The 60,392-nt window shown below is 39.8% G+C and overlaps 1 protein-coding gene and 1 non-coding gene across 3 annotated transcripts; one reads left to right on the plus strand and one right to left on the minus strand.

The window, feature by feature from the left end:
• Positions 1-444: 444 nt before the first annotated feature.
• Positions 445-38,930, minus strand: SACM1L (SAC1 like phosphatidylinositide phosphatase). 2 transcript variants are annotated; one of them, XM_065885177.1, is made up of 19 exons: positions 38,840-38,930; positions 36,098-36,172; positions 34,443-34,570; positions 28,217-28,366; positions 25,389-25,448; positions 24,446-24,479; positions 20,104-20,205; positions 17,956-18,041; positions 17,089-17,175; positions 16,513-16,581; positions 13,215-13,294; positions 10,663-10,761; positions 7,804-7,942; positions 5,668-5,737; positions 5,479-5,551; positions 4,600-4,693; positions 4,388-4,480; positions 3,662-3,719; positions 445-581 (listed from the first exon to the last, which is right to left on the minus strand). In XM_065885177.1, the coding sequence occupies exons 3-19, from the start codon at positions 34,464-34,466 to the stop codon at positions 445-447; spliced, it is 1,455 nt and encodes a 484-aa protein (XP_065741249.1). In that variant the 5' UTR covers positions 34,467-34,570; positions 36,098-36,172; positions 38,840-38,930. The 2 variants fall into 2 exon arrangements, with proteins under 2 accessions (XP_065741249.1, XP_065741248.1); XM_065885176.1 differs by lacking the exon at positions 34,443-34,570 and having other exon boundaries at positions 38,840-38,914.
• Positions 38,931-56,037: 17,107 nt separating this feature from the next.
• TRNAR-ACG (transfer RNA arginine (anticodon ACG)) lies at positions 56,038-56,110 on the plus strand. Its single transcript has one exon. It is a non-coding gene; the product is annotated as a tRNA-Arg (tRNA).
• The last annotated feature ends 4,282 nt before the right edge of the window (positions 56,111-60,392 follow it).

A 60,392-nucleotide genomic window follows, 5' to 3' on the forward strand; every position in this document is an offset into this window, starting at 1 on the left:
ATTAAACTAAAGAAAAGTCCAAAGATGTATGGAAAAGTATGCTTGCTAACAGAAACTGCTTCTACAGTGACAATAAACTGAGCTAGAAAAATAATTTCACTGTTTTAAATAAGGAAAGAAGCTAGATTTTTTTAAAATATATTACTTATTCTGCAACAGCTGATTAAACTGACAATGATAGATTCCTTCCATTCCGTGAGCTGAATTGAGGTTACATTTTAATTATAGAATAGCTTCAAATGATAACCATCCCCATAGTAAAGAGATCATCAAGGCAGTAACATCAGATCAATTCTAAGTCATCACCCCCACACAAAGCGCAAGATGTGCTTTTGGATAAAGGATTTAAAAAGACCTTGGGCTGACGTGGAAAGCGGGTCAGTAAAGACTCCAGTTCTGCATAATGGAATCTTCCAAGCCAAGCCGCTTTCCACAGACACAAATTCAGTCTATCTTTTCTTTCTGGACCAATCTGGGAGCATCAACAAAATCTTTGCCATTGTAAAGAATAATAAAAAATGTTCCAATGCTTGCAACTCCCCAGAAGAGCACATATGCCAGTGTTTCTGTCCAGGTGTCACCTGTTGATTTTAAAAACAAAGAGCTGATAAATAACAAGTCATTTTATTGATACTAGATCCAGCTTTCAGCCGTTTAGCACATCTTGACAACATTAAAGTTTACAAACACATCCGAAGGAAAAATATAAGAACCTCTCAATTAAGGTTTAAACCAGTGGTTCTCAAACTCTGGCTGGCAACAGAATCCGCTTCAGGGCTTGATAAAGAATCAGCTGCTGGGCTGAACCCCAGCGTGTCTGTCCCATTTAGCAGGCCTGGGGTGGCGTCCAAGAATCTGCATTTCTAACAAGTTCCCCGATTATGCTGATGCTATGGGTCGAGAGACCACATTTTGAGAACCGCTTAACTAAACTAATTTCAGGTTATATCAAGCAAATAGTAATTATTAGTTTTAGATTATATACTTTAATATTATAAGAAATTGTTACTAATAGTTTAGTTCATAGTCCTATCTATGACAGGTATCAGCTACTACTAAAATGCCAACACAAAAAATACTGGGTTGGCCAAAAAGTTCATTCGGGTTTTTCTGTTATGGAAAATAACTTTACTAATATACATGCTTCAGAAAAGTTATGTATTAAAGTGTATAGGGGCTTCCCTCGTGGTGCAGTGGTTGAGAGTCCGCCTGCCGATGCAGGGGACACGGGTTCGTGCCCCAGTCCGGGAGGATCCCACATGCCGCGGAGCGGCTGGGCCCGTGAGCCGTGGCCGCTGAGCCTGCGCGTCCGGAGCCTGTGCTCCGCAACGGGAGAGGCCACAACAGTGAGAGGCCCGCGTACCAAAAAAAAAAAAAAAAAGTGTATAAAACAAAACTCAATAAATACAACATATTTAACACAACTCTCCTGATATGCACTTTTTTTCAAAGTCTAGAGTACATGAAGGAAGCAGCAGGCCAATGGGAAAAGGTCTATTTTGTTCAACTCCTTGAACAGGTGAACCCAGTGTTGCTTCTCTCCCGCAATAGTACTGGCCTCACCTGCTGACAGGGAAACATGCAGAGGTCAACAGCCAGTTGAGAGGGCACGCCAGAAAGGAAATCAGGGTGGAGACACTTTCCTAATAAGCTGTCAGAGAACATGCTTGCATTTATTTGCTATTCTCTTAAATACCAAAGTAGGGGCTAGAAATCAGACACTGTCATATCTAAACACCACAAAGATCATTACTTTACAACAATTAACTGACATGAGATGTTACTAACCACAGCATCCAGTATCTTTTCACTTGAAAACATTCAAATTTCCACAACTGCTAATTTTGACAGCTCTGGGTTTTAAAACTCTTTTTGGATAAAGAAAAAAGCAGTTCCTCACAAGCCCACTCTGGGACACTCCCCAAAGGAATGGTCCATTTGTTTAGGCTGAGTCTTGGTCTTGATTTCCCTGCCTTTCCAGAGGTTCCACAGGGAAATGTAAGTATATAAAAAGGCCAAAATAACAAAACTAATTCAGCAGTGGAGTGGTTCCCAGAAAATGGCATCCAATGGGCAATGTTTTAAAGCGAGAAGTCTAAGGATCTAGGGTGTGAACTGAACCGTGAGCAGCACATGCCAGCTGGTCCTGTCCTCTTCCTTCCTGCCCCAAATGTGACACAGACCCCCTAGTCATGCCGCACAGTGATGCTGCACTCGAGTCCTCGGCTTGTTTTTGCACTGTGATGGCTTTTACATTTTTAAAGAACTGTAAAAACAAACTCTGCAAACAGAGACCGTATATAGTTTACAAAATCTAAAATATTTATTATCTGACTCTTCAGAAAACGTCTGCTAACCCCTGCCCTAGAGTAACAAGAAGACAGCTCCTCCCTGTGTCATGACTACCTACACTGCTAAACACTGAGGGGATTAGAGATGAACAGGTTCTGAGCCTCCCCTCAAGAAGCTGGCAGAATTACTGTGGGGTGTGGGGGGTGAGGAGTCCTTAATTCAGCAAAGTTTTACTGAGGGCAAAACTGTATCCCAGACACAGGAGGTAAAACAATGAGTAAGGCACCATCTCTGCCTTCAAAAAGTTGCTGATTCAGTGAGAAAGACGAATGAGTATGCAAATCACTACCACACAAACAGAAATACACCTTGGGTGCATTCAGGACCCAAAGAGTACAGCGCCTCTGAAGAAGAAATCCCTAGGTGCTTACAAGGTTAAAAGAAGAAAGTGCTATAAGAGAGGTACACAAAATGCTGTGGAAATCAGAAAGGGGGAGATGAGGTCTGTGTGGGAGAACAGAGAGACACTTCATGAGAGGAGAGCCTGAGGATGGCAGAAGTCAGCCAGGCAGAGAAATGTCAGCCCAGTGAATTCAGGATAGAGGATGTGACTGGAGGTCCCTAAGGCTGCACCTCGAGGCACAATGCAACGTGTTACAGACTCAAACTCCCAGAGCACTGAACACTGCTTAACATGCATTTAAGATGAAAATGTCTCCATTAACTTAGTAACACAGAGAAACATTGAGAGAGAAAAGAAAACCAATAAAGACCTTGTCAGCTCAGGTTCTTAGGCAATTTCACTATTAAAATTTAAGAAGTAATGTATTCATCTATAATAACATTTATTTGTCCAACATAGGTGGTTGGTTAAATAAATTATACATCCATTAATGGAATACTGTGCAGCCATTAAAAATAAAGAACGTGGGGAAATATTTATATTGCTCAGTGAAAAAACAGATTACAAAAAAATTTGTATCTCACTTTTGAAAACAAGAATACACACTTATAAAGATTAAAACATCAAAATGTTAAGAGTAATTAGCTTATCTCTGAAAGGCAAGGGGATAAATAACATTATCTTCTTTTTTGCCCAACTGTATTTTCTGTAATTACTATGTATTACTTTGATAGCAAGAAAAAAATATTTTAAAAAGCTTAAGTGGAAAATAAAAGTATCAAGCTACTGAGTATACATTTTTCCTTCTGTCACATCTAAGGACTAATCCTCCCACCTGCCCACTTTACTCATTCAATTCAACAGGGAAACATCAAGTACTGAATAGGTGCACACTTAAGACGCTGTACAGGAAAGATCAACATTCTAAGAAATGACTGTAAGAATGTGAAACAAGGGCAGACTTACCAGCCATAAGCAAACAGATAATGCACATGGAAAAGGCGACAACCATGATAATAGGCAACTGGAAAAGAAAACGGAAAGAGAAACCATCACATAAGATGCTAATCAATGGTTGTACAATCAGTTATGCATGCTTTGCTTTAAAGAGAATAAAACCCTTCTGCAATCTAATATACAAAGTATCTTTCTTTCAGCAAAACATCATTATTTAGAGTTTTGATCATAACTGCCCAAATCTTCGAACAGGTTAAACGATCTGAAAAAACATGGCTTTGCTCCAAACCAGGGAGTGCCAAGCAGAGGGAGGTCGCCCCGATGAGAACCCAGACACCAGGCCCCTCCACCCCAGGACACCCTGCCCACTGGAATGAGCCCCCAGAGAGCCTCTTGAAAAGTCTTGTGAACAGAGGAGTCAACTTCCAGGTCACAAGTTTGCCTCCGGCAATCCCTGAACCTCAGGGGAGTAGTCTCCAGAAATGAGAAGCCCTCACACTCCCCTTGCGTCTGTGTTCTCACTTAAAGAGGATCTGCCAAAGACAGTCAAGTTTGAAAGAAGACAAACATTCCAAAGTTATTTTACTCCTCTCCCTGATCTGCTCCTTGGGGACACTTAAATATTTATGTTCCATTTAGAACAACATACAATGTTTTATATCAAGGGGAGTTGGCACCATCTATAACTTCAGACACAATGCTTTTAACAACTTGAAAAACATAAACGTTTCTTACAGCCAGGAATTTCAAATCCCTTGGAACACTTAAAGGGCTATGAGATTCTAATTCATCCACTGAATAGTTCCCAAGAAATAAGTCTATGGAATCCTAGAAGAGAAAAAAAGGAAATTAGTAACTCCCAAATTAGATATGATTATATTACTGAAGAACAGTACAAAGATACAGCCACCTAATGACCAAAAATTAGCATCAAATAACAAACTTACTTGTCTAAATCCATCAGAAAAGTTGTTCTTGTAATACCGTATCAGTGAGTTCCAGCCATCCATTATAAGTCCCAACTGAGTTCTCTTCCCAGTTCTGGTTAAATATGAGGTTAAGTTTTGAGTTACAGATTTGCATTAATATGGAATTATGCATTAATATGCAAAAATATAAAATTCTCACACTGTTTTACAGCCAGTAAGTATGTGGTATGGAGATAGGTGAATTATAAAGATTTTTTTAAAAAACATCCCTGAATATATGAAGGAGACACCTCACAAAAGAAACCAATATCGGGTCCAAGAAATGGGTATCCTATTTCTAAAATATTACCAAAGTAGGCACAAAGAGGAAAAACGCTAAGTTCCACTTGCAAAGACAAGAAATAAGAAGAGAAACACACAGCCCAGGTTAAGTGGCATGAAACAGCAAAGAGACTAGAAAGCTTATCTTGCTCCCAGGGAATCCATATAGCAGAAAAAGACCCAACCACCATGTGTAACAAATTCAAAACATTCTAGCCTCTCACTACCCAGTGTGGTCCTTGAAAACAGCACCAGCACCACCTGGGTACAGAATCTCAGGCCCTGCCCCAGACCTGCTGAGTGGGACTGGGGCGAGTCAGGTGCACAGCAAGCTTTGAGAAAAGCTAAGGAGCCATGGTTCTCAACCCCCACTGCGCATCAGAATCACCCGGGGATGCTAAGAAGACACCAGTGCCTGGGCCCCATCTCCCTGCAGTCCTGACTTGACCGGTCTGAAATGAGGCCCAGGCACTGGTGGTTTGCTGTTGCTATTGTCTAGAAGTTGCCCCGAGTGATCTACTATGCACCAGAGCTGTGAACCGCTGGTCTGGAATGTGATTTTAAAGCATGGCTTGCCTCGTAAAGTCAGTCTTCAAGGCACCAGTTCCCGCATACTGTTTGGCACAAGCATTTGCATTGTCAGCCCAGGCTGTGAGAAAGAGTAAAAATCAGCTGATAATGATTAAAATAACAACCAATGCTCTAAATCCAAAATATTTCTTTCAGACTTTGAGTAACCTCGCCTCTGTTAAAGAAATTACCTACCGTTTTTGTAAATCTTCTCAAATTCATCTTGTTCTTCAAGCTTTTGTCCCACATGCAAAACTCCTAGTCTCTGGAATAAGAATCATACCTATGTTTATGTGTAACAGATTTCAGCACATATGACTTAGGAAGAAAAAGCATAGTCCCCAGATCATCTGTCACCTGGCTGTAGGTGGGAGATGCTTTCCCTGTACGTGGGGACCACAACACTCTCCCGCTCAGGCCAGGCTGCAAAAGCCTCTCTTTGGGCTTCCTTCTGCCCATAGCCCCCACTCTCCCTTGAGCCCCAGCACCGCAGGAACAGTGGCAAGACTGTAAACTCAGAGACAGGGGCAGAAGGGAAAGGACGGGGGAGAGGGAAGGCTGCTGCAGGATTCCAGCCATTACTACCTCCTTTCCTGCCACCCCCAACCTTCCACTGACTTTACCCCTCTACCTCCTCACAATTCACCATCTCCAGACTTCTGACCTCCAAACTTATCCCCTAACCCTGGGACCCTTTGAGAATTGGGATGACTACTACCTACCTACCTCCCCACAAACAGCCCTTTGCATATCATCTCAGAGGACTCCTGGGCATGCTGAAGCTCTCTATGGACTCCCCACTGGAGTTCACTGACCACAGATTAGGAACTCCTGCCTTGGTCTTTGTCTCAGACCCGCTACCCTCTTAGAACCACCATCTTCACTGCTCAGCTCAAATGACATCTCGCTCTCTCGCCCTCAGAATGGGGCCTGCCCATGCTCAATGACCTGCCCTCACTGGAAGGGGAAAGGCACAAGTGGAGTCCCCACATTAGCTGGCACTGAGGCTAGAGACGTTCCTGCCCAAAGACTCTCTGAAGGTTGGTTAGGTTTTATAATACTATTTTTAGCATGTAAATTAGTTAAATACAAATTACAAAACCTAGTTAAATAGAGTTCTGTTAATTAGCCTTGGAAACAACCATTCCTAATATTGTTTCTATTGAAAAATATATTCTGAAGTACAATAAATCCAACAGACTGACAAGGACACAGTACCATACAAGCTAGAGAATGCTCAAAGAGGGCAACCACTCCTTTGGTATGTCCTACTTGAGGATTTGGGGAGGTATTTTCCCTCCATAATTCTGCCCTGAGTCCCATAAAATTGTCATAAACAAAGTTGAATGTTTACAAATTATTTAGGCAGGAAACCACTTGGGATGCATTTTGTTTGCTCCCTACATCAAATGCCAATGTGATCTGGAAATCTGGGATATACATATTTTTAATTCCAAATATAAAGAGAAGAAAATATTTATGCCTATTCTTTCTCAACAACACAGTCTTACTGGTAAAGCAAAGCTGTGTCAGAAACTTTATAGCTGGGAGTTAATATCCCTTGCCAAACAATAAAAGAGGTGCAAACGAAAACAACTTTTGAGGTACTATTCTGTACTATTAAAGAAGAAATAAAACCTTTCTAAATAAAAATATTTAATGCTGGCAAGATTCACTTTTCACTGCTGGCTAGTCTTAGGGGTAACTGGTGTAACACTCTTGGAAAGTATATATTCTCTTTAACCCAGGAGTTAACCCAAAGGAAATAATTCAAGCTAATAATAATATACATAGGTATATTCTCTATAGTCTTATTTATAAGCCAAAAATATAGAAACCTAAATGGCTTAGTAAATTATAGCACAACAATGCACCTCTTAAAAACTATGATCATGGGCTTCCCTGGTGGCGCAGTGGTTGACAGTCCGCCTGCCGATGCAGGGGACACGGGTTCGTGGCCCAGTCCGGGAGGAACCCACGTGCCGCGGAGCGGCTGGGCCCGTGAGCCGTGGCCGCTGGGCCTGTGCGTCCGGAGCCTGTGCTCCGCGGCAGGAGAGGCCACAGCAGTGAGAGGCCCACGTACCGCAAAAAAAAAAAAAAAAAAAAAACTATGATCACATATAATGCTAGAGCAAAAAGGCAAAATTTAAAACTGTACATACACTGACCATGATTATGGACAAAGTGTACATCCATGGATGGCAAGACACAAAGCCAAAAAGAATTGGGTTAGGACGGGGGCATGTGAATGTTTCTTGTTATTGGTTTTTAAAGATGAAGTTTCTTTTTTGCTATATTGTTTATCTGATAAAAGAAAACAAGCATTTGTACCTGAAGCTGGGCCTGAAGCGAACGACGAGCTAACAGACTCTGGATCACATTAGTTCTGTCCAGACAATCCATGCAATTGCTGCGGAACACGCCTTCCTGGTTAGTCACCACCTTGCCGTCAGAGTCCACTAGAAAATAACTAAAACATATTTATATAAACACTCTCATACCAAAGTCAGCCAAGCCTACTAAGGACAGACCTCTTATAACACAGGTCCATGTCAGAGACATTATTAAAACTGAATTAAACCTAAATTAAAAGGTCAGATGGGAAATGTACAGTTCAGGTATATTTGATTACCAAAGACCAAAAGGAAGTCTGAACAGAAGAGGCAAGACAGCCCCTATCTCAAAACAGCTGTAGCATCAAGGTCACTTCACCCAAGAGATGTGAAAAGGGACAGTTGGGAGTATTGTAAACATGGCTATGGACATCACCGTGTTTCCCTAAGGCCAGAAGAGATCTTCCTTTGACATAATTATTGCACCTATGCCCCCTACGTCGGGATTTCTTGAAGCACAGTCCCCTGTGCTATCTGTATCAGAATTCCCTGAGATGTCTGTTAAAAATGAGGATGCTTGGCCTTGAAATAAACTGAGTAAGACTCTCTGAAGCAAGGGCTGGATATTGTGCATTAAAAATATTTAAAAATCCCTTCTTAAAATGGGTAATAGGGCTTCCCTGGTGGTGCAGTGGTTAAGAATGCCAATGTAGGGGACACAGGTTCGTGCCTTGGTCTGGGAAGATCCCACATGCCGCGGAGCAACTAAGCCCGGGAGCCACAACTACTGAGCCTGCGCTCTAGAGCCCGCGAGCCACAACTACTGAAGCCCGTGTGCCTACAGCTCGCGCTCCACAACAAGAGAAGCCACCGTGATGAGACCATGCACTGCAACGAAGAGTAGCCCCTGCTCGCTGCAACTGGAAAAGCCCATGTACAGCAATGAAGACTCAACGCAGCCAAAAATAAAATAAATAGATAAATGAATTAATTTAAAAAAGAAGGGTAGGGCTTCCCTGGTGGCACAGTGGTTGAGAGTCCGCCTGCCGATGCAGGGGACGTGGGTTCGTGCCCCGGTCTGGGAGGATCCCACATGCCGCGGAGCGGCTGGGCCCGTGAGCCATGGCCGCTGAGCCTGCGCGTCCGGAGCCTGTGCTCCGCAACGGGAGAGGCCACAACAGTGAGAGGCCCGCGTACCGCAATAAAAAAAAAAAAAAAAAAAATTGTGATCAAAAAAGAAGGGTAATATATGCAAATAGTACTAAATTTATAAGGTATAATAGGGTATTATTTGAAAAATCCGTTTTCCTTTCTCCCCTGAACCACCCAGATATCTGCACTGGAGCCAACCATGGTTACCAGTTCCTGTGTTTGTCATTTTTAACAATCTGTTCAGATTATTCTATGAACTCAAAAATTTGACAATGTTGACACAGTGTGGCAGTAAAGAGCATGGACTTTGGCAGCAAACAACTGGTTTGCTACCCTTAGCTCCTCAGGCAAGTTACTACCTGTGTAACTTTAAGTAATTAACCTAATCTCTCAGAGCCTAAATTTTTTTCCCCCACGAAATGAAGATGACAGCATCACCATTAGGCCGCTCTTAGGTTTAAATGAGATAACGTAAAATGCATATAAAGTGCTTAGCCAGAGTGTATGGGACAGAGAATACAATGAAGATTCACCGAGGGCTAAAAATCATGACCTTAAAATTAAGGGTTTAAGGGACTTCCCTGGCAGTCCAGTGGTTAAGACTCCGTGCTTCTAATACAGGGGGCATGGGTTCGATCCCTGGTCAGGGAACTAAGTTCCCACATGCCGTGAGGTGTGGCAGAGAAAAAAAAAAAAAAAAAAAAAGGCTTATAAGAATGTGTTTAGACTAAAACTCTACATGAGGTTCATGCCAAACTGGTGAAGTTCGATTAGAGTATGTATATGTAGAGTGCATGTGAGTGTTGGCACCCCATTAGTACTTATAAACTAAATACTACATGTTTTATAAATATTATTTATTTATAATAAACACACAGTGAGAGGCCCGCATACCACACACAAAAAAAAAAGCTGAGCAAATGTCTACAGAAGTCTTACTATGTTACTGTGTAACTGAAATTACACAGTGCATTAGAACTACACAGGCAGAACAAAATGAGACTGGTTTCCAGATTCCTACTTCTGGCTTTAAAAATAGGTAAAGACTGACATGTGCATAGAGTACAGCGAATATATGAACCCACACAGTAAGTAACACTGTAAACACATATGAGAAGTACCATGAAGATATTCAGACCCTTTGATCCATTATCCTACCCTCAAGAATTTATTTCAGGAAACAGTTTAACAGAAGTAAAAATATATTTATACCCAGAGTGATTCACTGCAGCACAATCTTTCATGGTAGAGAAAAGGAAACAAACCAGATGCCCGATGCAAAGAAAAGCATTTAACTGAAACTGTACTATGACAAAATGGAACACAGAAAAGCCATTAAATGCTATCATTACAAAGACCTGGTAGGCTAATGACAAAATGTGATAAAATGTCTAGTGAAAATAACTGAACATAAAACAGTAGCAAACTAACTTCAATTATATAAAAATTTGTAAATGCGTAGAAGATAATACATAAAAATATGAAAATACCTGGACTTGGGTCATTTTTAAGAATTTTTAAATATTTAAAAATTACCAAGTCTCATCTTTCAGGGGAAAAAAAAACCCTACAAATCAGAGTAGAGACAAGTGCTATCAACCTAGTGAACTGTATCTGTAAGTCTGTTAGATAATGCATAATATACATGATTAACATATGCACCTACCTCATCCCTCAACCTCTGTAGGGAAATAACATAGCTTACCTTAATTCATCTTGCATTTCTGCTACTTGATCCAATAAAATACTTAGTCGATCCCATCTCATATTTTTACATTCCTTATGGAAGTCAAAGGCAATATATCTACCAAAAGAAAAGATATTCAGAAAGTGACTAAAGATTATTCATTTTCTTTCTGTTAATAATACCTTCATAAGCTGATCCTCCTCTCTACATACACATCGCCTGGGAACAGTAGAGCCTCCTTCACTCTGGGTTTACCACTACACATATACACACGCATGCAGGCATGCACAGACACACCCACCTTCTCATGCTCATATCTACTGAAGGAAAAAAATACACACACACTCTCTTCTATCTTCATATGTTTTTCTAGAGGGCCTGAGATAGGAGTAAAGAAGCCCAGCGAAATGCTACAGAAGTGAGCTCAGGAACAGCAATCAGGCATGTTAATATAAAGTAGCCTTGTCCAACTGAATATCTACTGTATATTTATTCTCTACCCCCATGTGCAAAGAATAGGGTCTTTTTTTGATTTTCAGATCAATTAAGATGTTCAAAATGGTCAAATGCAATTCAGTCCAAGGACTGTCTGTTGTGTATTAGGGGCTGTGAGAAGAACAGAAGCAGGATGGTCCCCATTCTGGTTAGTTACTGTTCATCCTACCAAAATATTCATTATCACTATCCATACATCACACATACATGTGGTAGAGAGAATTTTCTTGTCCATCAATCTGTAATGGGCTGTTTTCAGTTACCTAATATTTAAGAGGTATAAATCTCAAAGTTAGAACATATCTAACAGTGAAGGTGCCCTACTATGAGCTGGAAAATGCTGCCCCTTGAGAGGGGGAAAAATCATTAACCAACTCCCGAAAGTCAAGAGAGGAAGAAAGAATGAAGAGAACCTGGGCACCAGGGTACATGAAGATTCTCACACATTCCACTTCTACCCAACTTCCTATTCAGGGATCAAGTCAAGTCATAAAGGAGGAGGACTAGAAGAACATTACACTCTCATCTACAGAGTTAAATTCAGATTAGGTGTCTGCTCTCATGGAGCCTTGGCTCCAATGGCCGAAGGGATATCAATGTAGGGAGGGCTTCCAGCAGGTCAAGAGAGGGGCTTCTATCACCTCAATGGTTATCTCAGGGGAGAATGGGGTACTTAGAAATTAGTATAAAAACAGAAGTTAGCCAACTGTGATGCCAGACTTTGGGAAGACTGGGAGTGGGGGGAAGCATTTTCAAAGGCAGCTCCATTAGAAGTGGTGGTGTGATAGTTATTTTTGGAGTGCTCTGACCATAGCTCTAGACTTGCCTGAAAAATTTAAGTGGCTCACTAGCACATAAATGCACTTGGATTCTTAAGGTTGTATCCTTCTAAAATTACATTTGTTAAAATTACATTTGTGTCTTCTAAGAATGTCTTACATCATTCTATTTTGGTAACAATAGCTTTAGGGTGTTTATTCCTTAGCAGTAAGTAACCTCCAAGTGCCCTGGAACACCAAGGGCATAACTTTAGACTCTGACTTATGCCTCAAGTTCTCAAAGTTAGCTGCTGCTACAAGCACTAGAGGCAACTCTGGAGGTAAGTATACCTACAGAAACCCTCTGAAGCACAGACAGGGGCTTAACCAGGGGTGTACAAAGGAGGCAGCAGATAAACTTTTTCCAGAATCGACATGTTGGACTCTAAACCCAGTGATGCTGATTTTTCAGGTCTTAGGTATATTCTGAGTAATTCCTCTGAGGATTTTGAGGCACATCCTGGATAGGAATCACTTCTCTGACTCATCCAAGTGTGCTTGGGCAGGTTCCACTATGAGAAGGCAGAAATGGGCATGGAGTAAGGGTCTGATAAATTTGCTAGAGTTTTTGAGTTGGACAATAGGCTTAAATTCTTCCTCAAAGGTTCATTATATCATTCTATTTTTGTGTATGTTTAAAAATTTCCAGAGGTTAAAAAAATTCTCCCCAAATAACCGAGTACCGTTTCTTTTAAAGTCTTCCCCCAGTGCCTGTGACTTCCTACCACAGTATACCCCCACCGCCTACCCCGGTTTCCTAATGCAGAAGCTCCAAATGGGCTGACTCATTACCCTGCACATTTCCACAGGGCAACTGTTTATGTTTTAGGATCCCCCCTCTTTTGACAAGGCTACACAGAATTTGTAACTATTGCCTGCTGCCTTACAGGAGGGGCAAGTTGCTGCTCCAGACAAGGCCGCCATGCAACAGTAAATTGCTCCAGCTCGTGTGGTGGTCAGGACCAGGCAGACCACACCAAACGAGCATGAGTAACTGAAATTCAAGACCCAATGGGCAGAGCGACACAAAGCCTCAAGGAGAGGATTTTAATCAAGGGCTAAACTTTAACAAAATTAAAATTCAACTGTTAAGAAGTTATTCTGCAACATGAATTATGCCAGAGGAAATTTCAAGCTAACAAAATCATGCTTTTAAAACAACAAACTGAAATACATCTAGAGAGATCTATGTACTTACGTATATATGCATTGCACATCTACTGTGAAAATACCTACAACAGATTTCTAGTGAGGTACCTGATCATTCCATTTGCCAAGGAAGACACCATTGTTGCAAACGCCTGTTCAAGTGGCTTCTCTGAGCCCTTCTGATTAACCTGTAAAAAATTAAAAACACCACAGCCTGCTTTTTAAAAAAATATTTGTTTGCTTATTTATTTATTTAAGGCTGTGTTGGGTCTTCATTGCTGCACGCGGGCGTTCTCTAGCTGCAGCGAGCAGGGGCTACTCTTCATTACAATGCGCGGGCTTCTCGTTGAGGTGGCTTCTCCTGTTGTGGAGCACGGGCTCTAGGCGCCTGGGCTTCAGTAGCTGTGGCACGTGGGCTCAGTAGTTGTGGCTCGCGGGCTCTAGAGCACAGGCTCAGCAGTTGTGGCACACGGGCTTAGTTGCTCCGCGGCATATGGGATCTTCCCGGACCAGGGCTCAAACCTGTGTCCCCTGCGTTGGCAGGCAGATTCTTAACCACTGTGCCACCAGGGAAGTCCCACCATAGCTTTCTTTTAAGTTTAATTAGAAGGACAGAGTGACATCAGCAAAATGGCAGACTAGGAAGCTTTAAGCTCTTATACCCTCACAAAAACATCAGAAAAAAGAGAAGCTGTCTAAGCCAACTTCGTAGGAGCTCTAGAAAACAGTCAAAGGTTTATAGCAACCAAACAAATGTCCAATCAAGATAAAGCCATCCTCAAAATAGGACAATTCTGTAGCATTTTTCTTGCCTTTATCTCATCCTTTCCCCAGTGCAATGACGATCTTAGCTTAAGCAGCAGCAACACAGTTCTCAGCCCCCCTCCACAAATCGGAGCAGACCAGACCTTATTTGCACACTGCTCATATAAGCTACAAGAGGACTATAAACCAAGACGCCTAGGGCAAGATATTTCAGGTGGAGACATAAAATAGACCATCTAAAGCCTGCAGAAGCAGCTGGGGTGACACTCTTTGAGAAATTAGGATACTCAAAAGCAGCCACGTATACGGAGAGTTTTAGACAGCCATATGCATACCCAAGCAAGATGCATGCTCAGAAAAGTCCTGAAAAGACCTTAAGCCTTCACCTCAGGCTAATCCCTACGTTCAGAGCAAGCCTAACTAAATAAGTGAAGGACTGCTCCAACACAGAAGCAGTCTGCAGACATTAGGAGATGCGGTTGTTCTCTCTTTTTTGTTTTTTCCTTTGTCTATTTCAGTTCCTTGTATTCAAGGAAATTTCTGTCAAAACATTAGCTGAAAACAAGCTTAAAAGAACAGAGACTTCAGTGAGCATACACAACAAGGAACAGTCTTTGCAAAAATAGTTTGGAAAAGTCTCAAAACAAATAGATTACTACAGCATTCAATAATCAAAACAAAAACAAAATAAAACAGCAAACCCCTGAGAAAGAAGAATCTAACTTCCAGAGTTACTACATTATAAACATCCAATACCCAGTTTTCAAGAACAACAACAAAATCATAAGGCATACCAAAAAACACAAGAAAACAAGGCTTAGCTTATTCAATGGAAAAGGATAAATTGATAGAAACCATCCCTGCAGAAGCCTTATTTATAAAAAGCTTTCAGGGAATTCCCTGGTGGTCCAGTGGTTAGGACCTGGCGCAGCCTGGGTTCCATCCCTCGTTGGGGAACTAAGATCCTGAAAGCTGTATGGCGTGGCTAAATTAAAAAATAATAATAAATAGGACTTCCCTGGTGACGCAGTGGTTAAGAATCCGCCTGCCAATGCAGGGGACACGGGTTCGAGCCCTGGTCCAGGAAGATCCCACATGCCTTGGAGCAACTAAGCCCGTGTGCCACAACTACTGAGCCTGTGCTCTAGAGCCCTCGAGTCACAATTACTGAGCCTGCGTGCCTAGAGCCCACGCTCTACAACAAGAAAAGCCACTACAGTGAGAAGCCCATGCACCACAATGAAGAGCAGCTCCCGCTCGCTGCAACTAAAGAAAGCCGGCACCCAGCAACAAAGTCCCAATGCAGTCAAAAATAAATAAATATTTTAAAAATTTTTAAGTAAATAAATAACAAAAAGCTTTCACAGTAACTGTCTTAAATATGCTGAGAGCTAAAAGAAAGCATGGACGAAGAACTAAAGGAAATCAGGAAAACCATATATGAAAAAATGAGAACATCAACAAAGAAACAAAGTATTCAAAGGAACCACACAGTAAGTCTGGAGCTGAGAAGTACAAAATGGAAATTAAAAATTCACTAGAGGAGTTCAACAGCACATTTGAGCAGGAAGAAAGAAGAATCAGCAAACTTGTATAAGACAAAAGAAATAATCAAGTTGAAGCAGCAGAAAGAAAAAAGAATCGGAAAATTGAATGGAGCCTGAGGAACTTCTGGGATACCATCAAACAGACAACATATTCATTATGGGAGTCCCAGAAAGAGAAGAGAGAGAGAAAGGGGCAGAGAGATTATTTAAAGAGAAAATGTCAAAAAACCTTCCCAAATTTGATGAACGATATAGATCTTCAAATCCAAGAAGTGCCCAATCCCCAGATATGACGAACCCAAGGAAACACACCAAACACATTATAATCAAACTACTTAATGACAGAGAGGATCTTGAAAGCAGCAAGAGAGAAAGGACTCATCACATACAAGGGATTCTGAATAGAATTATATGCCAATTTCTCTTCAGAAACCTTGGAGGCTAGAAGGCAATGGGATGATATATTTAAAGTACTGAAAGAAAAGAACTGTCAACCAATAATTCTATATCTGGCAAAACTGTCCTTCAAAAATGAGACAGAAATTAAGACATTCTTGGATAAACAAAAGTTAAGGGAGTTCATTATCCCTAGACCTGCCCTACCAGAAATGCTATAGAGAGTTCTTCAAGTAAAAATGAAAGGACACTACAAAGTAACTTGGAGCCACATAAACAAAAACATTCTGCTAAGGGAAATAAGATGCAAAGGAACAAATATTACACAATACAATTTATATGGGATACCCAGAATAGACAAATTTATAGAGACAGAAAGTAGAATAGAGTTACCAGGGGCTGAGGTAAGAGGGATAATAGGAAGTTACTGTTTAATGGATACTGAGTTTCTGTCTGGTATGACGAAAAGTTCTGGAAATGGTCAGTGGTGACGGTTGCACAACACTGTAAAATATTTAATGCCACTGAGTCGCACACTTAAAAATGTTAAAATGATAAATTTTGTTTAATAAAAAAAAAGGATGCTAAGGTTTTTTTTTTTTTTTTTTTTTTTTTTAAACATCTTTATTGGGGTATAATTGCTTTACAATGGTGTGGGATGCTAAGGTTTTATTCCCCCCAAAATGTAAGAAACATACCAGATTGATTATGACTTGTTTTCCATAAATAATTATTTGTGAATCAAAATGCCTTTGGAAACCATCCATCTAGAGAGGGGGAAAAAAAGAGTTATATACTTTACCAGATTACATTATAAGAATACTTATAAGATGTTTAAAAGTGTCTCCTTAAATGTCCTATCTCTATATTCAAGAGAATGACATTAAGGTGGACTATGTCTTCTAGATATTCTAAATACCATGTAGTGAGTAGTAATTATAAGCCATTCTACTCTGAGCTACAATATTACTATTTTATTTCTGAGCATGTCAAACAGAATACACTAAATATTCTAAACAGTGTAAGACTGCAAATCTTACTGAGATCTCTAAAATCTAAATTTACCGTGTCATTCAGTTTGTTTTTCCACATTTCTAACATGCCACATACACAGCCCTTTGGTTTATAAGCTCGCTAAGTGCCAGAACCAAGGAGAAAGGCCTCAAAGATGTTGAAGTCTGACTTATAAGAAATAAATACATGCTCTATACGCAAACTATAATGCCACTAAGCTTCTATTTATAGCCAATGAAAAAAGCATGGAAGATACACACATGATTTGCTACTTTGTTGATCAGTGGCAGTGGTTTGTACTTGAGATTTGGTCTTTGAGACCAGTAAAGTGGTATTGATCCTCGAGTCTAAAAGAAAAGAAAAGATATGTAAAAAGAAACATATGCACAAACTTGTTTTTCTCACCTTATTGTCAGCGGTATATACAATATCAATGACTGCAAAAGAAAAAATAAAAATGCAATCTACTAACTATGAAAGAAATCCATGCATACCGGCTCCTAAAACTCGTATTTTGGGGCATGCATTTGGAAAGGACTTTTTCTGATTTTATATACATGCACTTGTGTAGTAGACAGTTGTGTTTCTCCTAAATTCTAAAATAAATCAATTTTTATCTACAAGTAAAAATTACCAAGTTACATCTGGTATATAATTTGGCATTATAATAAAACTAGAAATTGCTTTATTCATTCTCAAAAGAATATGTTTATGAACTTAAAAATATTTTTAGCCATTAATACTCTGGAGCAGTAAGTGATCCACAACCCAGATATTATGTCACAATGAATGCAAGGCAGGTAAAGTCAGTCATAAGCCAGCTGCTTGTCCTGTCGTCACTGCCCTGAAGAAGTCTAAGGGATTAAGCAGACCAGAGGCTCCATTTCCATAACCCTTGCACCTCCTACCCTACCCTCTCCTTTAGGGATTTATTTAATTCAAGGGCAGAAAACGTCAGCAACTGAGTGCCAGGTTAATGGAATATCCTTGTTTGGGGTGAACTCTTTCCATATTGTAGACAACGATATTACTTTAAAAAGGAGAGAAATTTCAACAATATGTCAGGAAATTACAATCCAAGTAGAAGAGACCAACTGGCTGGCTGCCTAACAGACACGTTAACTTGCCTGTACAAATGAAGCTCTGCTCCCATTGTAGTGCACAATTTGTTCTGTTTCTACAAAGTTAGCTGCATGGCCTTCAGAATCAATTCCTGAATTGGAAAAAAATTAACTATATTTATTACATAAGAAAAACATCAGAAACTCACTAATTCACTCTAACTTGAAAACTAAATTTCAAACAAATGCATAGCCCACCATCAGAAAGCTCACAAAGCTCACTCACTTCAACAGGCTTAAAGGGAGTATTAACGACCTAGTAACAAACAAGTAATGTCGGCTGCTATTTAATATACCAATTGTTTATATATACACAATCCCTCTAAAACAGTGTTTCTCAAATTTTGGACACATTTTAAAGAAAAAACAAGTTCTCAAAAACCTCTGACAGTATACCCATAGATCCCAATTTTGGAAGTTAACACCATTAAACACAATATTAAATGCAAATGTGGGCCATTACGTTAACAGTATTTTGTTATAATTATGCAAATGGTCCAGCAGATGCGTATAATTTTAATTACCAAAATGAAAGCACAACTGTATATGATCCTACAATTTCTACAACTCCATGAATATACCCATAAAAACTAATTTGAAAAGTATTGCTCTTAAATATTTAGCCTTGATTTGGTTAATTCTTTCAAATGTTTGAAGCATTACCTTACTATCTTGTTTACATAAGAAAAGCTTGCTAAGCAAAGGCAACTTTCAAGCGAGTCCCTGACTCAATTAGGACAAAAAAAAAAAAAAAAACCCAACAGATTTTTAATGATCTCAAATATTTCTCAACATTCTTTCTATCTGACGTACTTCTAAAACATATAACATTTTGAGGTGTAACATATAACATCAGTGTTTCTGTTAACATATTAACAGAAGGGAAAAAAATTATAGTCAAATCAGCAATAAAATGCCTTCTCAGTACGTTCTAAAATTACTTGTCAGAAGCATGGGCTATACTTGGTTCTGTCCAGAATTCCCATTAAGGAATAATATTTTATTATTTTAAATAAATAAAATATTTTAGTTATTTTAAAGTAGTTATTTTAAAAAGTGAGATTGAGAATAAGAGTGAGATTGTGTGTGTGAGAGCGAGTGAGCGTACGAGACATCTTTATGAAGCGATTTCCAATATATAAGTTAAAAAAACCCAAGGTGCAAGAAAATGTACACAGTATACAACCACTGTCTGCAAAAGAAGGAGAACATACTTGGAATAGCATAAAAATTATCTGAAGGATAAGTAAACTAACAACAGATCAGCTGGTCGGGAGGTAAGATGCAGCAGACGAAGTCAGAAATGAGAAATTTTTTTTAACTGCATATCTTTTTATACCTTTGATGCCTGATCTATGTGACTGCATTACCAATTCAAAACTTTTAATTAAAAAACATGATTCCAACCAAGAAAATCTAGATACAAGGGCATTGCTAACTCTAATCCTGGTTGTGTGATCTTGGCCAGGTCACTCACTAAATGTCTTTCTTCCTCTGCTATATCACCTATACTAAAGGAGATTAACCAAATGACTTTTACAACTTCCTGGCCCAAAACTTCTATGATTTACCTAAGGGTCCATAGGATTCTACTCTGATATACTCTGGCTTAAAAAAAAAAACAGAGTTCGGGAAACTCATTTTCATAATGACAGTAACTTCTAATACAGATTTTAAAAGCTTCGTTTAAGCAAATTAGCGTGTTGCTAGCACAAAGCCTAAAGAATAAATGCTCAAATGTAAATCTTCAAAGTTGAAGGCATAAGGTCAAATGTCTAGCTTCATACATGCAAAGAAACCAAGAGCAATATAAGAAAATACTTTCTGATATGAGTTTAGGTTATTGAAAACTATAGTGAGTTCAGCTATGCTCTCAGACATCCAGCAAATAACATGATCAATTCCTCTTAAAGCAGTAAGAAGCAGCCTACAGTGTCTCATTAACATCTGCAATGTAACTACAGTAGCTGGAGTAAAGTACAGAAGACCTACCTAATTATCATAATGAAGCAGGAGACAAATATTTAGCAAGTCTATCAAATGATAATGAAACAAATAAAATACAAAAGGTTACATTCATGTTACCATGAGCCAAACATTAATTAGAGATAGATATAACCCAGTACCAAATCGTGCTGACAAAATTAATCTCACCTCTTACATAATAGCGGACACCAGCTCTGAAACAACTCCTCCTCGAGATGAGAATCCAATCAAAGTATTTTCCATTAATAGAACATGAGTGCATAGTAATAACTTAACTACATTAAGAAAAATATAACATATTGCAAAATCATATGTATTATTTTCAGATGAAATTTGAATCCATCTACCCTAGTAAGAATGACTCTGCCTTTAGAAAATAAAAAGGAGAATATGCAAATTTTTGGTTCCTCATGAATATTCACAAGCCTTTAGTACTGATTGTGAAGTTCTGTCAAGTCAGTAACCCTATAATGACAGTCAGTGTGTTTAAGTGGTTCATTACAGTGTTTCTATTTAAATAATATGATTTCCTTTCCCAGATAGTCTTAACCACTTTCTGCAAGTAAAGAATTAAATATTAACCATATCACAAAAAAATCTTTGAATGAAAGACTTATACATTTAAAATAGATTAACCTTCCAATAAGAAATGGAAAAAAGGGGGGAAAAACACTAAGCTACTGAAGTTTATATTATATGCATAATTATAATTACCAATAACTTGCTAAGTATATAAAGATTTACAGATCAAACTGTAAATTAAAGATTATTCAGAAACAGAATGTATCTCTCTCTTCTTCATAGGTTTGGGTTTGCCCTATGGTTATTTCCTATACATAACATTTTGCTTAATATAATTTGATTCATCCATTATAAAGCATTAAGAGCATAATAAAATAAATATCTATAAACCTACCTCCAACTTGCAAAAAGTATCAAAGCCCTGAATCTAATATCTGTTCCTTCTTCATCCCATCCAACTGCCTTCCTCCCCAGAAGCCCTGTGGAGACGATTCCCCTGCCTTCTTAGTTTCATTATATGCAACCATGACGTGAAAACACACAGCTTGCTTTTGAGTTTTATAAAAATGGCACAACACTCTTAAAAAGCTTCAAGTCCTTGTTTATGCCCCCAGTAAGTATCTAAGAGTCATCCTTGCACTGCATGAAGCAGTAGTTTGGTCCTCTTCATTGTTGTGCGCAATCTATAAGAACCATACCACAACAGCCCTAATTCTTCTGCTGATGGAACTCGTGGTGCTCAGAGTTTGCTCTAACAGTGGGGCCGTAAACATTCTTGAAAAACCTCCTGTATAAATGTATTGTGTATGTAGAGGGGAAGGCCTGGTAAATCCATAAGGAAATGCCAAATAATTTTCAAAATAGTGGTACCAAATGATACTAGCAATATGAATTTCTTGTGATTCATCCCTCTCTATCACCTGGTATCATCAGACTTAATAATGAGTCATCTTGAGCTCCCAATTCTCAAACCACAGTACTAGAGAAGACTCCAAAGCCGTATTTACTCATTCATTCATTTGGAGCAGGGCACAAAGATGAATCAGACATGGAGTCTGCCTCTGAGAGAACTGAGTATAGCATGGAATATGTCTGTTTTATGAATCATTTTCTTCTGATTACAAGATGAATATCCATCCAAAAGCATGTAAGGAACGAAAGAAAAAGAAAAATCATGCAGAATCCCACCACCATGACACAACTTTTAAAATGTTGATGTATTTACTTCTGATCTTTTATCAATTAGTGACTCTCAGGGCCATGCACTCCCACTTGGGATGCCCATTTCACACTTTCTCCTCAACCTCCAGCTACTACTCACAGCTAATGGCACTGCTTCCAATTTCACTGTGAAAATAAAAGCCATCCACATGCTCCCACATCTATCTACCTACTAGCCTCCACGTCCACCATAGCTGCTTCCTTTCTACTAGGGCGGATGAGCTGGATGGTGGATAAGCTGTCTATGTCAGGCCTTCGACCTGTGTACTAGACCCCACCCCCTCATACACTCAAGGACATTGCTCCAGCATGTGACTGTGCTCCCACCTTCTCCAAAATCTTTCTTCCCAGCATCTGGTAACAGCCCCCATTTGGGGAGAAGTGGGAGAAACAGGAACATAACCTCCCTCTCTAATGGTCTTTTTTTTTGCGGTATGCAGGCCTCTCACTGTTGTGGCCCCTCCCGTTGCGTAGCACAGGCTCCGGACGCGCAGGCCCAGCGGCCATGGCTCACGGGCCCAGCGGCTCCATGGCATGTGGGATCTTCCCGGACCGGGGCATGAACCCGTGTCCCCTGCATCGGTAGGTGGACTCTCAATCTAATGGTCATTTTTAAACAACCAGCAGCATATCAGCTGATGAGACTCTGCCTGGAAACCTTATTTTCATTTGCTTCTGGGACACTACTCTCACTTGGTTGGTTCTTCTCTTCCTCACTTGCCTTTGCTGGTTCATTTTTCCAACTTCAAATCTTAGAGTAACTCTATATGACTCGTCCTTTCAGTTCACTTACTTTGGTTCCCCCACTTCAGAAGTCCTTTGTCCTGAGGCCTGTAGTCCGTGGCTCTAGCATTTATTCACTATCTAGAACCCCCTTCAGGCTGTCTTCTTTCTCCACACCTTTTTCTTCTCTATATACATTTCTTCCTTTGATGATCTCATCCCACTTCATGGCTTTAAATGCCATCTATACCCTGAGGACTTTCAAATTTATGTCTCCAAAAAAAAAAAAAAATTTACGTCTCCAACATGGACTTCTCTCCTAAACTCCAGTTCCATTAATCTATGTCTTCTTGACAATCTCTACTTGGATATTTACAGAAATCTCAAGCTCAACATGTCCAAATAGAAGTCCAGATACTCTGGCCTGCCTTCCACCTCGGCTCTTCCCCACCACAATGCATGGCTTCCTTCCACTTACTCTGGCCAAAAATCTTAAGACTCATACTCAACCCTCCTTCATTCCCCATGTATAATTTGTCAGAAAATCCTTTTAGCTGCACTTTCAAAACATATCTAGAACCTGACCATTTTTCATCACCCTCAGCTACCGCCCTGGTCCCAGGCAACATCACCTTCCATCCAGATTACTACAACTGCTCCTAGCTATTCCTTGCATCCTCCCCTGCTCACCTTTGGCATATTCTCTACATCACTGTCCGAGTGATCCTGTCTTACCATGACAATCCTCTACTCAAACCCCAATAGTTTCCCTTAACAGTTAAAGTAAAAGACAAAGCCTCTGAGGCCCTGCATAACGTGGGTCCAGCAGCCTCTCTGAACACAGCTCCTACTCCCTGTCCATTCTCTGCTCCAGTCACACTCCCACCTTGGGCCCTTTTTTCTTGCTGATCTCTCTCTAAGTACAGGAAACATCTGAGGACAGGTCTAGTCAAAAAGCTACACTAAACAAAAGCCAATGTAAAACTTCAGATTTAAAGCTAAATAGATAAACTTTCTAAAATCACCTAGAAAAAGTGTTCTATAATCTCCTTTGTTATTATTTGCCCATTCACAATCTCATTTTGGAATTAAAAAAACATACACACAATTGGCCCAAACCCTTAAAGCACTACCTAAATAGTACGCTTGTTATTATTTAATCCTTAGGAGAACTTAGAGAGCTCCAGGGAAAAACAAAAACCAGAATAAACAAGAGCTTTTGTTCTGACATTTTCTGATTTTTATTCCCCCACAACTGTGGAAAATGTTTCCTGCATTACTTTTCTGTTTTTAAGTATAACAAGCATAATAATTTAAGGAAATCATACTAACATAATGAACAAATAAATCACAGACTGTGTGTTAGTTAATAAGCTTCTTTGGGGGTATGTGATAGAAAGACCCCCTCAGTTTCTGCAGGGCAGAGTCCTGACTACAGGCACTCATCAGCACATTGTGCTTACCCTTTAACAGCCAGCTCACTTTGCGTCCCTATTTTTATTATGATTTCTATGATAAAGATTAGCTTTAAAAATGAACTTACAATTAGATAACCATTACTCATTTTGTATTTGTACTACACCTCACCCCAAGCATCATTCTTTGCACACCATGTATTTTCATTTTTCTGTGGCTATTTCAAATGACAAATATAATTTTTAATTGTAATTCTCCTCTCCAACTTGCTGGTTACCCTAGTTCCTAAGTCTAACTTTTTTAATTGCTAAGGAAAATTTTCAGTAGGCTAAAACTATTCTTGTTTATTGATACAAAGTCTAATAAAGCCAAAACACAGTGGACATATTTCTTCTTTTAAAACACCAGCCCCAGAGAGCATTAGTCAGTCTAAAGAGTTTATTCTATTAAAAAAACAATGGTCATTTACAACCAGTATTCTAAGATTTTATGTTAATGGTTTGATATTATTATCAAAAGAGATTTCTACTAATTCCTCATGTAATATTTGAGACTGTCTTTAAATCTAAATTCTAATAACATTTAAATAAAGGCTGCTAGAAGACTAAAGAGTAATATGTAAGGATACAGCCATATAATACCGGAAGAGCAAACCGATGGACCTGAAATGAAGATGTATGTTATGTTTAGGAATAAATATACTTCAAAAATAATAAACAAAAAGAAGCAGTATATAAAATATATTTACAGATGGGGAGGTAATATACAAATAAAACAAAGTAGTAAGCTTATGGGTAACTTTTAATTTTAAAGACATTTCTCTAGTGTAACGTTGTCTTTTTAATTAAAAAAATTTAAGTATGTGCTACAATCATTTGGGCTTGAACATTTGCAGATTTTGGAACACTAATACAACTACATGAAGTTGCAGGATGTTTATCTCCCTCCTTTTCAGTCTTTGCCCGCAAGAAGTTCACTGCTCCAGGGAAAAGATATCTCCACATTAAGGGTTTGCAGTTTAAACTACTTTTCCCAAAAAAGCAAAGCAAATGCCAAGAGATAATGCCATTAGGCAACTCTGTTTACCTAGATTCAATACATTATGCTTCCTAGGTGGCCTCCTTGTTTACATCTCATTTGTATAAACCAAGAACAAAGGAAGGTGACACCTATGCAAGTCTATCCTGGGTGACTGAAGGGAGTCAGGTTCCCATAGGAAGACAAATGCAAAGCTCTCCACTGCCTGGGGAATTAGCTCTGGCCCGATTTCTAACATTATTCATCTACCAAGACCCACTCTCTCTCTCTCACTTATAGAAAGCAATGTATTTATATGGAGCTATTTTTTTCTTTATTTAAGGCTTCTATAGAAGATCTGAGTAAAATAATTAGGCTTCTTCAACCTACAATGATGTGGGAGGGTAGATCGGATCAAAGTCCGTAAGTTATAAACAGAGTTAAATTAGAATTCTTTACCAAAATCCTTGGCGATTAGGTAGCCATTTTATAACATGTATTCAATTAAAACTTGAACTGTAACAAATAAGCTGGTTTTATTTAGTATACATTACCTCTGGCTGAGCAGAAAGTTCTCTTAGAAGATGACCATTCCATACAAACCGCTGGTCTGCCTAAGAGAGAAGTTTTAAAATTAATATTCAGTATCTCCTGCCAATTTGAGTTTCTACAGAAAGAAAAGTATAACAATCAATGTCTCCACCTGGTGGCTAGGAGCAGGTCTCTTTGACATGTTGCAAAAAGAACACTTCGGGTATCCCTGCCTCGTTGCCTCAAGCCAGTGTTGCTGGCCCGTACAGAAACCTGGCAGTCCCCGCAGGCTCTTTCTCTTATATTTAATCAATCACCGAGTCCTAAATCCCCTTCCAGATCCATTTCCTCTTCTACATATCTTTTCTCACCACCCCTGGCTAACACCTGACTGCATCCCAACTACTAAAACAGCCTCCCTCGCCTCAAGCCTTAGCCTGGCCCTTCACACTCTTCCTCCACATGCTGCCAGCAGTTGTTGTCTAACATGACACGTCTCCTGTCTGCTGGAAATTCTTCACTGGCTCACAGTCATCTAAAGAACCAAATCTTCACATGGCCTAACCAGTCCTGGAATCTGGCAACCCCTACTTAACTCTCTGCTCTCATCTTTGGCCACTCTGACTTTCAAACTATACAGAAGAAACTCCCTCAACAACTCAGTAGACTAACCAATTCTCTTCATTCTCTTTATGAAACACAGCAACGGACACTCCCTGTCCCCCGTCCCCAGCAGAAAGTCACGAGGAGTGGCTCTTGCACTCAGGCATAACCAGTTGAACTGTGTGTTCCCAATCAGTTTGTGCCAATTTTTCTTATTATTCATAACATAATTTAACTATTTTATAAATCAATGAAATATGACTTAAAAATAAACTGATCTTTCTATAAAGTTGAATGATTTACAACAGAACTTGATAAAAGGCAAGTTGCTAAAAACAAAACTGTTGAATTAGGAGTAAAAATGGCAACTATAAAAGACTGGAGAAACATAGTAAAAATATATGGTATTCTGCAAACAGACTGCTCTGTGTCAAAATCTTTAAAGAGACTCAAACTGGAAAGCAGTATAGATATAATTTACACAGGAAAGACAATTAGGAATCAAGGAACCAAAAACAAAGAAAGCTTATGATCCTACATCAAAAGATTGACCAGTCAATGTAAAATTTTATGTTTTAAGTTGAGATAAAATGTTTATAGTATATATGATTCACTTATCACTTTTGTAATTCCCCAAGTTATGGTAACTTTGACTCTTCTGATTAGCTGACAAAAAATTCCCTCTCATCCCAACAGATGAGATGGCTTCTTCAGTTTAGCCTAATATTGCCACTGCCTCTGACTGGAACCCTCCTTCTCCCACTGCCGCCTGATCAATAAGGCCTATTCATCATTAAGTCTCGGCTCAAAAACCACCTTCCTCTGTACAGTCGTCCCTGACTCCCCCAGACAGAGTGAGTCCCGCCTTCCTTCAGGATCCCACCACACTTGGGTACCTATCTCTGTGACAGCAATTGTCCCTTGTTCTGTGATTGCCTGGACTTCCACTTCCCCAGCAGACTGCAGGCTCCCGAGAGGCAGGGGCATGTCTTTTCATCCTGTGTGGCCGCTGGCTAGTACAGTGCCTGGTACATGGCAGGCATCTGAGAGGCATTTCATAGTGAATGGAGACTGTAGCAAAAAAGCAAGAGTCTCTTTGCAGTTAAAAGCCAAATTTCTTCATTGCTTAGCTTACGTCTAAACTTACATTGAAGCCTACATATAATCTTACAAAATCAGACTATAAAGCCTTTAAAAAGCCAGTCAACTAAAATATCGATTTAGGACTTCCCTGGTGGCGCAGCGGTTAAGAATCCACCTGCCAATGCAGGGGACACGGGTTTGATCCCTGGTCCGGGAAGAAGCCACATGTCGCGGAGCAACTAAGCCCGTGCGCCGCGATTACTGAGCCTGTGCTCTAGACCCCACGAACCACAACTACTGAAGCCCGCGCGCCTAGAGCCCATGCTCCGCGACAAGAGAAGCCACCGCAGTGAGAAGCCTGCGCACTGCAATGAAGAGTAGCCCCTGCTCGCCGCAACTAGAGAAAGCCCGCACGCAGCAACAAAGACCCAATGCAGCCAAAAAAAAAAAAGATATAGGTTGAGCTATATAAAATGATCATTTTTATTGGTCAAATATGGTCAGTTAGTGGCAATTTCGTATGGTCCAAACTAACAGATAACTGACAACTTTTTTTTTTTTGACAGCAGCCTTTTAAATGCTGTCTGCCCCCTAAACGTATCTACTTTTGCTAACAAAAAAATCAAGGCAGCAATTATCTAGGTTCCTGAACAGCAGAAATTTTATGTTGAAATCACCTGAGGTCCAGTTTTAAAGATACAGTTAAGTCAATAAAATAACCAAAAACCCCACCCTAAACAAAAGCATATTTTTCAAGTTCTTAAGTTGTTACTTTTCTACTTGTAAAAACTATAAAAAGCACCACTGCAGAAAGAACATCATCCATTAGAACATTAATTTTACAAGTACAATTATGTTCCTAATGCTAATAACTGTTACAACACAGAACACAGAGAGCCAGGAAATTACCAACATTCATGTTCAAGCTAGATTTCTAAAAATGGACCCCCGTGGTTCTCAATCCTGTCTGTGTAACATACACAGATTCTGGGGTCCTGAATTTGGAAATGAGATGTCTATTTGAAACATGGTATACTTTCAAAGCCCCATACATGATCCTGATAGAGCCAGGACTGAGAAAAATCAATATGTATTTTATGGATGAAATAGAGAAAAGCTCCTTAAAATTAAAAAAAAAGTAATAATAACTGAAGATTAAGCTTACCCTTTCCAAGAGACTCATTTCCTGGAATTCTGGACTAGTGTTAGACAGCCGCTGCAAAGTATGGGTCAAATCATATGTTGTTGAAAAATAAAATCCATCCACACTCAAGACATGGTTTATCATTGCTAGGAAAGTTTTGTTATCTTGTAACTGTAAACAAAGGAGAGCAAATAATCAGTCTATCTCATACTTGAAAAGGAATCTATCAACATGACAAAAGAGTGAAAATAAAAACCTGAAAGTTCAGCCCTGTTAAATGCCACTGGCTCAAAGACTGGGCAGGATGCTCACCATTTCCCCAGGACCTGGGACAGTTCCTGATACATGGACAATGCTCCACACCATAGGGTATTATATTAACTGATTAGGGAGACCTCCTTTCCCATTGGTATCCTTCACAATTTTTACTTTAAAGGGCAGAAGAGTTACTTTACCAAAACATCACCACCTTAGGTTATGACCTACTGTGTCCCAGACACTTTACAGAGATTCTCCTTTATCTTCAGAGCAACCCCTTGCTGGTTTAGCATTAATTATCCTCACTTGACAGAAGAAAAACATAAATTCACGAGGGGCCCAGTAACAGAGTCAATAACGAGAGAACAATACCATCCTCATTCCTAAGAAACTTTACTGGTTTGGGCTAGTTGGGAAGTAAAATGGAATTCTTTACCAAAAAAAAAAAAAGCAAAGACTGAAAAGTCCAGGAGAGAGAGAAGTGGCCAAGATGGTAGCGTAGGAAGACCCTGAGCTCACCTCCTCCCACAGGTGCACCAAAACTACAACTATTCACAGAACAACTATCTGTGAGAGAAACCTGAAGACTAGTAGAACAGATTTTTCACAGCTAAAGATATAAAGAAGAAACCAAGATATGGGTAGGAGGGGTGGAGACCTGGTATAGTCAAGACCCACACTCTCAGGTAGGTGACCCACAAATGGGGAGAATAATCACAATTGCTGAGGTTCTCCCCAGTGAGCAAGGGGTCTGAGCTCCACGTCAGCTACTGAGGCCAACGATCTTGCACGAAGAAGACAAGCCCCCAGAATGTCTGGCTTTGAAGGCCAGAAGGGTTTGTGTGCAGGAGAGCAGGACAACTGTAGGAAACAGAGACTCCACTCTTAAAGGGCCCATACAAAATCTCACATGCTCCAAGTCCTCTAGCATGGAGGCATTTAAAAGGAGTCTAAGTCAGAACCACTTAGTGATCTTTGCGAGCCTCCTGGAGAGGCAGGAGGCAACTGGGACTGTTACTGGGGATGCAGATGTTGGCAACAGCTGTCTCAGGGAGTTTGTTCTACCACGAGGACACTGGTGCTAGCAAGTGCCCTTTTGGAGTCCTCCTTCTGGCCTATTAGTGCAGGGGCTTACCAGCCCACCGGCAGGCCGGCACCAGTGCCGGGACACCCCAGGACAAACAACAGAAAAGAACAATGAAACTAAGACCTGTTTTTCTGAAAAGATAAATAGAAATTGATAAACCTTTAGCCAGACTCATTAAGAAAAAAGGAGGTAGGGCCTAACTAAAATCAGAAATGAAAGAGGACAAATTACAGCCAACACCACAGAAATACAAAGGATCATAAGAGATTATTACAAATAATTGTACACCAATAAAATGGACAACCGAAAAGAAATGGATAAATTTCTAGAAACGTACAATCTCCCAAGACTGAATCGGGGAGAAACAGAAAATATAAACAGATTTATTACCAGTAACGAAACTGAATCAGTAATCAAAAAACTACCAACGAAGTCCAGGATCAGATGGCTTCTCAGGTGAATCTACCAAACATTGACAGAAGAGTTAACACCTATCCTTCTCAAACTATTCCAAATAATTGAGGAGGAAGGAATGCTTCCAAACTCATTCCATGAGGCTAGCATTACCCTGATACCAAAACCAGATAAAGACAATTATAGGTCAACATTACTGATGAACACAAATGCAAAAATCCTCAGCAAAACATTAGCAAACCAAATTCAACAGTACATTTAAAAGATCACACACCATGATCAAGTGGTACTGATCCCAAGAACGGAAGGACAGTTTAATATCCACCAATCAATATGATACACCACATTAACAAACTTAAGAATAAAAACCATATGATCATCTCAATAGATGCAGAAAAAGCTTTTTACAAAATCCAATATCCATTTATGATAAAACCTCTCAACAAAGTGGGTATACAAGGAACATACCTTAACATTATTAATAAAGACCAGGGAATTCCCTGGCGGTCAAGTGGTTAGGACTCCGTGCTCTCCCTGCTGAGGGCCCAGGTTCAATCCCTGGTCAGAGAACTAAAGTCCCACAAACCACGTGACGGGGCCAAAAAAAAAAAAAGACCATATATGACAAACCTACAGCCAACATCAAGCTCAACAGTGAAAAGCTGAAAGCATTTCCTCTAAGATCAGGAATAAAACAAGGATGCCCATTCTCACTACTTTTACTCAACATATTATTAGATGTCCTAGCTACAGCAATTAGACAAGAAAAAGAAATCAAAGGAACCCAAATTGAAAAGAAGTAAAATTGTCACTGTTTGCAGATGACATGATACTATACAAAACCCCAAAGTAAAGATGCCACCAAAAAACTAGTAGAATAGGACTTCCCTGCTGGTGCAGTGGTTAGGAATCTGCCTGCCAATGCCAGGGACACATGTTCAAGCCCTGGTCCGGGAAGATCCCACGTGCTGTGGAGCAACTAAGCCCACACGCCACAACTACTGAGCCTGCGCTCTAGAGCCTGCGAGCCACAACTACTGAGCCCACGTGCCACAACTATTGAAGCTCGCATGTCTAAAGCCCACGTTCCGCACAAGAGAAGCCACTGCAATGAGAAGCCTGCGCACCACAACGGAGAGTAGCCCACACTTGCCGCAACTAGAGAAAGTCCACATGCAGCAATGAAGACCCAATGCAGCCAAAAATAAAATAAAATTTAAAAATAAAATGGCAGGATATAAAATTAATAATATACAGAAGTCTGTTGCATTTCTATGCAGTAACAATGAACTAACAGGAAGAGAAACTGAGAAGACAATCCCATTTACAACTGCATGAAAAAGAATAAAATACCTAGGAATAAATCTAACCAAGGCGGTAAAAGACCCATCACTAGAAAACTGTAAGACACTGACAAGAAAACCATAATTCAAAAGGATATGCGCACCCAATGTTCACTGCAGCACTATTTACAATAGCCAGGACATGGAAACAACCTAAACGTCCAACGGTAGATGAATGGATAAAGATGTGGTACATATATACAATGGAATATTAGTCAGCCATAAAAAGGAATGAAATTGGGTCATTTGTACAGATGTGGATGGACCTAGAGTCTGTCATAGAGAGTGAAGTAAGCCACAAAGAGAAAAACAAGTATCGTATATTAACGCATATATGTGGAATCCAGAAAAATGGTACAGATAAACCTATTTGTAGGGCAGGATTAGAGATGTAAACATAGAGAACAGACATGTGGACACGGGCAGCAGGGGGGAGAGGAAGGTGGGACGAGCTGGGAGATTAGGTATGACATAAATACACTACCATGTGTAAAACAGCTAGCTAGTGGGAACCTGCTGTATAGAACAGGGAGCTCAGCTCAGTGCTCTGTGATGACCTAGATGGGTGGGATAGGGGCGGGTGGTGGGAGTGAGGTCCAAGAGGGAGGGGATATAGGTATAGCTGACTCACTTCATTGTACAGCAGAAACTAATACAACATTGTAAAGCAATTTTACTCCAATAAAAAAAATTTTTTAAGAGGAAAAAAATGATACAAACAGACCCATAGACAGAGAACAAACTGGTGGTTGCCAGTGGGGAGGGAGGGGTAGGAAGGATGAATGAAATAGGTAAGGGAGATTAAGAGATACTAACTTCTATTTATAAAATAAGTAAGTCATGGGGATATAATATACAACATACAGAATACAGTCAATAATGTTTTAGTAACTTTGTATGGTGACAGATGGTAACTTGACTTCTCATGGTGATCATTTTAAAATGCATAAAAATACTGAATTACCATGTTGTACACCTGAAACTAATATAATATTGTAAGTCAATTATACTTCAATAAGCAATAAAGGAAGATCCAGTAAAAGCAGTATATCTATTTATTTTCTGATAATCATTTTAGCTGGCTTTCCCAATGAATACCAAGATTGACATTTGTTTTTATCCTTGTTTTAAAAAATAATTTTTAATGTTTGTTACTGTTTAATGTTTAGCAAATGATTAACATGTTAATTCATGTTACGAATCTACATACAAAATTTTTAATTTGGCCTCAACATTTTTGTAAAAACACGAAAGGTATAAATAAGCAAAGCATATACAGCAAGGAATGCTAAAATTAGTTACATAGCCTGAAAACAAACTATAGCAATAAAGAAGAAACTGTTCAAGTAAATATTACTAGGCTATTAAATGAAAACAACCATTTTTATTGCCTTAAATTATCATGTCTCATAGAGAATTTATTAATATATTGATAGACAGATATACAGTAAGAAAGAAATTTTAAGCTTAAAGTATAAAAACCATACTCTACAGCTTTACTTAGTCAATAAGACAATAGTGCTAGGACTGATTTTTTTTTTTTAATGTTTATCATAGGTAAGATACATATTTTAGAATAATTAGCTTTCTTTTAAAAACAACCTTTTTGTAATCCTGGGAATAAAAATACAGCTTAAAACTTTTAAAAAGCAAATACTATAAAGTACATTTAGAAAACAAGTACTCAACATATGTAAATCTCTAAACATAATGTTGACTTAAAAAAAAGTAATTTTCAAAAACTAGAACAGGGTTAATGCCATTCATGTAAGTTTTAAAATATACTGCAAGCAAAAACAGATATTATTTGAATATGAATACAGGCAATCTTCACTTTGCATGATAGGGTGGGACTATAAAAATGACCATGTTATCTTAATCTTAACAATCTTAAACTATCTTAATAATCAATAGGAAAGTTAGGATCATTTCGTGACTTAAAAATTTTTTAATCAACACATTAAAAACTCTCCTATTGTAAGTTATAAATGTATAGGGAAATGAAAAAATAGTAAAACGTTGTTTAGTATACTGTAATTTGAAACACTGATAATTAAAAATATTTTACTTCTGGTCAAAATTTATCAAGAGTAGCCTGAACAGTGCTTGCATTCTTCTCATCATGTAACTTATGATACCATCTTTTCTACACCCTGATGAACTGTCGTACATCTAAGCCTGAACTAGCTTCTAACACTTAATCCTTCGTACTATTAACATCATGAAACACTTCTGTGAGTTCCTTTAACGTGAAGTTTGTTACCGGCATTACTTGCTGTGGGACACGTTCAACCTTTTCATCACAACCACTTGACCATTAATGTCGATAACATCACCTTCACTGAGACCTCTGGCTGCGTATCCAGAATCTCTTATTCCCACCATCAGCTATTTCTTCTATACTCTATTCATGTTCAGTTTGAATTTCACTTCTAGAGTCGTCATTTTTTGTTTCATTGCACTTTCATCTTTGGTGAGCTAATTCTTTAGTCAATATATCATGGTAACTGAAATTTAAACTGTGTTGTTGGAAACTGGTGTTAACTAAACTGTGGTAACTGAAATCCATGCATATAGGAACTGTGCAAAAAGAGGACTGTTTGAACGTGTACACATGCACACACACTTATAGTCCCATGTGGCAAAACTGAAGAAAGCTTTCTCCCTAGGGAAAGAGGGAATGAAACGGGATGAGTGGAACTTCAAAGATAATTTTTTTTTTTTAGTAATATATAGGAGCATCCCTTTTATTTTTATCTCTTTTAACATCTTTATTGGAGTATAACTGCTTTACAATGGTGGAAAGATATTTAATATTTTATTTCTTCACAAAAAGGATATGAAGTTAAATCTACGTGTTGACTACATGTGCATTTTCAGTCTGTCCTTTTCTCTCGTATGAAATTTCATATCTAAGAATTGAGTCAGTTAAAAAAAAAACCCAAGTGCAATAAAATATATGAACAGTTTTTAAAAAAAATACACTTTAGGGCTAGGTATGTAGAGTGACCATGCTCTATGCATTGTTTAAATAATTAGGTTTAAAAGAAATCCATCAAACATTCGTTGTGTTCCACCTCCCTTCCCCATCCACCCCACGGGACTTCTTTGGATTTTGCAATTAGTAAGTGCTTCCAGTTCTTACCTGAATATCAGTTAAGTGCAACATTGTCTTCTTATAAGAAAGGACATCAAAATCTATTGCTTTCCAGATTACATGATTGAAAAATTCACCTATTTTTTTCTTTTTGGTAATGACAATTAGATAATTACCTGCAAAAAAGCAGAGCCAAGTACACATAAATAGAAATAAGGCAACTGTAAAGCCAGAAATAGCAGTCCTTATTCTTTAAAGGCAAGAGTTACGGGAATTCCCTGGCAGTCCAGTGGTTAGGACTCCGCGCTTTCACTGCCGAGGGTGCAAGTTTGATCTCGGGTCAGGGAACTAAGGTCCTGCAAGCCTTGAGGCACAGCCAAAATAAATAAAGGCGAGAGCTGTGCTAAATAGATAAAGGACCCATACCTTTTGAAAAGCAATCTTATAATTTATGAATAGAAAGACCAGCATATTATTTAGACAAATTTTTACTGAAAGATCAAATTTTTTCTCAGAAAGATAAAAGTAAAAGCTTCTGGTAACCAGAGCAGTGATCCTAGCAGATGGAAAGTACAGACAGAGAACGCTTCTCTCTCACTCTCCTGTCATCTCCAAAGCATACGGGCCTCTGCTAATGCATTTCCCGACGTGTAGCTTAAAGCATCATAGGTCATAGTATCTGGCCACTGCAGATATCTACACCTCCCACGTCCTTCATGTCATTCTAAATGGTAGAGAAATGTGCTGGGGCAGTATAACTAACTGGTTACTGCAACATTCCAAAGATGGGTGGTCAGGAATCAAGAAGCGATCCCAGCACCATGCATTAATACACCAACCCTGATCCTGGCCACCTCCTCCTCCCACAAATAAACCAGGGTAAGCCTTTACCACTAGATTAATTCTTCACATCTGTTCAAGGCTCTAACCACAAGTGCCCTCCCTGAAAGTTTTCCTATGTACATCTCTCTCCTAGAACTTGTTACATTGTTCTGCAGTAATTTACTATTTAAATGCCTCTCTCACTCAACTGTAAGCTACAGGACAAAAGGGACTTGCATCTTTTATAAATAACATCCAGCACAGTGCGTGATACGATAGGAACTTTTCAAAAGTTCAATGAAATAAAATTTAGATTAAAAACCATCACTTTCCTAATAACACAGAGCCATGGAGTTGAAGGTTGAGAATACTCTGGTCCAGGACTTCCCTGGTGGCACAGTGGTGAAGAATCCACCTGCCAATGCAGAGGATACGGGTTCGAGCCCTGATCTGGGAAGATCCCACATGCCATGGAGCAACTAAGCCCGTGTGCCATATCTACTGAACCTGTGCTCTGGAGCCCACGAGCCCCAACTACTGAAGCCCGTGTGCCTAGAACCTGTGCTCTGCAACAAGAGAAGCCACCGCAATGAGAAGCCTGTGCACCACAATGAAGAGTAGCCCCCGCTCGTCGCAACTAGAGAAAGCACGCGCATAGCGACCAAGACCCAACGCAGCCAAAAATAAATAAATTAATTAATTAATTAAAAAAAAAAGAACCTCAGGCTTACAAATTTAACCACTTGCTATTTGCGGTATAAATGAATGACAAACACCTACAGATTTATTGCCTAAAGCAAGATATAAAGTGTGCCTTCATCTTATACTCTAATAGCATCAATTTAATTACCTTCTTGTCCATCTTAGCTCATTTTTCTTACCTGCCACCAGATGAATTGTGCCCAGTATACCAAATATTGGTCTTGTGACAGCTGAAGGAGGAATATCTTTCTTGACTTTAAAGAAGAAAGTAAAGAAAAATCACTTAGAAAAAGCTCACCAACTGAAAGAGAAATGTAGTTTCATTTCAATGGTTACTTCAATATGCACGCTTTGTTCTAAGAAAACAATATTCCTTCATTAGCGTTAGACCTCCACTTTGGCAGAATATAAAACAATGATGTCCATGTTACATATAAAGGTCTCTGCCTGTCTAGAATATGGTGCCAAAAGTAACATGCTTCAGCAACCTCACTACGTAAATTAAGGGTTATTTCCAATGCCAATTTTCAACCAAATTTATTCAACCTCTTGTCAGAAACCAAATCTTTACCCCTTTAAGAGAATTAGAAAGTAAATGGAAGTTGAAACAAGATTTTAATCTCAACATGCAACAAATGGAATGCAAAAAAAGGACTCGCCTAATTCCCTAATAAGAATGCGAGACATGGAGGCCAAGATTCAAGAGGGGAGGAGGAAGGAAAAGCCTCCTGTTCACGTCTAAAAGAAACTGATACAGGTATCCAGGGAGGCAATATCATTAGCTGCGATTTTATCAATAATGCCATTATTAATAAAGACTACCTTACATTACAAGGTTCATTTCACAGTTGTTAAACTTTAAGCCAACATGTTTCACAAAACATATTTTGTACAACTCTAGTTTAGGGAATAATGCCCAAAAAGGGGGGGGGGGGTAGGGTCTCCCAGTCAAAGAAACTTATTTTGCTACATCCATACTAACTCTACTCCTTCTCCCAGAGTCACAATGCACAGTAGGAAATTAAAGGCTCTGAGAAAGCCTACAGTAAACGAAAGCTGTTCCACTGTTTAATTCAAAGTTTTCCAAACCTATGTGGCTATAAAATTTTTCTTTCAGTCACAGTTTAATTATCAGCCTGGGACCCATTTTGAAACACTGCTGTAAACTCCAGTCCTGTTTCTTAAAGGCAGTCCTGTTTTTCTAAATAAACTAATTCTGAATAAGGTCTAAAATTCACTTGTTTCTCTCAATAATTCAATTTACTTAGCAATGCTATGCCATAATTAATTACCATGAAAAATGGAAATACCAGTGCAGTTTAAAGCTCAGAGAAGATTCTGAATATACTGAGATCATTGATAAACATAAATGTACTACTGATACAGCTGTAAGTTACATTAACTGGAGCATAATAGCAATAACACTATGATAATTCCTAAGACTATGTTGGTTTTTCAGGGAAGAAAAAAAATTCCTCTTTCGGTGGCAATGGTTTGTATTCCCAATGGTAAAAGGAAACTGCCAGAGAAACTGTGATGGACAGCCCCTCATCATCACTAGCTTCAGGTCCAAGTATCTCTTCATGTGTCTACCAATGACTGTTTGCTTATCATTTTTACATCCAAACTATTCAAAACCTTTAGCTTTGTCCACTCAAATGGGTCTGCATTCCCTACTTACAAATAAAATGTCACTGAAAGGACAAAAAATAATTGAAAATACATCCATACTAAAGTTTTTATAAGACACTAGGTGGTAGGGAATTCTCTGGTGGTCCAGCTTCCACTGCCGGAGGCACGGGATGGATCCCTGGTCGGGGAACTAAGATCCTCGTGGCAAGGCCCACCACCCCCAGCCCGCCTCCCCTCCAAAAAAGACACTGGGTTGAATCAATATGTTATAAAGAAGTAGTGGGACTAAATTTCAGAAGTACACTAAGGGTGGTTAAAATCAGTCAGCTATTCTGAGAGAGCAGTCACCAAGCAACAGTCACAGGAAATGCCAAATTATCAAACTAAAACAGCTCTTACTTTATTTGGTCAAAGGAAAAGCTTACCAGAAAAAGCAGACAACCAAGGAAATGGAGATTTATAGTCCTACCTTTCTTACACTTTAGTATCCTATGCAAAATATTTTCATGTTTCACTTAATCCGTTCAAAGGATATTTACCATTTACTGAATGCCTACTCTATGGTTACTCAAATACTGCCCTTCAGAAAAAAATTAATACAGAACACTATCTAGAGGTAAATTTTTAAACATATGAAATTCTAAATGTGATATTACATGATACATTAATTCGTTACCAAAATTACTTCACATTAATCTAGTCAGAAATCAGTGTTCCACACAATTGAAAAACAAGTTGCTTTTCACACCCCAGAGAAGCAAAGCTAAATTATAACTGGATTGATAGATAAGACAGATAGATAAAGCTTAGGAAAATCATTCTGCCTAAAACACAAGTTTTACCCAGTGATGTATATATTATTTTTCATTTATTAAATTATCCTCATAGTCATGAATATTTTCAAAACCAAATCAGCTGTTAACATTCCACACACTTAATGCTAAAACAACTTTCTCACACTCAAATAATTCAAATCTTACAGCTAGAAAGGAACCTAACATACCAACAAAACCAATCCTGTTACGGTATTGATAAGGGAACAAATAAAGAAAGTTTTTAAATCCTTATGAATAGTAAAATGCTACCTAAATTTTTCAAGATCATTTCTCCTTTTCATGAAAAGGAAAAAGTATAAAATTAATGCATAAAAATCAAATGAGGTAGCAAGAATTAAAATTTTCTAAGAAGACACTCAGATATCCACACACTCACATGGATCTCATTAATTTAACTATTGCAACTTAAGTGTAAACTCTTTCTAGACACTTCTAAATCTGGCCATGAAATACCTGAGAGTGTAACTTCTGTGGACACACGGTCGATGATAAGTACATCATCTGCTCCATCATCACAAGCTTCCACATAAAATTTTTCAGGTGTGATATGCCTAAGAAGAAATTTAAAACCATAAATAACGAAGTGAAATGAAGACTTCCAAAAAAACCTGTTATAACAATTGAACAGTGTTTAAATTTGACATCATTGGGCTTCCCTGGTGGCGCATTGGTTGAGAGTCCGCCCGCCGATGCAGGGGACACGGATTTGTGCCCCGGTCCAGGAGGATCCCACATGCCGCGGCGCGGCTGGGCCCGTGAGCCATGGTTGCTGAGCCTGCGCGTCCAGAGCCTGTGCTCCGCAACGGGAGAGGTCACAACAGTGAGAGGCCCGCGTACCGCCAAAAAAAAAAAAATGACATTTTCCCAGCTTCTGAATAGATAAAGCTATTATGCTGTCCTTATGTGTTCACTGCAACTCTTTTCACCTAATTTAATGCTGATACGGTTTTAATTCGCTGTAAAACTACCACTCTGACTTACGTAAGAAAATCATACTAAAATCTAATTTATACTCAACATGGTGCAGAAGGCAATGTAGCACAGTAGTCAGGAGCACATTCTATGGAACCAGACTGTGCTGTGTGAACTTGGGCATGTTACTCCTCCCCTGTGTTCCTCAGTTCCCTTATCCATAAAATAAGGATAATACCAGACTCATTAAATTGCATTGTTGTGAGGATAAAATGAGATACTCTTTGATAAGCATTTAGAACACTTGACACATAGTAACCAAGATTTAAGTATTAGCTAAAAACACTAAGAAACACATTTCCAGGAAATTGTTTAAAATAAACTACTTTAACATTTTTGTATTTTGTTTGAATGCCACTGATGTGTTCTTGAAAAAAAACCCCGCATCCTGCAAACTAAAAAATAAAGGGGGTACAATTAGCAGAGTACTCAGAATTTATGCAACTTTGTAACCTGAGTCCAACAAAAATTAACAGTTGGCTCCTCAGGAGGTACAACGGATAACTCCAGGCAAGCAATTCAGCATGGCTGGGGACTGCCTCAGGAAATAACAATCAACAAAAACTAAATAAAGTTAAAATAAAGATTTGCAGGCACTAAAACAATGGAGACTGAGGCTGTTGTTAAGGTGGGCACAGGAGTAAATACAGGTATCTGCCGGGGATTGGTTCCAGATACCAAAATCTGTGGATGCTCAAGTCCCTCATATTAAATGGTGCAGTACAGTCAGCCCTCTGCAACCGTGGATTCAACCAAGTTGGAACGTGCAGGTACGGAACCCGCAGGTATGGAGGGCCTCCAGGAGCTGACCAGAGTTGGGGCGAGAACTAGCTTGTTTGTTTTTCCAGGGACTAATCTCTGCTGTTCTTAAACCACACTTGAAAGAACATCTGTCTGTGCAGCAGCCAATCTGAGGGCTTTTTCCTTTCCTTTTAAATTCTACTCCCTCTGTTCTACTCTTCTTGCCAATGAAAAATCTTATATAATAAACCCACACACCATCACTGACATCATTTCTTTTTTTTTTTTTTTTTCCCCGATATGCGGGCCTCTCACTGCTGTGGCCTCTCCCGTTGCGGAGCACACGCTCCGGATGCGCAGGCTCAGCGGCCAAGGCTCACGGGCCCAGCCGCTCCGCGGCATGTGGGATCTTCCCGGACCGGGGCACGAACCTGTATCCCCTGCATCGGCAGGCGGACTCTCAACCACTGCGCCACCAGGGAAGCCCCATCATTTCTTACTTACTGACCATGTATAATCTATTTGGTGTTACAGAAACAAGTCCTGTAGCAGAACAAACTATACTGACCATTTTTGACTTATAAGTTTTTGAGGAATAATCAACCCTTAATTATCCAAATATAACTTACATCCTTTTATGGTTCATCTATAACTAACTTCTTAATATTTCCTCCATGGGGTGGGAATGGGGTATGCCAAGGAAATGAAAGTCAATTTTAATACAAAATAAGAAATGCAACAAAGGAAACAAATCTGCTTCAAATACGGCAGTCTTCAATTCAAACTAAATATATGTTCCTTTTTATTCCTGAATAGTAGTCCACTGTATGGATATATCACAATTTGTTTATCCATTCACTTGCTGATGGACATCTGTGCCATTTCCAGTTTAGGATATTATGAATAAAGCTTCTATGAACATTCTAGTACAAGTCTTAAGGCAGACATATGCATCCTTTCTCTTGGATGACTACTTAGAAGTGGAATGGCTGGGTCATATTGTAGTTGTATGTTTAACTTGCACAAAGAAGGGAAAACGGGAGTGATTACAGACAAGGAAACTTTTAAGGGTAATGACTGTATTCATTTGATACTGGTGATGGTTTCACAGGTGTAAAATATATCAAAATGTATCAAAGTGCACGCTTTAAATATGTGCAGTTTATTATATGTCAACTATGCTTCAATAAACCTATAAAAAGAAGCAGAGTGAGAGGTCCTGAAACAAACTAACGGAAGTATAAAAAAACTTCCAGACAATCTAGTCATAGGATAGTTCACCTCTAGTCTCGAATCATTAAAAAAAAAAAAAAAAATCCAACACATCAGTCCGTATCTGAAGATGTTTTGTGCAAGGGTAAGTTGCACTCCAGGAGTAAGTCAATAAATTTTTTGAAAAGCTACCATGTGCTAAGCATTACACAAGTACTAGGGCCAAGGAGGTAGGTGATAAATAAAAAACAAGTACCAAATAGAAACAAGAATTTTAAACAAAACGTAGACCTGAAAAACAAGACTTCTTTATAAAAGCCTTTGGAAAAAATTCTTTCTCTAAATCAGAGGGCATTTTATAAGCCTCACTCTTTAGAATCCCTCCACACCCTAACAACCCCCAATCTTTTAAATGCTGTTTAAATGCCTGTGCATCAGATGTCCCACTGCATTTCCAGGTCTTAAACAGGCTCAGGATCTGAAAGTCACGTGAAATGCTTTCCTACAATGGGAAATGCTTTCCTACAATGAAGATTTCAATCATGAGAAGGATGTGACAAGTTGTTGGTAGTTCCTGAGATGTTGAGGTCACGTGCAGGGACAGGAGAGTGGCCTCAGGCTGACAGCCAGCAAGAAAACAGGGACCTTAGTCCAACAACCACAAGAAAATGGATTTGGTCAACACCCTGAATGAGCTGGATTCTTCCTCAGAGCCTTCACTATGAAACGTGATTTTAGCCCAGTGAGATTCATATTGGACTTCTGAACGACAGTAACTAAGAGATAATACATTTGTATTGTTTAAAGTTTCTAAGCTTATGGTAATTTGGTACAGCAGCAATAGAAAACTACTACAGTGATCAAATCCCTCCTGGAATGAAATAATCTCCACATTAACCCCTGGCCAAAACACAAAAACACTTTATCTTCCTGGAACAAAACAAAGAGATGTTTTCTTCAATTGAGTTTGATACCTGGTGTGTGAGTTTCTAAGTGATAAAACATTTTAAAAACCATTTTTAATGGAGTGTCTTTAATTTATATTTTATTAAACCAAGGTTTTTTCCTTATGTCTTAACCTAAGTATAAGTAACAATGTTTTCCTGACTGACTAGGATCTTGAACACATCAATTTCTGGGCCATCCTACCAAAAGATGATGCCTTCAAATTCCAGTAACACAGTATGGTGAAAAAATTACAGGTTTTAAGCTCTTACAAACCTGGTTTGAATTCCAACTCCATGCTTACTTGTCATGAGTCCCTGAACAAACACTGAACTTCCCAGCTCAGCTTTCTCTCTATTAAAAAGTGGTAAGTGATCGGTGAGGGTAAATGAGAGAATATGTGTGACATGCCTGGCACTAAGAAGAGACTCCACGAAATGGCGGCATTATTTTTTTTACTAAATGACCTCAGACCACTGAGCTTTAGTTTTCTCTTCTGCTGTCTCAGTCTCTTGACAAAGCCATCACCACTGCTCCTACTCAGCCGCTTTAGTTTTACATTTGAGACAAAGGCTGATGAATGCTACACAGTTCTGACCACGAGTGAAGTCCCTGGGTTTTATTATATCCATCTTCTTCATATTGCTCAGGGCCCTAAGCTCTTCTAAATTCACAGCTGTATTTGGGGAGGGGGAAGCTACCACAGTTTACTTCACACAAATAGTGTTACTTCTTTAATAACTAATGTTATTCTTAATATAAGAGATGATTATCAACATACAATCTCAGAAATCAAATTCCTCCACTTTTTCAATACAGTGGACAAAAACACAAAGCTTGCATCTAAATGAACAGCCAGTAGAGAAATGCATACTGTGTTCCCTCAATAGCTCCACCCTCTTATACTTTGACTTCTTTTATCTATATACAGTAGGTCCTCCTTATCCATGGGTTCCACAAGGGTGGATTCAACCAACAGTGGATTGAAAATACTCAAGAAAAAAAAATTCCAGAAAGTTCCAAAAAAGCAAAACTAGAATTTGCTGAACACCAGCATAACATTTACATTGTATTTACAACTATTTACATAGTATTTACATTGTATTTGCAACTATTTACATAACATTTACATTGTATTAGGTATTATAATATAGAGATGATTTCAAATATACAGGAGGATGTACATAGGTTATATGTAAACACTACGCCACTTATATACGGAACTTGAGCATCCTTGAATTTTGGTAACTGACGGGGCCCTAAAACCAATGTATTTAAGCTTCTCACCTGCAAAACTTCTACCATAAAAATAAATTATTTGAATGAAGTCAATGAATTTAAAAAAATCATACTTGTTTCCATATACAAGTTTTGGTGTGTTACCTAACAGATACCTTTTAGTCAGTGAAATTTATTATAAAATCAAATATTTATAAGAGCAGAAAAATCTCCTATTAAAATTTTAATATGTATAATTATGTAAAAAAATATATAAATACATAAATAAATATATTTCAAAATATACATGGAACAAAAAGTATCCCTAATATAAGCAATTAAAAAAATTTTCCCAACTTGACATTTAAATTTAAAACTGATCTGGAAGGGTGTGGAACACTGAAAAAATACATACATCTTGGGGACTTCCCTGGCTGCGCAGTGGTTAAGCATACACCTGCCAATGCAGGGGACACGGGTTCGAGCCCTGGTCTGGGAAGATCCCACATGCCGCGGAGCAACTAAGCCCATGAGCCATAACGACTGAGCCCGCACACCTAGAGCTCGTGCTCCACGACAAGAAGCCACCGCAATGAGAAGCCAACGCACCACAACGAAGAGTAGCCCCTGCCCGCCACAACTAGAGAAAGCCCACACACTGCAATGAAGACCCAATGCAGCTGCAAATCAACTTATTTTTTTTAATATATATATACATCTTGAATTAAGACTTTAAATCATATACAAAAAATATACAGCCACAGAAATAGTTACATTCCTAATAATCGCAGTCAAAGTTAATAACCTCACTATGTGTTCAAAATCCTTAAAATTACAAAGTTAGAAATGAAAATTTCTTTTATATGAAGGTGAAATATACTATATATAACACTTCCAGTCTGGCTAGGTACATGTGAAATGAGAAGATCAACAAATTAGCTTTGTAATCGAAGTAGAATGAAATGAATTTCCAAGAGTGAAAACCCTCCAGAGAAAAAGCCTTGATATTCTTTCAGAAGATGGAATCTGGGTAGTACCAAGAGGTGGGTGCAGGCTGTAGGGCAGATACTAGTCATTCAAATGCAGGTGTGGAAGAAGAAAAGTGCTTAGAAATGGGCTAATTAAGTTACTACAGAATCTAACTGCCTATGGGGTGAGAGCCAACAAAGTAAGCAGACTCCAGCTGTAGAGTGCTGAAAAGCCTCAAGAACTAAGGACTTGGGTTGGGGATGAGGTGGGGCAGTGAGATTAACTGCAGGGTTGGGGGTAAGAGTAAGGTGGTTCAAAGTCTGTGTAAGGAACAATCAGATCCCTACCCAAACCTAGAGTCCAGGTACCTCCCTAACCATATGATTTAATGCTTACAGCAGTTCAACAAGAGAAGACCTGAACTCCAGAAACCAGGCACAGCTGAGGACCACAGTGAGTCAAGTAAAGTCTGGAGACACAGAGAAGGTCTGCTTACAGATTGGGAAAATCATCCACCCTCTTCCTCTGCCAGGTTCCCAGAAGGCTAAAAGCCAAGCATCCCACTCCCCCAACTCCCGAAAGAGCTATGAATACTGTCTCTGAAGAAACTTACTAGCCCAAAAGACAAGACCTGCAAATGCTGACATTTAGGGCACCTCCCCCAAAGAAACAGTTGAGTTCCTGCACAATCACTCTAGCGAAGGCCACCAACTGACAAATCCTGACCCACAAACAGACCCTTCCAATCCATTTTTTAGTGCCTCATTCTCAAACATGAAATGACAACCGAGGATCACCAGATATTCGAGCTAAGCTTCCATCACAGAAGACACAGAACGAAACAAAGAGAAAAATAACTTTGGGTAAACAAACTATGCTGAGAACAGAATAAAACTTCAAAACACATTTATAACTGGTAGCCTGAGAGAGAAGACATTGCATTCATGAAACAAAAATACCAAAAAGAAGGAGGGGGAGGGGGGGAGAAGGAGATTCAGCAAGCAAGAATATGTTTTTGGACTGACGGCAGAAATAATTATTTGAATATTCAGTAGAAGGACTGGAAAATAAAACTGAAGAACTCTCCTTGAGAACAGAATAAAAAGATAAGAGCTGTAAAACGGAAAAGCATAGGAAGGAAGAAAGGGGGAGATGGAAAGAGACAGGAGGGGGAGAGAAGACAGGAAGAAAGAGAGGGGTACAATCCAGGATGTTCAACATCCACTTAGCAGGAATTCCAGGAGAGTACACAAGAAAAAAATTTATCAAAGAAATAGTGCAAAAACAAAGAAGAAACCTCAAGCCAAAGGACAAGTTTCCAGATGTAAAAGGCCCACCAAATATATGAAACACACACACACACACACACAGAGGCACATTAAGTGTAAAACTCAAAATACCATAGAGGTACAATCCCAAAGTTTCCAGAAAAAAAAAAAAACTAAGAAAGAAGTGCTGAAATATTCAACAGCCACACTATTGGATTATTCAACAGCAACACATTGGACTATTCAACAGCAAGGTCTTTAAAATTCTGAAGGATAATAATTTCTGGGAATTCTCTACCTAGTCACACTAACAAATAAACGTGAGGACAGAATGAAAGCATTTTCAGATGTGCAATATCGCAAAAGATACTTCTCTTTCACTCTTTCTTGTAAAGAAGGAAAAGTTGTTTCATCGACATGGAGTAAATCAAGTTAGACTTGGAATTCAAAACAGGAGAGAGGTAAAAGAAATTCTCATGATGATGGTAAATGCAACAGGCCTAAAGAACAGACAGTCCAGATTAAAGGAGAGGGGATAGGGCTCCTGGAGGTAAGCCTCACAGAAGAAGATGAATTGACAGTTAGCATCAGCAGAGGAGTTTTACTGCTGTCCCAGAGACTGAAGATTAATTAGCAACAGGTACATTAAAGAAAAGTCAAGCAAACTTTTTAATTCAAGGAAAAACAAAGCATTTTTATAAGGAAATGTAATTATAATACATTACTGACTTCCTTTGAGTCATACCTACACAACCATAATAATGTGAACACTGAATAACCACACTGAGAGGAGGAAAGGAAGAGAGGTATAAAAGCTAAATTCTCATCTTCTGAAGTAAAAAGTCATCATATGACTGAAACTGAAAAACAAATCAGGAAATAGCAGTATAAGCATGTTGTTTAGAAGTGTAAAGCAAAATACCAGAAGAAACTGCTTAAAAACATGAAAATACTGGGACTTCCCTGATGATCCAGCGGGTAAGACTCCACGCTCCCAATGCAGGGGGCCCGGGTTCAATCACTTGTCAGGGAACTATATCCCGCATTCTGCAACTAAGAGTTCACATGCCACAACGAAGAGTTCACATGCCACAACTAAGAGTCTGCATGCCACAACTAAGACCCAGCACAACCTAAATAAATAAACATTGTAAAAAAATGAAAGTATTGATAGATGCCTCTGGGACAGTGGGAGTTGGGAGTGCTGAAAAGTGCTCTTTTAATATTTAAGCTTTGTGTTACTTAGCTTTAAACCATATACTCAGATTATAATAAAAATTAAGCTTAAAAAGGTGTTAAAAGAACAAAAATAAGAGTAATTGTGGATCAAGGTAAAGAGTTCTATCTAGCCTAAGGGCTCTGGGACCTTTGCTGGGTCTTACCTCTCAGAGAGATGTTGCTAGAATCTAAGTTGCTGGTGCTGCCACCAGGCTGCTCTGATAAATGTTATTGAAAATGGCTTAAGAATTGGAGCAAGAATTGGAGATATGAACAGAGACTGCCAGCTAATCAACATTTCTAAGACTAATTACAAGTAATCGCTCTAATTCATCCAGCTAATAACAGCAAGTGTCATCCCAACTCAGCTATCTACATATGCCTTTGCTGCCTTCCTCTTCTCCTTTCCCTCCTTCCATTTCCCACCATTGTTTAATTGGCCTTAATACTGATCTGAAGTGTGTTTTATGCAATAAATTTTATTCTGTAAGCTTTATGCTCCCAGGTTTCATTTCAAAAGCTCATGAAATTAACTTTAACTCTCTAGCACTTACAGTCAGAAACACTTGAGTAAACATTCAGGGTATAATTTTTGCTGGGGTTATGGTTTTATTGTTATTTTTGTTTTTAAATCTTCACCAGGGACTTCCCTGGTGGCGCAGTGGTTAAGAATCCGCCTGCCAATGCAGGGGACATGGGTTCGACCCCTGGTCTGGGAAGATCCCACATGCCGCAGAGCAACTAAGCCCATGCGCCACAACTACTGACCCTGCGTGACACAACTACTGAAGCCCGTGCGCCTACAGCCCGAGCTCTGCAACAAGCCACCACAATGAGAAGCCCGCACACCACAACAAAGAGTAGACCCCACTCGCCTTAACTAGAGAAAGCCTGCACACAGCAATGAAGATCCAACAACAAAGACCCGATGCAGCCACAAATAAATAAATTTATTTATTTATTAAAAAAAAAATCTTCACCAAACAGGCTACCAAGCCTCTGCAGACAAGGACTCTAAGCTTATCCATTCCCATTGGTATTCTCACACAAGATAGTAAAAGCTCAATTTTCTTAGAGAATAGAACATAATTAGTCAGAAGACACATACATTAAGTTGTTATTTCTATATGGCCCTTAACTAATGTTTTCTTTGGCTCAGTGACAGAATAAACGGAATTTTAAAAATTGTTTCTTTTCTCTTAGCTAAGGAAAGATCATGAGAGGTCAAATTTTAACTGGATTTGAAGTTACACTGTAACTTATAAGAAGAGAAAGAGGAAGCAGGGTGTTCTCTAAATAGAAAGTCTACAAAGTATCACTAACACCAAGTTCTGCCTGGAGTTTTTCCAAAATTAACCAGTCAACAGGCTCTGCTAAGTTCTCAATGTAATAAGTACATGGAAACCAAGACAGAAGACTCAGTGATGAACAAATATCTAGGCAAAATCTTCTCCCTGTTGCAAAAAGAATGGCCCTCAACTGGTGTGATGTTTCTCATTTCAGTAAAACTCTCTCACATTACTTATTTATGAAATAGATCTTAGAAGTTAAAGAAATTCCCTCCAAGAAGATTATCTGGTCATTAACTATGCTGTTGATATCAAATCTCTAAAGTTCAAAGTAATACTGTATACTACAATAAACTGGTGAGGTTATCAGAATCCAATAGGTATCAACTATTAACTAACAGAACAGGAATACTACCTAGTTTCTTTCAAGACAGGGGATTTGATATCAACCCAGAGTCCTAGTTTCTGTTAAGATGACACATATTTTGGAAGATATATCAAAATAGGCATGAGCTTGCACTCTCTCTTCTTGATCTCAGAGACCATGGACTTCAAAGCCTATTAAGCTTTGAAAATAAAGGCCCATGGAGATGTGTGGCCAAGATGGCAGAGCAGGAAGACCTTGGCCTCACCTCTTCCCACAGGCACACCAAATTACAGCTCTTTACAGAGCAACTACTGATGAGAAAAACTGGAAGACTAGCAGAAGAGATCTTCTACAACTAAAGATATAAAAAAGGAACAACAAAACGGGCAGGAGGGGAGGAGAGCCAGTGTAACCAAGACCCATACCACAGTGGGGGCGACCCACAAATGGGAGGATAATTACAACTGCAGAGGCTCTCCCCAAGGGGCGAGGGGTCCAGCCTCACATCGGGCTCTCCAGCTCGGGGTTCCTACATCAGAAAGATGAGCCCCTAGAACGTTTGGCTTTGAAGGCCAGTGGAACTTACTTTCAGAAGAGCCAAAGGGCTGTGGGAAATAAGAGACTCCACTCTTAAAGGACACACACAAAATCTCACATGCTCCAGGACCCAGGACCGAAGCAAAAATATGAAAGGAGCCTAGGTCAGATTCACCTGCTGATCCTGGAGAGGCAGGAGGCAACTGGCTCACCCTGGGGACAAAGATGGTGGCAGCCATCTTTAGAAGCTCACTCTACCACAAGGACACTGGGGGTGGCAAGTGCCATTTTGGAGTCCTCCTTCTAGCTTACTAGCACAAGGACCTGGCCCCACCCACTGCCTACACTGGCTCCATCAGCATCAGTACCAGGGACACCTCAGGCCAATCAACTAGCCAGGCAGAGACACAGCCCTACCTACCCACCAGCAGACATGCTCTCTTATGCCCCAAGACCCAGCCCTGTCCACCAAAGGGCACAGGACCACCCCTAGACACCAGGGTCCCAGTACTAGCCCCAGGATCCTGCCACCAGAGACCCTGGGACCCAGCTCAGCCCACCAGTGGGCTGGCACTAGCCCTAGGACCAGCCTCACCCACTCATGTGTAGGCACGAACCCTGGGATGCCCTAGGTCCCTGCCCCACACACCAGTGGAGAGACAACAGCCCCAAGACCACCGCAGTCCCACAGCCTGCCATATCAGGACCGAGCCCAGCCCCCTGGGCCCGGGCTCTGCCCACCAGCAGGCCAACACGAGCTCTGGGACACCATGAGCTCTGCAGCCAGTGGATATAGCCAGTAAAATCACCTACATCCACAATGAGTAGTTAAGGGATACACGAAACAAAAAGATACAAAAGATGATATCAAAAGAGTAAACATGCGGGGCAAGGAGGAGGAGAGGAGCAAAAATGCAGGGTTGTTAAAATGTGTCTGATGTAAGAGATCAGCAGCTTAAAATAATCATAGACAGACAGACTGCTATATATAAACCTCACTGTAACCACAAGCCAAAAATCTATGATATACACATTAACAAAAAGAAAGAACTTCTTTCAAGTGCACATGGAACATTCTCCAGGACAGTGTGCTTGGAAAACGAGATTGCTACATGCAAAATAATCAAAATGGACTACTCTCTCACACTATGCACAAAAGTAAATTCAAAATGGATTAAAGACTTAAACGTAAGACCTGAAACCATAAAACCTCTAGAAGAAAACAGAGGCAGGATGCTTTCTGACATCAGTCTTAGTAATATTTTTTTTGGATATGTCTCCTCAGGCAAGGGAAACAAAAGCAAAAATAAACAAAAGTAACTACATCAAACTAAAAAGCTTTTGCACAGTGAAGGAAACTATCAATAAAACAAAAAGGCAGCCTACTGACTGGGAGAAGATATTTTCAAATGATACATCTGATAAGGGGTTAATATCCAAAATATTGAAAGAACTCAAACAACTCAAGATCCAAAAAAAAATGAACAGGGACTTCCCTGGTGGTGCAGTGGTTAAGAATCCGCCTGCCAATTCAGGGGACATGGGTTCGAGCCCTGGTCCCACATGCTGCAGAGCAACTAAGCCCGTGCACCACAACTATTGAGCCTGAGCTCTAGAGCCTGCGAGCCACAACTACTGAGCTCTCGTGCCACAACTACTGAAGCCCGCGTGCCTAGAGCCTGTGCTCCGCAACAAAAGAAGCCACTGCAATGAGAAGTACACGTGCAGCAACTAGAGAAAGCCCGTGCGCAGCAGTGAAGACCCAAAGCAGCCAAAAATAAATTAAAAAATAAAGTTTTAAAAAAAATGAACAACATGAGTAAAACATGGGCAGAGGATCTGAACAGACATTTTTCCAAAGAAGATATTCAGATGGCCAATAGGCACATGAAAAGATGCTCAACACCACTAATCATGAAGGAAATGCAAATCAAAACCACGATGAGATACCACCTCTCACCTGTCAGAATGGCTATTATCAAAAAGACAACAAATACAATAAGTGTTGGCGACAATGTCAAGAAAAGGGAACACAGCACCGTTGGTAAGTTAGGGCAGCCACTATAGAAAAGAGTATGGCACTTCCTCAAAAAATTAAAAATGGAACTACCATATGATCCAGCAATTCCATTCCTAATTATCTACAGAAAACAAAACACTAATTAGAAAAGATATACGTACCTTTATGTTCAATGCAACACTGTTTACAAAAGCCAAGATATGGAAGCAACCCAAGTGCCCATCAATAGATGAATGGATAAAAAACATGTATGAGATACACACACACACACACACACACACACACACCAGAATATTACTCAGCCATAACAAAGCAATGAAATCTTGCCATTTGCAACAACCAATGGACCGACAGGGTATTATGCTAAGTAAAGTAAGTCAGAAAGAGAAAGACAAACACTGTATGATTTTACCTATACACGGAATCTAAAAAACAAGTGAACAAACAAAACAGAAGCAGAGTTAGAGTTACAGAGAACAGAGGGTCGCCGGAGTGGAGGTAGGTAGGGAAAGGAAAGGAATAGGTGAGGGAGATTAAAAGGTACAAACTTCCAGTTATAAAACATAGTAAATGAGTCAAGGGTATGAAACGTACACTGTGGAGATACAGTCAATAACTATGTAATATCTTCGTATGATGATATATCATAACAAGACTTATCATGGTGACCATTTTTAAATGTACAAAAATACCAAATCACTATCTTGTGTACCAAGAATTAACATAGCATTGTAGGTCAATTACACTTCAAAAACAAACTCAAAGAAAAGAGATATGATTTGTGGTTATCAGAGATGGGCGGGAGGGCGGGGGTGGACGGGAGAGGTGGAATTGGATGAAGGCAGTCAAGAAGAGAGATGTGTGAGTAATCTGAATGTTCACTGGACTGTATAAACTACATATATCTTCATCACAGAATTGCTTAGTTTACATCCGTCCTCAGGATTCTATCACCTCTCCCTTGGCTGACCTCACAGCTATGACAATGTTTTAAAAAGAAAGTCCATTCTTAACTGAGGAAACAATGTTTCTTCAGATAGAAGCTGCAACCTGATTCACTTTCTGCCTTATACTTTTTTCACCTGACCTTTAAAAGGAAAAAAAATGCTTTAAAGGTTTCCAATCATGGATTTCTGTTAATTGTCTTGCAATTTCAAACTTATCACTGTTTGACATTACAAAGGCTTACACAAATGATTTTAAATGAAAAGAGGAGTTGCAAAATAGGAATATTAAGAACTGCCTGGATGTTTAAATCAATATTGTTTTCTACATCAAAAATCCATAATGAACATGTCAATTATTTTCAGTTGTTAAGTAACTCATTTCTATACCATGTCCGAGGACTACTGGAAAGTTCTTTTCATTTACTTAGGTGATCCACTGAGGACCTGCAATGCACCAGGCTTTACGTTAGGAACTGAGGACTAGAGAAGAAATCAATGTTAAGGTGTTTCTAATATGTTCTACATATTTGTAACCTAGTTGGAGAAACAAAGTATTTATTAATGACTTCATCATTTCTAGGCAGCAAAGTGAGTGGTTCAAACAGTGCTATGGCTCGATCATTCTTTCAGTCCTCGTGTCCATCAGACAGTAAGTACACTGCTAACGAATCATAAGAGACAGAATGTGAAAACTCATGTAGACGTTTGGTGTCTAGTTCCTGTGACAGTAGACTGTTATGGGAGCTCAGTGAAGGAAAAGACATTGGAAAAAAGGCTTCGCAGAGACGAGGAGTATCTGTTAAGTATGCTGGCTTCATCTACGCTCTTTCAGTCCTTATAATACTGTGAAGTAGAAACGTTCCCATTTTACAGATGAAAACCCCATTCAGAGAGATTAAGTAACATGGTCAGGACACACAGCAAATAGCAGGTGAATCTAAGTCTAAATAAATCTAAGTCTGTTCTGACTTAAAAAACCAGAGTTGTCTCGGCTCTACCATAGATGTGATCAGCATGTAAAGAGGGGAAGAGAGGAAGAAAACATTCTGGATAGAAAGATCAAAATAAGCCCAAGCTTGAAGCAAAAAGAGGGTGGCCAAGTCTGGTGAAAGGGAAAAAAAAGAAGAAAAAAAAGCACTGGGCAGTTACGGGAAATAAGGTTAGGGGATAGACTGTGAAGAGGCTAGAATACAGGTGGCTAAGAAATGTGGGCTTATTCCTGTAAGTCAATAAAATGGAACTGGAGATTGTAAGCGGGACAGTAGAGGATGAAACTTAGGGCATTAGGAAGGTGAACACCACAGGACAGAGATGGACTAGAAAAAATGTATGGCATAACACAGAACAAATTTTTAAAATCCCAAGCACTTCGATATTTAAATAAACCCAATAACAATACTTTCATAATACAATAATCAAACTATCTCTTGTACGGATCTTCCTTAAAACATATCTCTAGGCACTTTTACAAATGGCCATTATGTCCTATAATTCTTATATGGATCAGAAACCACTTCCACCTCCAATGCATCTAAAAAAGAATACACCTGAGGTCGGAGGCCACATTTTAAAACCACGCCTCAGAGCAGCAAGGGCCAAACAAAAGAAATGAGCAGAGACTCCAACTCACAAACTCCCTGGCAAAGAAAAACAAAGTTGTAAAAAAGTTGTATCTTCATTTACAGGAGCATTTAGAACTATTTTTTTTCAGGGAAAAAAGTTAAGCACTGAAAAATTAGAGAATGACTTTCATATAACCCCAGATTTACTTTCTCCCCCAAACAAATTTATAGTTTCCACTTCTCACAAAAATCAATACAAAAGCATCAGCGTCACCACTTCAGTGCCAAATTTCCTTTCTCTTCTATGGATATAGAGCTTTTTTTTTTTTTTTAAGGTCTGGACTAGTGTATTTATTGCCTCCTTGGCAGTTATCATCATAACTCTCAAGTTCTCCATCCCATTCAATCTTTGCCACAGGAAAATTCGATTGCATTTCGTAACCTAACGCTGAGCGGCAATCAAGCCAAGGCTCCATATTTCTTAAACACAACTGAGACCTGGTGTAGGATCACATTAAAACCCTTTAGTGACTATCAGGTAGACAACAATAACCTAATTAGCCAACACAGCACACGTGACACTGGCCCCGCCAGTACCTCAGTCAAAGACACTTTCCTAGACTCATTCACCAACAAGGTGATCACCCTGTGATGGGGAACCGGGAGAGAATAAGGAAATCTAACAAGGAAAATATGGTGGGAAGTGTGCAGCTGGGGTTTTTCAAGTAAATTACAGTGAAGATAAGTGGTGAGGGGGGTGGGCTGAGGAAAAAGTAATCTTCTTTTATGCAAAACATCTGATGTCGAGATGGCCTCACTTCCAATTCTGCAGCCCTAACTTTTAACTGAACCTTCCAGAAAGTTAAGTGAGCTTGAGGTTCTGGGGAGCATAGGAAATGCCGAAACCACATCTTGATGTCCTCATATCCTTGTATAGGAAATGCGATAACTGTGCCTAAGTCCCAAGATGTTTTAACTTATTTAGGGATAGATAAGCTTCTCAATAATCACATCTGCTGCTGCTGCCAAAGACTTTGAGATGTGGTCACTGGATTTTCAGTCTAGAGGTAAAGCATTAAACACAAAGTGAGTAGAACAAAGTTATTCACAGACAAGAAAAGCATAGGGGCTGATAGTAATGCTAAGGGAAATACATGTTTTTGCTTTTGTTTTAAACCCAGGACGAACCCCAAACCCTACAAATACCTAATTTACAACTCTAACAACCAGAGCCTATTTCTCAGAGCCTCAAGAGCTTGGCTTTACCGAAAAGTCAATTTACAGGGCCAACATTCTCGACAGTAGCCCCTGACTGTCCACGTGGACTTAACAATCTTCTTTATGCTTGGGCGGTATAATATGGCGGTATAATATTTAAAGACAAGTAAACCTTTTAGGACCTTAAGAGTACTGACTGTACTTTAAATTTTTCATGCATCCTCAAGACCGGTCACGAAGGCTTCAATGCCCAGATAAAGGTTTATCCATTTGTGTGTGGCCTCTAACATGCTGCTATGGGTCCATGAAATTAAAAAAAACTTCTCGTTTTCTCTCCTAAGCAATAAGGATAAATTTAGCCGCCACCTCTCCAAACAATAAAAAATAAAATAAAGTGGGGAGGAGCGTGCCCCGAAGGGCTGCATCCAAACGGCGAGCCGGGCTCGCCGGAAGACGGTGCGCAGCTTCGGTCCCTTGCCGTGGGCTCTGAGGCCGAGTTGAGCGGAGAAAAGCTGGCGGGACAGCCGCTCCCGGGCCTGTGGCGACTCGGGCGCGGCGCCGCGAGCGGCCGCGCCCGGCAAGTAAGGCGAGGAGCGCGCGGGGTTCCCACACCCGGCCCGCAGCCCCGGAACTCAAGAAGCCTCCCCGCTGCCGGCGGCCCACACCTGCCGCCCCACCCGCCGCCCCGCAGACCCCTTCGGGCAACGGCTTCCGGCCCGCGGAACTCACAGCTTCAGCCGCTCGTAGGTTGTTGCCGCCATCCTGCACCACAGCCTCCTCCCTGCTCTTTCCACCCGCCCCGCCACCTCGAATACAGCGAAACCGGTCACCCTGGCACGGCGGCCGCAACGCCCCGCCTCGTCCCACCTCCTCTCCCTGCCCGGCCGGGCTGCTCCCGAACGGGAGGCGGCCGTGGACAAACTTAGCGCGCGCGCTATAGAACGCTAAAGGCGCAGTCCGATGCGGTGTATGGGAGTGCGCCGAAGAGCGCCGTGACGTCACCGCTGCGGATTGGCGGAGCGCGTGGTGGGGAAAAGGCGGAGCCTTGGGAGCTGTGGACTAGCGCCGTGACGCCCGGTGCAGGGGCGAAGCGCAGCGCTAGTGTCGGGGAGCCTGTTGTAGCTGCGTAAGGCGTGATCTATGCTACAGTGCTATTTTTGCCAGTGCGGGGCCAGTGGCGCAATGGATAACGCGTCTGACTACGGATCAGAAGATTCTAGGTTCGACTCCTGGCTGGCTCGAGGCGTGCTTTTTAGCTACAACTGGGTTTGATGTTACAGGACGTCCTTAGGACTCTGGTGTGAAGGTTAAATATCTTGAATTTAACGCTACTGTGCCCGAAATGTCATCTTTTAAGCTGTGTTTGGAAGCCGGAGTTGTGTGAGGTGGTTTGTAAACTGCAAAGCGTCCTAATTAATGATGCACACGAGGAGACTCTGTAAATGGGTTACATGTGGGAAAACACACCTAGAATGGTGGTAGTTTGCAGTAGGGGGGGCGTGCTGTGGCCCGAGGTTAGCTAGCGGATGACACAAAAGCGCATTTAAGGCAGCAGTTCTGGCCCTTTTTCCCGTGGAGCAGAACCCCTACGGTGACGTAAAAAGCGGCACGGTCCCAGTTTACCGGGATCTGGTGAGCTCTAGGTCTAACCTGTCCCGGAGACGCGAACGCTGCAGTGCGGCTGCGCGCGTTAGAGGGGGTCCGCAAAGTGATCGGAGTCTGCAGCCCTGTCCCTTGAGAGCTCCTGGTCCCCAGTGAATCGGCAAACCTTAGCACATGGGTGTTTTTGCAGTACGAAGACCCCAGGTAATCTAGTATTATATATTACCCCTCATTCTATTGGCGCCTGGGTGGAAGACCTGAGAAGGACCAAAAGGTCTGTGGCGGAAAGGGGAGTCAAACCTGAAAAGTGGCGGAAACATCCGACACTGTCCATAACTAATCATTCAGTCGATCAATTAATCTCTCCAATATAACGTTTTTTCCTCCTGAACAAATTACAGGAAACTTGTAAAATACAGAAAAGTACTGGGAATCAAAAAAACGCAAATTCCCATCCCGAGATAATTATTATTAACGTCATAATCCCCGCCCCCGCCGTCATTACTATTAACGTCATAATTTTTTTTCCTTATGGACTTTTACTTTTCTTCCACACTTTTTAATATAAACCTACACACGTATTTTTTCCAAATTTGGGGTTTTGTCACAAATGTCTTTGTGTTCTCATTTTGTCTCCTTAGCTTTGGGTCTGAGATTTATGGTCATTAAACATTCTTTGAAGATAACCCATAAAAAAACTAGATATTTTAAACATTACCCTCTTTGTTGGGAATCTGGGTTGTTGTCAGTTTAACACTTTTTTTAAAAATAATGCTATGTTGAATTATTTCTGATACCTTATAAATTTTTAGATGTTGAATGATCAGAGAGACATTTTTAAGGTCCATTTCATGGACTTTGGCATATACTTTCAAGTTGCCTGCCAAAAAATTTAAAGAAATACACATTTACATCAATAGCATCAGTTTCCTTGCATGCTAACACTGAGTATTATAAATTTCATTATGATTTTTTTGCACTTTTCTTAACTGAGAAACAGAACTTCCTTTTACTTATATTACTTGATGTATATATTTTCTCTTGATATATGTACTCATTTTCTTCTTATAGATTTAAACTTTTAAATATATTAATGATATTAATTCTTCAGCTATCGAACGCATTGCAATTTTTAGCTTATATTTTCCTTTTCCTTATAATATTTTTGAACCTCAAGTAATTTTCACTTTTATATATTCCAGTTTACCAATATTTACCCTATGGTTTCTTCTGTTGCTCTTTTCAAATTGTGTTTGTATCGTTTTGTCCATGTACTTTAACCCATTTGTAATTTATTTTGTTAGTTGTCCCAATGGAAAGATCAAGTAAGTCTTAAAACCTGTGACTATTATTGAAAAATTAAGAGCTCTAAGCTCGTTACTTGGACTAATTCAGTCAATTCCACAATAGTCCTGTAAGGTAAGTTCAGTTGTTATCCCCATTTTTACAGATGAGGGAACTAAATTTGCTTACGTTCATTGAGCAGTTTGGTAGTGGAGCCTGAGTTAGAACTTGAATCCAGGCTTTTGACCCCAAAGCCACCCTGCCCGAGGGCTTATTGTGCACCAGAGGGTTGACCACGTGAGTCGACTCAGGGCTATTCCCTGTCTGGGTATAGATGGCAATCACATACCTTGGCTCCTCACCCCTTCTCCCATGCTAGTTAGCAATCGGGAGACCTCATCTCTAGTCCTGGGCACACCCTGGCCCAGACATTTCCCCTGACTACATCTTCATCCCTTGTAGCATCAGGGAGGGTCATAGAAAAACAGCAGCCTACATTTGTAAAAATCGGAATAGCCACTCTCTCATTGCTTGCCCCTTCCCTCTGCAAGTCCTGCCTTCCTGTATGTGGTTGCCTTAACTCTAGAGGGTCACTCACCTCTGGAATTCTTTGGTCATAACCTCATTAGAAAAAACAGTAACATACACAAAAGGGAAGGAGACAAAACGACCACCGTTTTGAGCATGACCTGAAAAGTCTCAATAATAAGGTCCCAGGTGAAGAAACTGGATGCTTGAAAGACTGAAAGACGATTCTCTAAGCGTCTCTCACATTCCTACACACCTTGTGAGGGAGGCACTGCCTTACTTCCAGACTACCTTTTCAAGGATGTTTGAGTAGTAAACAGACTTGGATGGAAGAGATAGTATCTCTCTCTGGAGCAAAAGCCAGGCAGGTTTACTGCCCATTTATAAAAGATTGTGGTTCTCTAAGCTTGGGTTTCCTCTTGTAACACAGCCCACCGCATATGCAGGTATCACCTGGCCCCCTTCACGGGGCCCTGTAGGAACTGGAGCTCAGGCAACTAGTGCAAAGGCTTACAGTGTGAAATGCTACTGCTGCAACTGTGAGTAATAAAGTGTCCTTTGTCTCTGACCCAGGAGTCTTATAACTTCTGCCAGGATCCACAAAACCATGGCATGCTAGCTTATTAGCTTGCCAGTAGGATAAAATCTGAGACCCTACACAGTTTCAACGCCCGAATATTTCTTTAAGAATCCAGAGCTCTCAGACATAAAAAAGAATGAAATAATGCCATTTGCAGCTACATGGATGGACCTAGAGATTATCATACTAAGTGAAGTAAGGCAGAAATGACAAATATCATATGATATCACTTTTAAGTGGAATCTGAAATATGACACAGATGAACTCATCTATGAAACAGAAACAGACTCACAGACATAGTGAACAGACTTGTGGTTGCCAAGGGGCAAGGGGGCGGGGGAGAGTTGTACTGGGAGTTTGGGATTAGCAGACGCAAACTATTACATACAGAATGGATAAACAACAAGGTCCTACTGTATAGCACAGGGAACTATATTCAATGTCCTGTGATCAACCATAATGGAAAAGAAAGAAAGAAAAAAAAAGAATCGAGAGCTCTAAAAGACCAAATCCCGTTAGCAAAAAGCCCCATCTGCTTACTGCATACACACAAAAGCAGACCCAGTAAACATGATTATGTTGGAGATCACTTTAATAGTCTACAAATTAAGGCAGTTTTATTGTCATGATATTTGGAATAATTTTATAGTAACAGTAAATTTTTGAATAATTTTATAGTTAACAATATTTTGAATAATTTTATGGTAACAATATTCAGAATAATTTTATAGTAACAGTAAAATTTTGAATAATTTTACAGGAACAATATTTTGAATCAACTAAAGTAAAAGAAGAGACACAGGGGAAAATAATCTCCCTGCAGAGTGAAATTTTCATACACTAGATAGAAATTTCCCTTATCTGTCCAGTTCTGGCTCAGAACAATTGATAGCTAACACATCTTCCTCATCTTTTTCCTACTGCTTTTAAAAGTTACTTCCAATAGTAACTGGGAAATGAGGACTCATTCCTGGCACAAAGGAGAATACAAAGCACTTGGTTTCCTGGTCGACAGTTTTAACAAGTGCATCAAGCAACAATGGTTTGGGGTCAAGTCTTGCACACATTCTTTGCAAGGGCACTAGCAGCCGTCATAGCTCTCATACTTTCACACATGTGGGAAACGGCACACAAAAACAGCCTGCAAAGGAGTGTGAATTCCAGATCATTCTCTCAAATTCTAACATTTCTGTTTTTCATCTTGGGTAACTCAAGTCCACGGAAACAAGGTGATGGCAGCACTTGAAAGCAATCAGAACTCCTTGGTAATCCCACCGGCCACCCAGGACTCAGTGGCACAACCTCAGTGGACTCAGCCGAAAGAGGCTTTCGCTCAAGCACTAACCACGGAGAAATGGAAAGCCCTGCCGCCACGTGCAGGCAATGACCCAACAGGACTCAATGCCCTTCTGTGTGAAAAATGAACAAATCACTCTCTACTCAGCCGCAGATGGGAGGATAATGTCAGAGAGAGAGGATCCTGCTATGACAGGCCAAGCTGCATTCCTGACTTTTCTCAGATAACTCAG

The sequence above is a fragment of the Phocoena phocoena genome, chromosome 10 (assembly GCF_963924675.1).
Source record: "Phocoena phocoena chromosome 10, mPhoPho1.1, whole genome shotgun sequence".
Lineage (NCBI taxonomy): Eukaryota > Metazoa > Chordata > Mammalia > Artiodactyla > Phocoenidae > Phocoena > Phocoena phocoena.

Excerpts from the sequence above, each read along its gene's own strand:
- SACM1L (XM_065885176.1), bottom strand. The coding sequence starts at position 38,914 with ATGTGGAAGCTTGTGATGATGGAGCAGATGATGTACTTATCATCGACC. Across the intron at positions 28,367-36,097 it reads CACAATTCATCTGGTGGCAG|TTACAAGATAACAAAACTTT; the intron begins GTAAGAAAAATG and ends CTTTGTTTACAG. Across the intron at positions 4,694-5,478 it reads TTGAAGACTGACTTTACGAG|AACTGGGAAGAGAACTCAGT; the intron begins GCAAGCCATGCT and ends ATATTTAACCAG.